Raw genomic sequence first — 65,950 nt, 5'->3', positions numbered from 1 at the left:
TGCTTGGCCCCCTCCCCTCTGCTGAGAGACGATGCGGGTGGCCAGACGCGGGGCCCTCGACGTGGACTGCCCAGGCCCCAGAACTGTGAGAACCACGATTCCTGCTCTTCCCTAAGCGCCAGGCTCAGGTATCGCCATGGAGCTGTGGCGCCTGCTAAGACAGCAGGTTCCACCCAGGGGCTTCAGCTCGGGCGCCTCCCACGGCTGAGAAAGCAGGAACCTAGCCCCACCCGCCTCACTCAGCTGCGCTTCTCCAGGCCCGCGCACGCTTGCTGTTCTTACCCTCTTAACACTGGTTTTGGCCAGCGCCGCGGCTCACTAGGCTAATCCTCCGTGCCGGCACACCGGGTTCTAGTCCTGGCTGGGGCGCTGGATTCTGTCCCGGTTGCCCCTCTTCCAGTCCAGCTCTCTGCTGTGGCCAGGGAGTGCAGTGGAGGATGGCCCAGGTGCTTAGGCCCTGCACCCCATGGGAGACCAGGAGAGGCACCTGGCTCCTGGCTTTGGATCAGCTCAGTGCCGGCCGCGGCGGCCATTGGAGGGTGAACCAACGGAAGGAAGACTTTTCTCTCTGTCCCTCTCTCTCTCTGTCCCTCTCTCTTTGTCTCTCTCTCTCACTGTCTAACTCTGCTTGTCAAAAAAAAAAAAAAAAAAAAAAAAAAAAAAAACAAAACTAGTTTTGTTATTTAGCCAAGAGGCAGAGAGGCCAGCCTCCATCCTGTGATGTACTACCCACGTGCCAGCAATGGCCGGGGCTGCTCAGGCGAAGCTGAGAGAGGGAAATTCCAGCCAGGTCTCCAGGGTGGGGGCAGGGACCCAGCTCGCAGGGGTGTGGGTCAGCAGGAAGCTGGGACGGGGAGTGGGGCTAGGACCAAGCCCAGGCACTCCAGTATGGGGTCCGGGAGCTCCAGACAGCATCTTCACCCTTAGGCCTAAAGCCCACCCCAGGGTTCTTCACTTTCACCTCTGGCCTGTTCCATCTGCTGCTGCGCCTGTCACTCCAAGCCCAGACTGATCCTGCAGCGGCTCCTCGGCAACCCGGAACGCTGTCAGTCATTCAGCCCTGTAGCCACCTCCTCACACTGGTCCCACTGGACCCTACAGGTGCCAGGGGCCAGGCCACAACTGTGACAAACACATCTCCGGCCTGGAGGAGCTCATGGGTTCCTGGCAGAGAGGGGCCAAGCAGCAGGCGGGGGCAGGAGGCGGCTGGAGCTGGGCACTGGGGCATCCAAGCAGGACCAGAGGGCCAGGACAGACACGCAAGCTGAGCATGCCAGGCAGTGAGTCCTAAGTGCAAAGACCCAGAAACGAGAGAGCGGCCACCAGCTCTGCAGGCCAGGGGAGAGGGTGCGGCCAGCAGAACGAGGCCCTCCACGGCGTTGCCAGGACCACAAAGGGGCAGATGAGGAGACCCCCTCAAAGGAAGAACAGAAAATGAGATTCAGGAGGAAGAAGCAGGACAGCACCAGCTGCCGCTGAGACCCCTGGACGAGGGGGACCCCGCGGGCCTGGGCGGCAGGCAAGCCCTCTGCCCAGCGCCCGGGGCTTGTTTGCATCCTGTCTGTCTCCTGTTGCTAACAACAATACCACAGACTGGGTGCGTTACAAAGAAAACAGATTTATTCGGGCTCACAGTTCTGGTCCAAGGCTGAGGGGCGGCATCGGGTGATGGCAGGGTCGCCGGATGGCGGCACCATCCCGGGGTGACGGACAGGGGGGTGGGGCGCACGCGTCTCCTCCGGTCCCTCTCCAGGGCCTCACCCCGCCGACCCCGTCTCAAAGGCCCCGCCGCCAAACACCAGAGTTGGATTAAGTGTCTGCCTTTTAAGCCCCAATGTGAGTGCTGGGGTGGGCGGGCGGGCGGGTGTAGACAGCTGATACTGAAGCCACAGCGCGAAGGCTGCACACCTGCCTCCTCCCCCAGCAGAGGCCTGGCCAATGTAAATTAAAGCAACGGTCGCCGGGCAACACTTAGCCTTCACTTCTCGGTAGCCCCGGTCCCGGAAGTGGCGGCCACTTCTCTCTGACACCGATCCCCGCAGTGAGCAGTGCCCGCTGCCCCCGCAGAGGTCAGCGACGAGCAAGCCCGCAGCCTCCTCTTCGCACTCCCACGCCTCGGTTCCCGACAGGTGCAATGCCTCCTACGTTCTAAGACTCGGCCCCCGTCCTACTCTTCAGAAACCTGACTCCGAGCCTGAGCTCCATCAAGCCACACCCTCCACTTGCAAAAAAAGAGAAAGCTCATTCCCGCTCCGATCGCCAAGGCGGAAAAGCGCTGCGCGAAATCAATTTATCTGCAGACTGGAGCTCCGCCAAGGCGGGCCGCCCCCACCTCCCGGGAGGCAGACCCCTCCCCACTCTCGCAGCGGCAACCAACCCAGCCTCTCCGAGGCGTCCCGGGAGCCTCCCGCCCTGCTGCACCCCGAGATGCACCGACGCAGCCCGGGGGAATCGCCTGCGCTTCTGCGGCCCCGCAACCCCGCGGCCCCGCACGCGTCACGCCGGTTAAGTCTCCGCTTCCGCCCCGCAGGAGGAGGAGGTCGTGCCGGCTCCCGCCGATTGACCGGAGGCGCAGAACCGGGCGCCGGGCGTGCCAATACGCACCGCGGGCAGTGGGGCCTCCGGCCTCACGTCCGAGTCTCCCTGCGTCCGAGTCACGGGCCGCCGGCGCTGGACCCCGCGGCCGGGCTTCCGGAAACTCTATGCAGGCCCTCTCCTCCGGGGGGCGGGGCCTGCCGGTGCTTCCGTGTGCGTCATCAGGAGGCGCCCGTCGGGGGAGCTCACCATTGGACCGCGGGGCCCGAGGCATGCTGGGATACCGCGGGCCGGTCTCCATAGCGACGGGCGGACCGTCTCGCAGGCCTTCCCGGCGGGGAAGGCCGCTCGTGGGTTTCCGGCTGGGCAGCGGGCCGCCCTCCGCCCGCCGTCCCCTCCCCGTGGTGTGCAGGGGGAGAGCCCGCCCCGGAGAGTAAGGGAGCCAGCCGCGGGTGTGAACACGCGTTTATTTACACTTCGGCCCCAGCCCCTTCCCGCCGCCTCCCGCGCCCTCGGGGGCGGAGGCCAGGGGGAACCAAGGGGAACCAGATTCTAACTCGTTTTTTCCTTAATAAAAAAAAGCGCATTTCGCCGGGTCCTCAGCCCCTAGCCCTGCCGGCCTCACACTGTTCGCCCCGGCTTGTTAACAACAACAACAACAATAATAATACTGTAGCAATAGTAACACTTCACAGGTGCACAGGTGTCACGCACAGCGTCTCCTCTGAGCCTCGCAGCGGTTCTGTGAGGTAGGCGCCCTCACCGCCCTTCCGGACTAGGGGGCGGAGGCTCAGAGAGGTAAGGGATTTTTGCTCAAGGCCACACAGCTCGTGAGTGGTGGGCATTGGAGTCCAGCGCCACCCCGGGCCCCGCGGGGCTCAGCAGCGGCGGGGCGAGCTGGGGTATTTGGCCTTGAGCTCCTGCTTGAACTGGCGATAGAGGATCTTATTGTGCTGGTTCTCGGCCTCCTTCTGCGGGTGGAACTTCAGAGCCTCCTTGAAGCCCTTGTGGACCAGGAAGCCTTCGTTCAGCACCTCGAAATCAAACCCCGCCACGTGCAACTCGCAGGCCTGCGGGGGAGAGACAGGTCATCGAGGCTGGGGGGAGGCAGAGGCAGGGGCGACACCCCTGACCACACTCCAGCTTCCTCACCCCCCATGCATCCCCTCCTCACCCACCCCCTGCCGTCCCCCCGCGGGCACCTGGCTGATGCGGTTGAAGCCGTACTGCCGGAAGCGCTCGTCGAAGGTGGGCACCTTGCCTCCAGCCACGTAGAATGGCTCCCAGGGGTCCTGCCAGGGCACCACGTAGGCCGGCCTCAGCAGGCTCTCTTCGGGGAGGTTGACCCAGCGGGAGTAGTTGGTGGGAGCCTGGCAGGGCGTGCACAGCCCGTAGTAGAAGGGCCGCACCTCGCCCACCTGGTAGAGCTGCAGCAGCTCCGTCTTGCTCATGGGCATGCGCCGGGCCCGGCGGATCTCGAAGGCGGGCACCACCAGGGCCGTGCCGCCCCACTGGCTGCTCTGGTCCAGCATTTCCCGCAGGCCTCGCCACAGCCCCTCGCTGGGCACCATGTCCACGTCAATCACCAGGGCGTAGTTGGCCCCCTCCCGGGCCAGGTTCCTCAGCAGGTTGTTGGGGTAGGAGACGTTGGTGCCCAGAGCGTAGTTGACGCCGGGCTGGGCCACCCTGGCCAGCTTGTCAAAGACTTCCTGGCAGGTGCGCAGCAGGGCAAACTCCCCCGGCTCCCGGGGGTCGGGCACGGCGGCCTCGTAGCGCGAGGGGCACACGAGGTGCAGGGCGACCCGGGCCCGCATGTCGGGGCAGTGGCTGCTCAGCGCATAAGCCAGCACCGTGGCCAGCTGCGCCTCCTCCTTGGTGGCCGCGAACACCGACACGGACAGCGGGCCCTCCCAGCGCTCCAGCAGGCCCGACAGGTGCAGCAGGTTGTCCACGCTGGCGTGCGTGGCCAGGATGACATCGTTGGGGTCCATGGCGGTCTTGAGGAGGCCTCGGTAGACGCGGTAGTCGCCGCTGGCATCTAGGACGCCTCCGGAGGCCAGCGCGGTGCGGAGCTGCGCCTTGACCTGGTCCACGGAGCGCGGGGAGGGCGGGAAGAACTCGAAGTACTGGTCCTGCTCCTCCTGGCCGTGCAGCCCGGACAGCAGCGACAGGTAGAGCAGCTGCAGCATCGCCACCAGCATGAGCGCGGCCAGCAGCAGCTGGTAGAAGGCGCACCGGATGGCGTAGGACATCTGCATGGCGCTCGGGGCTCGGGGCGCGCGGCAGGGACCACCGGGCCGCAGCTTCTGCCGGCGGCCGCAAGCCCGGATCTACCGCAGCGTCCCGAGCGCGGCCGAGGCGAGCCGAGCCGAGCCGACCCCGCGCGCCGCCCCGCCCACCGCCCGCGCCCGGGGCCGGAGGCGGAGCCGCCGCGAACGCCGGAGCCGGCCGCCCGGGACGCGCAACCCCGGCGGCGCTCCGGCCGGCGCGCTCGTCCCGACCCGGGCAGGGGACCCGGCGGCCGCAGCGTCGCGAAGCCCCGCGCGCGCGGGCCCCCGGCAGAGGCGCGCCGACGGGACATGAAACGGCTCTCCTGTGTGTCCCCCCCACTTCTCCCCGCCTCCAGGCCCACCGGGTCGTCGCTGGGGAGGTGCGGTCGGCCCGGGACGCGCGGAGGAGATGCGAGATAAGAGGATGCGGGGCGGAGCTGGCGCCCGCGGGACGAGGTGGCCGAGTGGTTAAGGCGATGGACTGCTAATCCATTGTGCTTTGCACGCGTGGGTTCGAATCCCATCCTCGTCGGGCCCTGTTTTACAGGGGGAGAGCGCGCTTTAATTTTCCACACCCTGCCTGTGGGGAGCAGCGGGCTGAAGAACACGAGGGTGCAGGGGACTGGGGTCCAGGTCCCGGCTCACTGAGCCCTGCCGCCTCCGGCCTGTGCGTGACCCCGGTGTCTGAGCCCTGTCTGTGCGCGGCGAGGCGAAGGTGTGCGCTTCTTTCTCGCCCCAGTGGAGGCGGAACCGGGTGGGGGGCAGTGGTGTTTGATGTTTAAGTTGTTAGCGGAGTCGGCCTCCTGATCCCCCCCCTCCAACCCCAGGGTGCAGACCCAGCACCCAGGCTCCCCATCCCGTTCCCACGCATCCCGACGCCGGCCAGCACACACAGGGGACAGTAAGTGCGTGTGCATGGTTGATCTTTAGAAGGGGAGAGGTTGGGGGTGGGGGGCAGGCCCCTCCTCTGCTGGATGGATTACCTCTGGTACGTGCTCCACTTGCTTGGCCTTGTAGGGCGAGCAGTTGGGCTGTGCATCTTGGGCAGGTGCAGCAGCCTGGGGGGGGGGGGTTTCCTCATGCTCTCCCCCCATCCCCGCTGCAGGAGGGTGCTGGGGGCGTTGCCTTGAGGAGCGGTTGGGGAGCCACGTTCTGCAGCCCAGTGCGGCACCTCAGCCCCTGTCCTTGAGGGCTTCTGGGAGGAAGGCAGGTGTGGCTATGGGGCTGGATTCCCGCCCCCTCAGGCCCACCCACATTGTGGCAATGTGATTCTGCGGTGTAAGAAGTGTGTCTCTGGGGGCCAGCGCTGTGGTGTGGTGGGCTAAGCCTCCCCCTGCAGTGCCGGCATCCCCTATGGGCACTGCTTCCTGTCCCGGCTGCTCCTCTTCCTATCCAGCTCTCTGCTATGGCCTTGGGAACGCAGTAGAAGATGGCCCAAGTGCTTGGGCCCCTGCACCCGCGTGGGAGACCTGGAAGAAGCTCCTGGCTTCTGGCTTTGGATTGACCCAGCTCTGGCCATTGCAGCCATCTGGGGAGTGAAACAGCAGATGGGGGACCTCTCTCTCTGTCTCTACTTCTCTCTGTAACTCTTTCAAATAAATAAATAAATAAAATAAAATAAAAAGGTTAATCTGGCCCAAAAAGGACATCCACAGCCACGCTTACACTGGTGCTTGATCACGTGTCTGGGTGCCACAGCCCAGTCAAACCAACACACGAGGTGAGCCAGGATGAGCCACTACTGCTGACTCCACCCAGACCCCCCCAGCCTTTTTTTTTTTTAATTTGTTTATTTGAAAGGCGGAGTTACAGAGAGACGGCAATATCTTCCATCTGCTGGTTTGCTCCCCAGATGGCCACAAGGGACTGGGGCTGGACCAGGTAGAAGCCAGGAGCTGCATCGGGGTCTCCCACACAGGTGCAGGGGCCCGAGCACCTCGGCCATCTTACACTGCTTTCCCAGGTGCATTAGCAGGGAGCTGGATGGGAAGTGGAGCAGCTGGAATGGAACTTGAGCCCATGTGCGGGCAGTGACTCAGTCCACTAGGCCACAGCGCCAGCCCCCAGGTCCCGGTCTTATTGGCCTGTAGCTCCCACACCTTTCCGGACTGGTCTCTACTGTCTGCACCCAGCACCATCCCAGCTCCCTAGAGTGAGTAGGTTCAGCCGCATACCGTGTCGTTCACAAAGGACTCTCCCCAGCTGCCAATGTCAACTGTGTTCTGTCCCCAGTCACATCAAGCCCGGCGCGCGCCTGGAAGTCAGCTAATTGGATCACTCAGCCCAAGAGGAAGGTCAATGGCTGTGGTTTTCCACGCCGAGTTCTCCCAGCAGCCCCTGGGAGGAGGTCTGTCCACTCCCAACTGACTCCCAGGGCGTGGCTTCGGAGCCCCCGGGCCCACCCCCAGGAACTTTGCCTGAGCCAGACACGGGGACGCTGGCTGCTGTCCGCTGCCCCCCCCCCCCATGGCACCTGGGGCCACCAGAGCCACTTTTCTTGAGAAGCAGCGCAGGCACGGTGGGCACTGAAGTTGGAAGTTTGAGTCTGTCATATGGTCTGGAGCCAGGTACTTTCTTTGTTTGCTAATTTTTATTTGCTTTGAGAGGAGAGACACTGAGAGCCAGAGCGAGCCCTCAGCAGACCCCTGGCTAAGGCGAAGCCAGGAGCCCGGAGCTCAGTCCAGCTCTCCGTGTGGGAGGCAGGTGCCCAGTCACCAGAGCCACTGCCGCTGCCTCCCAGGGTCCGCATTAGCTGGAGCAGGATTCGAACCCAGGGACTCCAAACGGGACACAGACATTTTGACCCTTGTCTTCACCTGGCTGAATGCCTTCCCCAACAACCACCTGCTTTAAAAAAAAAAGATTTATTTATATTTTATTTGAAAGAGTTACACAGAGATGGGGGGAAGGAAGGCAGAGAGAGAGAGAGAGATCTTCCATCAGTTGGTTCACTCTTCAGATGACTGCAACAGCCAGGGCTGGTGGGCCAGGCGGAAGCCAGGAGCCAGGAGCTTCTTCCGGGTCTCCCACGTGGGTGCAGGGGCCCAAGCACTCAGGCCATCTTCTACTGCTTTCCCAGGTGCATTAGCAGGGAGCTGGATCGGAAGTAGAACAACTGGGACTCAAACTGGTGCCCATAGGGGATGCTGGCAACCTGCTACACCACAGCGCTGGCTCCTGAATCATTTTTTAAATTAATTCTGGCCAACACATTTAAGAAAAAAAGGTATTTTTTTTTCACTTGAAAGGCAGAGTTATAGAAAAAGAGGTTCACTCCCCAAATGGTTGCAACAACCAAGGCTGGGCCAGGCTGAAGCCAGAAGCCAGGAGCCAGGAGCTTCTTCCTGGTCTCATTTGCGGGTGGCAGGGCCCAACCACTTCAGCTATCTGCCGCTGCTTTCCCACGCACAGTAGCAGGGAGCTGAATTGGAAGTGGAGCAGCCGGGACTTGAACCGGCGTCCATATGGGGTGCCGGGCGCTGCAGGCTGGAGCTTCAACCCACTGCACCACAGCGCCTGCCCCTGGGGAGTTGGATCAGTGGATCCCAGGGTGTCTGCGCCCGCCCCTGGGGGGTTGGATCAGTGGATCCCAGTGTGTCAGCTCCCACCCCTGGGGAGTTGGACCAGTGGATCCCAGCGTGTCAGCGCCCGCCCCTGGGGGGTTGGATCAGTGGATCCCAGCGTGTCAGCTCCTGCCCCTGGGGGGTTGGACCAGTGGATCCCAGGGTGTCAGCGCCCGCCCCTGGGGGGTTGGATCAGTGGATCCCAGTGTGTCAGCTCCCACCCCTGGGGAGTTGGACCAGTGGATCCCAGCGTGTCAGCTCCTGCCCCTGGGGGGTTGGATCAGTGGATCCAGTGTGTCTGGTATTTGCCGCAGACACCAGGGTTGCCGAGTTGCCTTCCTCTGAGTAGAGGCTTCTCTGTTCTGAGCGAGACCTCAGCAAACACAGGCCAGTGCCCAACGTCGGCCCTCGGGTAGCCCTGGCCAGGCCACACGGAGACGAAGGATTCTCTCAGAGCTCTGCTCCCTCGAACCAAGCAGTGGTGTCCCCCTGGGAGCGCCACCTTCCCAGCCACCAGCTCCAGGAGGGGAAGGGAACAGGGCAAATGGAGCGCCACAAGGCTCTCAAGTATTTTTTGTCGTCTCTTTCTTGATGCGGTGTTCGCCTGTTTAAACCCTGGACTCTCTGCCAGAGCTCCAGCAACGTTGGCTCCAAGAGTTCTTGCTCATTTTTTTCAGTACACGTCGTTACTATTGCTAACATGGTAACGCTATTCGGCCTCACCGAGCCTCGGTTTCCTGTAAAATGGGCACATTAGTGCCCAACAGACTGGTTCTGCAAAAGGAAATGGGAGTCCAGCCAGGTGACCCAGCTGCAGTGGTTTTGCCAGGAAGCTCTGAGACACCAGTGCCCCGGATCCATCCAGAATCCAATCGATGATGCAGGGTCGCCCGTGAGCTAGTCATTCTGACGGGCCTCAAGTGACCTCAAGACCCACCCCCCACCCCGCCCCCCAGCGGTTTGGTTCTTCCAAGACACGTGAGCTGATTGGCTCCTGTCTCCAGGACACTAGCATCAGGCCACCTCATAGGCCGCAGACCGGCCAATGGGAGCCCAGCCCTGGCCCACCCTGGTCCACTGGCTGTGGCCAGAGACGCATTCCCCATGCAAAGCCTGGTGCGAGGCCAAGGCCCAGGGGTGGAGTTGGGCATTGGGGCCACGCCCCAGCGTGACCAGCGCTGCGGGGAGGTGGGCAGAGACCCCTCAGCCCCTGCACCCCCTTGTGGGACCCGGATGGAATCCCAGGCTTCTGGCTCCTGCCTGGCCCGGCCCCAGCTGATGAGGCCATTTGGGGAGTGAACCAGTGGATGGAAGAGCTCTCTCTCCCTCTCTGTAACTTTTTCAAATCAATCAGCTGCATCTGGATCCAAGGGGAAAGTTGGGCTGGGTCGGCCAGGAAGGAGCACGGGAAGCTGGATTCCAGAGGCCGCGCTGCCCCGCCCAGCTCACTCCAGGGAGCCTCCAGGGACTGAGTTCTGGGATCGCCTGGCCTGCAGGGAGGTAGGGTCTGCCTTCCTGGCCGCACATGGGTCTGGCAGGTCTAGGGGCAAACGCTGGTCCTGTCCCTGCACAACCAGGCCTCAGTCATCCCAGCTGTCAAGTGGGTAGTCACTCCCACTGTATCCAGCTGAGGCCGACTTTGGCAATAACGACTCAGGGTACGCATCATACAAACAGACGTGGCTGTTAACAGATCCAGGAGCAGAAAGGTGGGGCAGTGTGTGGGGCCCAGCCCTGAGCCCCCGAGGAAGAGGAGCGGGCAGGGCAGGGGGCAGGCAGAACAGCACCTGCAGGAGGGGGGGCTGGGGCGCATCCTCCCCTCGGGACCTGACTTCCCGCCTGCACAGTCTCGCTCTGCTCCCTCCCCGGCCTTGGGGAGGCTGCACGGAGAGCGGGGTGTGCACACGTTGGCCAGCCGTAAAGTGAGGTGCCCATGTGCAGGCTGACACAGTGCCCAGAGCCAGACCCAGGGAGAGCGAGCGTTGGCAACGGGCAGCTGGAGGCGCAGGTCCCAGTCCGCAGAGCACCCGCAGAGCCTCAGCACCTGCTCGCCCTCCGCTTTCCCAGCATCCTTTGCCCCCGGGTTGGAGAGACTTGATCTTGGGGCCGGCTGAGGCCTGGAGGGAGGAGCACCTGCCCGGCCCCACCTCCGACTCTGAGCCCAGGGCAGGGCCCATGTGAGCAAGGCCCCCTTGGCATTCACATGCAGTCTCATGGTGGGCAGTGCCACAGTCACACTCTCTTGTTCCCGCTCCGTTGAGTGGGTCTTCTACACAGCCCGATCCATTCCTGGGTGCGAGTGACCCTCGGTGAACTTGACCTTGCAGCACCCCCGGTGAGCAGCTCCCGGCCCTCCCAGCACGGCCTGAGCCCGGCTTGTCGTTCCCCAGGGGCTGGGTGGTCTCAGCTCCACAGGGGGCTTCAGAGCAGGGCCTTGAAGAGGAAGGAGAGGGAGGCCCCGCAGGAGAGTCCCAGGGCCAGGAAGAAGGTCATGAGGGCGCCGGCCACCTCCCTCTCGTGCGCCAGCACCTGCCTGGAACACACCAGAACGGGAGCCCTTCAGAAAACTCCGGCTCCGGCCAGGCTCAGCCCCGAGGGGCTGCCTGTCCCTGTGGTCTGCGCCAGGCCCCAGCCGCACGCCCAGGTTGCTGTCACCAGGCCCTTCTCGGCGGCCGTCACCCTCCTGCCCCACGGCGTGAAGCTGCTGGCCCAGGATGACCCCAGCGTCCCAGGGCCCCGCCCCGGACCTGTCACCTTCCCTCTGCCTGGACGCCCGGAGCAAACATGAACACTGCCTTTAATCAACGCCCCAGCTCCCCTTATCCACCGATGGGGAAACTGAGGCGGAAGAGGAGGCCCCAGAACCCGTGCCTGGGCTACTCCACCAGGCGGGCACCTCCCGGGTCTGTCTCCTCTGCCCAGCTCCTGGCCTGGCCACAGGGGGGCGCTGTCGAGGCCTGGGGCCAGGTGGGGCTGGGCTGGCCAGAGCAGAAGGGGCCTCCATAGTGGGCTCCCCCCACTCCCTGCCCCGGGCCCCATCGCACCCCCTGACCTGGGTGCCAGGCACATGGTGAGGGACACCAGGTAGCCGTTGGAGACGGCGAAGAGGAGCATGAAAGTGATGAAGTAGGCGTCCTGGGGGAAGAGGACGGGCAGCCGGGAGCGCTCGGGCACGTGGCACAGCATGAAGAGCGGCACGAAGAGGAAGCGCAGGCAGACCAGCAGGGGCAGCAGCCGGCTGTTCTCCACGGGCTGGGGCAGACACGGGGGTGAGCACTCGCCCCGGGCTCCCGCCGTGCACACCCACCCATCCGAGCGACCCCTCAGCCCACAGCGGCCGCCCGATCTGCAGCCGTGCCCACCGAGAGGGCACGCGTGGCTTCTGTTTCCCGAGCCCTGGCCTGCAGGCCCCCCACACCCCCGGAGTGGCTGTCCCCTGGCGGGATCAGAGTGCTGGGACACGCCCCCCATGCCAGCTGCTTCCTGACTGGTTGGATCCCCACAGGTGCGCTCACCCATAGGAAGTAGGAGGTCAGGCTCCGCCCCAGCCAGTCCATGACATTGAAGAGGAGGAAGCAGCAGATGGGGTTGAAGAACTGACCTGGGAGGGAGAAGGCTGGCGGCTCACCCTGGGCGCAGCGCCCTCCCCGTCTGCCCTGCCTCCCCCTGCCTCGCACACTCACTCCACTTCCCGGGGCTGGTGGAGCTGGTCACCATGGCAGTGATGGCGGGGAACACCGACAGGGTGACTGTGAAGACCAACACAAGGCACAGCGCCGTCAGCCAGATCTGGGAGCCGGAGGCAGGGGTGTGAGCAGGCGGGGCACGCCCGGCCCGCTGCCGCAGCCCTGCCCAGAGCCGGTGCCGGGAGGGAGTCGGGGGCGGGGGGGCTGCGTCCCGGGCAAACCTTCCGGAAGACCACGAAGACCGAGGGTTTTCCCGGCTCCCGGGGCTCCGCAGGCTCCAGCTCCAGCTCCTTCTCAGGGTCAACATCCAGGGTCAGGGCCGCCTTCTGGGGGCTGCTGGGAACCCCGTTCTTCTCGTCTGGGGCCAGACAGAGGGGAGGGTCGTGCCTGTCACCTGCCGGGTTTCCTGACACCATGTCCCGCCCTGGAGGGAGGTGCCCCGCGGTTGCGGCCAGCGTGCCGGAGGGAACGGGGGTGGCGCGGCGCACAGGGTCCTGTGCGGAGGATGAGAGGGACCGTGGCCATCGGCACGCTGCAGCCAGTGCATCACACGTGGGGTGACGTGGGCGTAAACCAGGCCCACGCTGCCACTCCTGTGACCGCACAGCAGGGCCACAGAGAGCGCCGTGGTCCCCTGAGATGAGGTCACTTAGCATCAATGGAGCCATCTTGGGCTCTAAAAGTAACACCCAGAGATGTCCACGCAACCACAACACCGCCCAGTCAGGACCGAGCTGTCGTCAAGTGACCGCAGGCGATACGCAACTACGAGGTTGCTGGTTTGTATATTTATGAGCCTATATGTCTTGTTGTTGTTGTAAAATATATTCCTGGGGCTGCCGCTGTGGGGCAGTAGGTTAAAGCCCCAGCCTGCAGCGCCGGCATCCCATGTGGGCTCAGGTTCAAGTCCCAGCTGCTCCACTTCTGATCCAGCTCTCTGCTATGGCCTGGGAAAGCAGTGGAGGATGGCCCAGGTCCTTGGGCCCCTGCACCTGGGTGGGAGACCTTGAAGAATCTCCTGGCTTCAGTCTGGCCCAGCCTTAGCCATTGCAGCCATTTGGGGAGTGAACCAGCCGGTCAAAGACCTTTGTCTGTCTCTCTCTGCAATTGTGCCTTTCAAATAAATAAATATTAAAAAAAAAAAAAACCCCACAAACATTGACTATAAAACAGCCACCGCAGGAGGCCGCGCAGAGTGACGCCCGCGACACCAGCAGGAGGCAGCCCCATCATCACGTGACACACGACCGCCCGTGAGCCTCTCCCACTGCCCGTGGAGACCCTGAGGCCCAGCAGGGCTGAGGGGCTGTGTGGCTGTGTGAAGCCAGGATTCACGCTCAGAAGGTCTGGGTCCAGAACTCGCACACATGCAAAGCAGCTCTGCCCTGCAAGACGGGGAAACTGAGGCCGGAAGGGCAATGGGGGTGGGCTGTGACTCCAGTCCTACAGACTTCTTGGTTTTTAATTTAGCCAAGTGATTTCCCCCTCCATTTTGTCTGAAAGGCAGAGAGACTGAGAGAGAGAGAATCTTCCATCTGCTGATTCAGTCCCCAAACGCCTGCAACAGCTGGGCTGGGCCAGAGCCTGGAGCCCAGGTGGGCAGCAGGGAGCCGAGTCCTTAAGCCACCACCGTTGCCCCCAGGGTGTGCTGGAGCAGGAAGCTGGACTGGAACCCAGGCGCTGTGATGTGGGACAGGGCGGGGCTTCTCTCTGATTTCCTGCCTCTGATGCACAAGGCCACGTGGTGCGGCTCCGGCGGGGACCAGAGGGGACCGCGTCCCGGGCAAGTGGCTCCAGCTTCTTCTGGGCGTCCCCTCCCCTCCCCTCCCCTGCGGGGTCTGCAGCTTACCACACTGGAGGAGCTCGGCTTTGGTCTCCAGCTCTTGGGTTGGGGCCTGCGATGGTTTCTTGGCCAGGTAGTAGCGGGCAAACTCCTGCAGGATCGGGCAGTGTTGGCCGTGGCTGACGGGACTGAGGGGCGGGCTCCCTCCCTGCGTGCCCCCAACTCCTCTGCCTCCCCGGGCCTCAGAGCCATGGAGGAGCGGGGTGCCCGTGGTGGCAGGCTCACCAGGTGCGGCAGGCTCAGGTAGCACGCAATGGACAGGACGATGCCCACGCAGGGCGTGAGGAAGTACCCCAGGGCAGAGGTCTGGTCATCCACACCACCTGCAGTGGGACAGTGAGCTGTGGGGGTGGGGAGGTCCCACGGGCTCGCACAGGGCCTGCTGCTCAGCCACGGGCCTCCTCCCTTCACTGGCAGAACCCCACAGGCCAGCCCTTCCCTCCTCTCAGTTCCTGCCTGTCGCTCTGGCTGAGCGCCTGCTTCGGGCTGGAAGGGCCTTTGTCTCCCGGTAGTCAGACAGGACCCAGAGCGGTCATTAGCTTGGGGACCACGACACATGGAGGTTCAGTGCCTCGGCGTCCCCATGTCTCTGAAGCCTGGCAGTGCTGGCCCCGGCAGTCCCGCACCCGGTGGGAGGGTAGCTCAGTCCTCATGGGCTAACCTTTTCCCTCACTGCAGGGCCCACGCCCCACCTCCCCCCAGAACCCAGCCACCTCCTTTCCACAGGCCCTGTCTGCCCCGCCCTCCGGCCACCCAAGCGCACTCACTGGCCATGGACGTGAGCATGGCAAGGGCAGCAAAGATCCCGGCCAGGCCCTGGCCGCTGAGGAAGAGGGTGTTGTACGTGGACGGCATGGTGCCCAGCTGCCCGAAGAGGCTGCCCTGCAGAACTGCACAGAAAGCTGCGGACGCACAGGGATGGGGGCGGCTGCTCAGCCAGACAGGCCTGGGGGGCTCCCTGGAGGAGGTGCCGGCAGGGTGCACACACTCCCCACCAGGCGGGGCAGGGATCCGCTTCCCCAGGGCTCTCCCGCAGGCACTCTGGGGCAACACCCCCTCCATTCACTCCTCGGCTTGGAACAGGCCGGGCTTGAGGCCTGTGTGGGTTGGCTGGGGAGGGGTCGGGCAGAGGTGCTCACAGTTGATGAACCAGACGGAGGCCATGGTGATGGAGAAGAAGGGCCCGGGGCTCACGTCTACCTTGACCAGCGCGGCCGTGAGAGCGAAGAGCAGCAGCATGGCCAGCAGGCTGCCCAGGATCCGCACGGCCTCTGGGATGCTGCTCGGAGGGGCGAGGGGAGAATTAGCCGGGGAGGGGAGGCAGGCAGGTGCAGAGGGGGCTGGGAGAGTGGGGGGGTCCTCCAGGCAGGGGCGGGGTCTCACCACTGGACAGGAAGGAGTTGAGGAGGGGCAGGCGGGGGGAGCATCAGTCGGGGAGGGGAGGCAGGCAGGTGCAGAGGGGGCTGGGAGAGTGGGGGGGTCCTCCAGGCGGGGGCGGGGTCTCACCACTGGACAGGAAGGAGTTGAGGAGGGGCAGGCGGGGGGAGCATCAGTCGGGGAGGGGAGGCAGGCAGGTGCAGAGGGGGCTGGGAGAGTGGGGGGGTCCTCCAGGCGGGGGCGGGGTCTCACCACTGGACAGGAAGGAGTTGAGGAGGGGCAGGCGGGGGGAGCATCAGTCGGGGAGGGGAGGCAGGCAGGTGCAGAGGGGGCTGGGAGAGTGGGGGGTCCTCCAGGCGGGGGCGGGGTCTCACCACTGGACAGGAAGGAGTTGAGGAGGGGCAGGCGGGGGGAGCATCAGTTGGGGAGGGGAGGCAGGCAGGTGCAGAGGGGGCTGGGAGAGTGGGGGGGTCCTCCAGGCGGGGGCGGGGTCTCACCACTGGACAGGAAGGAGTTGAGGAGGGGCAGGCGGGGGGAGCATCAGTTGGGGAGGGGAGGCAGGCAGGTGCAGAGGGGGCTGGGAGAGTGGGGGGTCCTCCAGGCGGGGGCGGGGTCTCACCACTGGACAGGAAGGAGTTGAGGAGGGGCAGGCGGGGGGAGCATCAGTCGGGGAGGGGAGGCAGGCAGGTGCAGAGGGGGCTGGGAGAGTGGGGGGGTCCTCCAGGCAGGGGCGGGGTCTCACCACTGGACAGGAAGGAGTTGAGGAGGGGCAGGCGGGGGGAGCATCAGTCGGGGAGGGGAGGCAGGCAGGTGCAGAGGGGGCTGGGAGAGTGGGGGGGTCCTCCAGGCGGGGGCGGGGTCTCACCACTGGTACAGGAAGGAGTTGAGGAGGGGCGGGAGGGGAGTATCAGCCAGGGAGGGGAGGCAGGCAGGTGCAGGGTGGGGGTCCTCCAGGCGGGGCTGTGTCTCACCACTGGTACAGGAAGGAGTTGAGGAGGGGCGGGGTCTCACCACTGGTACAGGAAGGAGTTGAGGAGGGGCGGGAGGGGAGTATCAGCCAGGGAGGGGAGGCAGGCAGGTGCAGGGGGGGGGGGGAGGCGGGGTTGTGGGGGGTCCTCCAGGCGGGGCGGGGTCTCACCACTGGTACAGGAAGGAGTTGAGGAGGGGCGGTGGGGGGAGCATCAGCCAGGGAGGGGAGGCAGGCAGGTGCAGCGGGGGGCTGGGGGGGTCCTCCAGGCGGGGCGGGGTCTCACCACTGGTACAGGAAGGAGTTGAGGAGGGGCGGTGGGGGGAGCATCAGCCAGGGAAGGGAGGCAGGCAGGTGCAGCGGGGGTGGGGTGGGTCCTCCAGGTGGGGCGGGGTCTCACCACTGGTACAGGAAGGAGTTGAGGAGGGGTGGGGGGGGAGCATCAGCCAGGGAGGGGAGGCAGGCAGGTGAAGTGGGGGGGAGGGAGGACTGGGGGGGGGTCCTCCAGGCGGGGTGGGGTCTCACCACTGGTACAGGAAGGAGTTGAAGAGGGGCAGGGTCTCACCACTGGTACAGGAAGGAGTTGAGGAGGGGCGGGAGGGGAGCATCAGCAGGGGAGGGGAGGCAGGCAGGTGCAGCGGGGGCTGGGGGGGGGCCTCCAGGTGGGGTGGGGTCTCACCACTGGTACAGGAAGGAGTTGAGGAGGGGCGGGAGGGGAGCATCAGCCAGGGAGGGGAGGCAGGCAGGTGCAGCGGGGGCTGGGGGGAGGGTCCTTCAGGCGGGGCGGGGTCTCACCACTGGTACAGGAAGGAGTTGAGGAGGGGTGGGGGGGGAGCATCAGCCAGGGAGGGGAGGCAGGCAGGTGAAGTGGGGGGGAGGGAGGACTGGGGGGGGTCCTCCAGGCGGGGCGGGGTCTCACCACTGGTACAGGAAGGAGTTGAGGAGGGGCGGGAGGGGAGCATCAGCAGGGGAGGGGAGGCAGGCAGGTGCAGCGGGGGCTGGGGGGGAGGGTCCTCCAGGTGGGGCGGGGTCTCACCACTGGTACAGGAAGGAGTTGAGGAGGGGCGGGAGGGGAGCATCAGCAGGGGAGGGGAGGCAGGCAGGTGCAGCGGGGGCTGGGGGGGGGTCCTCCAGGCGGGGCGGGGTCTCACCACTGGACAGGAAGGAGTTGAGGAGGGGCGGGAGGGGAGCATCAGCAGGGGAGGGGAGGCAGGCAGGTGCAGCGGGGGGGGGGGGGGGCTGGGGGGGGGTCCTCCAGGCGGGGCGGGGTCTCACCACTGGTACAGGAAGGAGTTGAGGAGGGTAAAGAGTAGCAGGGGCAGCTGTGACAGCAGCGTCACCCAGTTGTTGAAGTTGAAGGCGTCTGTGGGACCCGTGTGGTTGGTGCTCAGGGCCCCGGCTGTGCCGTTGGCCCCCGCCAGCCGCCCCTGGAAGTACTGCCGGAGACAGAGGCAGAGCAGGGTCAGGAACCCCCTCCCCCCAGCCTCTCCACCACGTTGGGACTGCTTGGCTCGTGTCTGTGGGGCCTGCTGGCCCTGCCCTTGCACGGTCCCCAGCACCCAGCCCACAGCCGGAGCTCCAGGGAGATGCGCTGAGCTGAACTCTGGGACACAGGGCAAGCCTGGGAGCCCCCAGCTCAGGCCTTGGTCAGCCTCCAGATCACCCCTCCCCTTCAGTGCCTGGGTCCCCTCCCCCCAACCCCTGCTGTGGCAGCTTCTGGAGTCCTCAGCACGTGGCGGTTTACTGTCAGCCAGAATCGGGCCTGGGTGCTGACCAGCTGGGCACCACCCTGGCCACGGCTGTGCTGGAGCCCCCTCCCCGGCCTGCAAGGCTTTGGAGGTGCACTGGGCCCTTCGGAATCAGGTCCCAGCTCCTGCTCCACCCTGCCACGTGCCAGCGCGTCAGGCTGTGGACCCTTCTCGCACGTGAACCGGCTGGCCTCAGTGCTCCTGCCCAGCTGCCACCTCCCCTGGAGTGTCCTCTTCCCTCCTGTCCACCCCCACCCCACCCCCACTCCGCCTACACTACTCCCAGCCTGCAAATGCGTCCCCTGGGGCCCCGGAGAGCTCTGCTCCACGCTGGGAATGCACACATCCTGTTACGGTATTAATAGCCCCAGTCCCTGCCCCAGGGCTGATTATCACGCGGTCTCGGGGCCAGCAGAGCCAGGTCCTCCAGGGACCCCGGCAACGGAGCGGCACACAAGCAAAAGGAGCAACCCCACCACCCCAAGGGGCCGCCTCCCCGATGTCTGCTCTGCATTCAAAGTGGGTGCCCAGAAATGTGCGTGGAATGAACGAATCTGATTCGCGCAGCTGCAAAGCAAAGGCTCCGACGGCCCAGTCTAGGAGTGAGCGGCCGGGGTCGGACTCCGCACGGAGGAGGCCGTGGGCAGCTGACCCCCGGGGCCCCCAGAGACAGGGGCATTTGGGAAAGTTTGGCTTTCCTGGCCGAGAGAGAAGCGAGCCCGTGGGACGCCCCGCGCTTCCGCCGAGCCCGGGGGAGGCGCCTGCCAAGCCCGGGTCCCCGGCGTGCACGGATTTGGCCGCGTGTCTCACCGGGATGGCGGTGATGAAGAAGTTCCAGGGAAGGAGGGTGCCCAGCCCCAGGATGAAGAAGCTGATCCCGACCAGGTGGTAGCTGCGGGCATGGGCGAGAAGGTCACCCCGAGGACGCGCGTCCCGGCCGCCCGCGGACCACTGCGCTCACGTCCCCGGCTCGGGCCGCCCCGGGAGTCGGCTGCTGGGATCTGTAGTTCAGCCCGGCCTCGGCGGCCCCGTCTCCGTCTCCGGGGAGCGCCTGGCGCTGCGCACGGCTACCTGGGCCCGCAGCGCAGCCCACGCGGTCCCCAGCTCACCTGTCCCGCGGGGCGTCTCCTCGCGCCATGGCGGCCGCAGCGGAACCCGCGTGGACCGGGGCGGGCCGGGGAAGCCGCTCCTGCGCATGCGCCCGCCTGCGGGCGGGAGCGGGCTGCGAGCCCGGCGGGTTTCCGCGGGCTCCGCTCCCCGCTCGATCCGGCCTGGGCTCCGCCCCGGGGCGGGGACTGAGAGCCGCACCCCTCCTCGCCCCCCAGCCCCGCGCGGGCTGCGGGCTCCGGGCTCCGACCTGGTCCACCCTCAGGGTCTCAGGACCCCGCCGGCTCCCCTTGGCTTGAAGGCGGCCGCCGCGGGGGTCACCGCCGGTCCCGAACCCCTCGTGGCTGGCGGGGGCGCTCCCCAAATCGGAGCTCCGCAGCGGTCCGACTCGGCCCTCTCTGCCCGCTCGCCCGCTCCCCGGTGGGGCCGGAGCCCTGCTGGTCTGGTGTCCCCTAACGTCCGAGCCCCAGGAAGAGGCCCTCCCAGCCCCGGCGTAATCTGAGCCGGGCGCGCCCAGGAGCAGGTGCAGCCTCAGGCGGGCGGCGCCGGTCTGGATCCCTGGCAGGCCCTGGAGAGGGCCGGGGCGGGGAGCGGGCAGGGGGAGGCCAGCAGACCCCTTGTGAAGCGCGGGCTCCCCCCGGGCATCTAGGAGGCCTTCTGGGAGGAGGTGAGGCCGGGTTGCATCCAGAGGGTGAGCCCAGTCGCTGTGGGTGCTTAAAAGCAAACACAAGTCGCCCTGACTTTGAGCGAACGCAGTGACATCCTACCAAGCGCATTAGGATGTGGAAAGCTTTGAAAGGCTGAGTCGTGGTAATTATGAGTCTGCTCCGACTGACTTTCCCAATGAATGCCCGGGATTCCTCGGGGGTGCAGGTGTAAAACCACAACTTCCATAAACAGTAAAATGTGGAAAAAGTTATTTATTGGAAAGGCAGAGTTGCAGAGAGGAGGAAGAGGAAAGAGAGGTCTTCCATCCACTGGTTCACTCCCCAAATGGCTGTCATGGCCAGAGCCCGGCCAGGCTGAAGCCAGGAGCCGGGAGCTCCATCTGGGTCTCCCACGCGGATGCAGGGGCCCAAGCACCTGGACCATCCTCTGCTGCTTTCCCAGGCCACAGCAGGGATTGGAAGTGGGGCAGGCGGGACCCCCAAATGCCAGCCCCGATGAGATTTCATAGCCCCCCGCTATGGAGGCCTCCTCTAGCCACTGTGCTGGGCCTCTGTGTGGGGTGATAGCCACATCCGGCCCCACTGCCTGCGGTGACAAGCAGGTGACTTTAGGGAGAGCAGGGACAGGGTGGCATCACACACAGCTACACCTTTTCCGGTTTTCTTTCCAGCCCTGGGAACATACCAAAGCGGAAACTGTGCTGGATGCTAAGGCATCCCCAACACCTCTGAACCTTCCTCTGGCCTCAGGGTTTCTGCTGACAATGTTATCTAAATGCACGTTAACAGCTTTCTCTTTTGATCTGTGTTTGCAGTTTATATTTAAGCCTTTGCCACCTGCAGCCCCGGCATCCCATACAGGCACCAGCTTGAGTCCCGGCTGCCCCACTTCTGATCCAGCCCCCTGCTAACGTGCCTGGGAAAGCAGCAGAAGATGGCCCAAGTGCTTGGGCCCCTGCACCCACGGGGGAGACCCGGATGACGCTCCTGGCCTGCTCCTCACTGTGGGGGCCATTTGGGAAGTAAGTGGAAGAGCTCTCTCTCTCCTTCCTTCTTTCGCTGTAATTCTGCCTTTCAAGTAAATAAAAAATAAATCTTTTTTAAAAAGACTATTCATACCAGCCTCCTGTTTTGGATAGCGGTAGAAGTCCCCCCCCCCCCCCCAGAAAGATTAAACATGGGCCCCTCAGAGGAGACGGAGTAAGTGGGCCTGCTGACCAGGCACAGCGTGGCATGAGCTGAGCAGGGAAGAGGGAAGGTTTGGGGTGCACTGCGATTGTGGAGGCACACTGAGCGGAGAGGGTGGGGACATTTGAGGAAGAGGTGAGGCAGCACAGAGATGGCTTCGGCTGGTGGCGCGGGAGCCTGCACAGCAGCTGGGCAGGGTGGGATAGGCTGGAGGGCCGAGGAGGGACTTTGGGTTTTATTTCAAAGGAGAGGTTCTCCGCTCCATCAGACACGGCCATCCTGCTCACCGCAAGGATTGTGTCTGTCCGGCAGTGAAACCCCTGTACGACAAAGCCTACACACACATGGCAAGTTTTAATGTCAATGTGATAGCCTGAGTGTGCGGCACAGGATAAACACAACAGGACTTCAAGAAGTTCCTGGGAAAATGGAATTATAAAAGATAAGTCTCCAGCCAGCGTGGCACAGGGGTTAAGCCACTGCTTGCAGCACCAGCGTCCCATAGCAGTGTTCTAGTCTCCGATGCTCTGCTTCCAAATCCGCTCCCTGTTCACGTGCCTGGGAAGGCAGTGGCTGATGGTCCAAGTGTTTAAGCGCCTGCCACCCAAGTAGGAGACCAGGATGCAGTTTCCGGCTCCTGGCTTCATCCTGGCCCAGCCCTGGTCATTGAGGCCATTTGGGGAAGTGAACCAGTGGATGTTAGATAACTCTTTCTTTGTCACGCCACCTTTCAAACAAATAAATAAGTCTTTCTAAAAAGACAAGTTTATTTCGGTGCAAATATTTCTGAGATTCATGAATAGTTTGTTCATCATATAAAATGTCTGTGGATGCTGGCATTGTGGGGCTGGGGGTTAAGCCTCTGCCTGCTATGCCCACATCTCGTGTGAGCACCAGTTCAAGTCTTGGCTGCACTGGATCTGACCCAGCTCCCTGCTAATGCACCTGGGAAGGCAGCAGAAGACGGCCCATATACTTAGGCCCCTGTCCCCATGTGGGAGGCCTGGATGGAGTTCCAGGCTCCTGGCTTTGGCCTGGCCCCGCCCAGGCTATTGCAACCATCTGCGAGTGAACCAGCATATGGAAAATCTCTCTGTCTGTCCCTGTCTCTGTAATTCTGCCTTTCAAATCAAGTCAGTCTTCTGAAACAGTCTGAACATTTTTGGTAATGAAATAATAAGCATTCGGACATGGTCATGTTTGGACACATGTGGAAGTGGGATGTGTGGCCTCCGGTTATGAAGCTGCCTACAATGTCGTGCTCATGCCAGCCCCTTCGGGACCTCTGCTCGGCTGGTGGTGATGGGATTCAGGGCAATGCAGGGAGCAGCTCTGATGCAAGTCAAAAGGAAAAAAATGACCAAACACAGCAAAGCCCACCTGCCCCTCTATGTACTGAAAAATGTATCTGCATATTCAAACCTTATCAATAATCCATCGTGTCTATATGAAAATTGGCTTAGGCACCCTGGGTTCTAGTCCCAGTCGGGGCGCTGGATTCTGTCCTGGTTGCCTCTCTTCCAGTCCAGCTCTCTGCTATGGCCCGGGAAGGCAGTGGAGGATGGCCCAAGTGCTTGGGCCCTGCACCCGCATGGGAGATCAGGAGGAAGCACCTGGCTCCTGGCTTCGGATCAGCGCGGTGCGCTGGCCGCAGCGTGCCGGCTACAGTGGCCATTGGGGGGTGAACCAACGGAAAAGGAAGACCTCTCTCTCTCTCTCTCACTCTCCACTCTGCCTGTCCAATAAATAAATAAATAAATAAATAAATAGAAAGAAAGGAAGCAGCGGAGGATGGCCCAAGTCCTTGGGCCCCTGCACCCACGTGGGAGACCCGGAGGAAGCTCCTGGCTTCTGGCTTCAGCCTGGCACAGCCCCAGCCATTGCAGCCATTTGGGGAGTGAACCAGGGGGTGGAAGACCTCTCTCTCTCTCTCTCTCCCTCTGAAACTCTTTCAAATAAATAAAAATAATTTTTATTTTCTTATTTTTTATAAGAGGGAAACAGAAATGGACCAGTAGTGAGGGCAGGGGCAGGGAGAGAAGTAGAGAGGTTGGTTCACCCCTCCAATGTCTGCAATGGGCGGGCCTGGGCCCAGCTGGAGCTCAAGCAGAAAATTCAGTCCTGGCCTCCCAATGGGTGGCAGCGCCCCAGCCTCAACCCATCACCTTCTGCCTGCCAGGAGCAGAGCTGCAGCCGGGACTCGAACCCCAGCACGCCAGCCTGGGACACAGGCGTCCTAACTGCTAGGCCAATGCCCACCCTCGATTTTATTTTTAGTACACTTTCTGTATAGAATATGTCAGCAGGTAGTATGGATATACTCCCGCCCCCCCGCCCCCACCCACCCCTCCTTTCCCCTTTCATCAACGTCTGGCATCGGTCTGGCACATCTGTTGCCGTCAGTGAGCCAGTGTTGGTGCATTGCTGTCAACCAAAGGCCACAGCTTACAGAAAGGTTCATTCTGTGTGGTCCCTTCTCTGTTTGTTTAAAGATTTATTTATTTATTTATTTGAATGCCAGAGTTATAGAGACAGAGAGAGAGAGAGAGAGAGAGAGATCTCCCATCTGCTGGTTCACTCCCCAGATGGCTGCAATGGCCAAAGCTGGGATTCAGGAGCTTCTTCTGGGTCTCCCACATGGGTGCAGGGGCCCAAGTACTTTGGCCATTATCCACTGCTTGTCCCAGGCCATAGTAGGGAGCTGGATCAGAAGTGGAGCATGGGGTCGGCGCTGTGGCATAGCAGGTAAAGCTGCCACCTGCAGTGCTGGTGTCTCGTATGGGTGCCGATTCAAGTCCCAGCTGCTCCACTTCTAATCCAGCTCTGCTATGGCCTGGGAAAGCAGTGGAAGATGGTCCAAGTGCTTGGGCCCCTGCACTCACGTGGGAGACCCGGAAGAAGCTCCTGGCTCCTGGCTTCGGATCAGCGTGATGCGCCGGGCGCAGTGGCCATTGGAGGGTGAACCAACGGCAAAAAGGAAGACCTTTCTCTCTGTCTCTCTCTCTCTCACTATCCACTCTGCCTGTCAAAAAAAAAAAAAAAAAAAAAAAGATTCAATATAGGGCCAGCACCGTGGCGCACTAGGTTAATCCGCCGGCATCTCATATGGGCACCAGATTCTGTCCCGGTTGCTCCTCTTCCAGTCCAGCTCTCTGCTATGGCCTGGGAAAGCAGTGGAAGATGGCCCAAGTCCTTGGGCTCCTGCACTCACGTGGGAGACCGGGAAGAAGCTCCTGGCTCCTGGCTTCAGATTGGCGCAGCTCTGGCCATTGCAGCCATCTGGGGAGTGAACCAGCAGATAGAAGACCTCTCTCTCTCTCTCTCTCTGCCTCTGCCTTCAAATAAATAAATAAATAAATCTAAAAAAAAAAATGTGGAGCAGCCAGGACAGGAACTGGCACCCGTATGAGATGCTGGCATCCCAGATGGCTGCTTTACTCTCTAGGCCACAACGCCAGTGCGCCACCCGCCCCAGTTCTCTGGGTTTTGATGTGTCTGTCACTGCAGTGTCACACAGTGTCATTTCAACCTCCCTCTGTCCCCACTCCGGGACCCCGACAACCACTGAGACTACAGCCTCCGCAGCTTTGTCACACAGCCGGAATCTTCCGGTCCAGACTGGCTTTCCTGGATACGGATAGCTGTATTGCCTCAGCACCGGACAGCTTGCCGCGGTCACGTTCCCATCCACCTGGTCTGGAACAGCTGCATGGCCTCCAGTTTCTGGTGACCGTAAATAAAGCTGCTATCCACGTGTGTGTAGGTTTTAGTGTGGACCCAGGCCTGCAACTCATTTGGGCAAATACCCAGGAACCTCATTGCTATGTCCTATGGTAAGACTACTTAGTATTGGAAGACTCTGCCACGCTGGCCGCCAGTGTGGTGTGCGGTGCCGGCATCCATATGGGCGCCAGCGTGAGTCCCAGCTGCTCCACTTCCGCTCCAGCTCTCTGCTATGGCCGGGGAAAGCAGTGAAGGATGATCCAAGTACCTGAGCCCCTGCACCCACATGGGAGACCCAGAAGAAGCTCTGGCTCCTGGCTCCTGGCTCCTGGCTTCGACCTGGCCCAGTGCTGCCCATTGCGGCCATCTGGGGAGTGAACCAGAGGATGGAAGACCTCTCTCTCTGTCTCTCCCTTCTTCTCTCCCGGTTCACTCCCTGAATGCCCCAAAGGCTGGGGCTGGGCCAGGCTGAAGCCAGGGACCACAACTCAGTGTGGGCCTCCCATGCGGATGGCAAGGCCCCGCTACCTGAGCTGTCTCCCAGCGTGTGCACTAGCAGGAAGCTCCAGCTGTTTCCTGCTCCACAGGGAGCAGAGCTGGGACGTGAAGCCAGGAGCTCCAGCAGGGGTCGCCAGCATTCCAACCAGACCTGAACGGTTTGGCCAAATGCCTGCCTCTCCTTTGTTGCTATTGTTTTTTTATAACTATACAGTGATTGTACAGCTAAGCCTGCATTTGTTTAAAAAATGTTTATTATTTTTATTTGAAACACAGAGGGACAGGAAGGCAGACAGATGGAGAGAGATCTTCTACCTACTAGTTCATGCCCCAAATGCCCGCACCAGCTGAGACTGGGCCAGGCCTAAGCCAGGAGCCCAGGACCCAATCCAGGTCTCCCACATGGGTTGCAGCACCCACGTACTTGAGCCAGGGTGTGCATTGGCAGGAGGCTGGGTTGGCAGTGGAGCTGGGACTCAAAGTCAGGCTCTCAGGTAGGAAATGCGGGGGTCCCGAGAGGCAGCTTCACACCAAGCACCTGCCCTAAACCAGAATTTTTTTTCTTAAAGATTTATTTAATTCAAAGGCAGAGTTACAGGGGGAAGGCAGAGACAGAGAAATCTTCCATCCGCTGGTTCACTCCCCAAATGGCTGCAATAGCCCTGGCCTAGGCCACACCAAACCCAGGAGCCAGGAGCTTCTTCTGGGTCTCCCACATGGGTGCAGGGGCCCAAGCACTTGGGTCATCCTCCACTGCTTTCCCAGGCCACAGCAGGGAGCTGGATCAGAAGTGGAGCAGCCGGGCTCAAACTGGCACCCACATGGGATGCCAGGGCTGCAGGCAGTGGCTTTACCTGCTACACCACAGGTGCAGTTTATTTCCAATCTTCTGAAGTAAAGAATAATGTTGGCCGGCGCCATGGCTCAATAGGTTAATCCTCCGCCTGCAGCGCCAGCACACCGGGTTCTAGTCCCAGTTGGGGCACCGGGTTCTGTCCGGGTTGCCCCTCTTCCAGTCCAGCTCTCTGCTATGGCCTGGGAAGGCAGTGGAGGATGGCCCAAGTCTTTGGGCCCTGCACCCGCGTGGGAGACCAGGAGAAGTGCCTGGCTCCTGGCTCCTGGCTTCAGATCAGCATGGTGCACCGGCTGCAGCAGCCATTGGAGGGTGAACCAATGGTAAAGGAAGACCTTTCTCTCTGTCTCTCTCTCCCACTGTCCACTCTGCCTATCAAAAAAAAAAAAAAAAAAAGAATAATGTTACAATGAATAATCTTGGAAGTGTGTCATGAGCTAATTTCCTAGGGGCAGAAGCTATTCTGAGGACAGGTGCCATCTATAATTTCAGCAGCCCTTGCTAACCCCTCCTGGAGACCACTTCACACCTCCTGCCAGCTCGGCTGTGTGCGTTGGTGCACACTGAGCCTGTCCCAGCCAGCAGGGTGTTCTCAAACTTTTTTTTTTTTTTTGACAGGCAGAGTGGACAGTGAGAGAGAGACAGAGAGAAAGGTCTTCCTTTTGCTGTTGGTTCACCCTCCAATGGCCGCCGCGGCCGGCACACTGCGGCCAGCGCACCGCGCTGATCCGAAGCCAGGAGCCAGGTGCTTCTCCTGGTCTCCCAAGGGGTGCAGGGCCCAAGGACTTGGGCCATCCTCCACTGCACTCCCGGGCCACAGCAGAGAGCTGGCCTGGAAGAGGAGCAACCGGGACAGAATCTGGCGCCCTGACCGGGACTAGAACCCAGTGTGCCGGCGCCGCTAGGCGGAAGATTAGTCTGTTGAGTCACGGCGCCGGCCTCTCAAACTTTTGTGTTCTTAACCGAATTCTAAGTAAAAAATGGTGTCTTTGGGGCCAGTGCTGTGGCACAGAGGGTTAAGCTACTGCCTGTGAGGCTGGCATCCCACATTAGAGCAGCTGGTAGTCCCATGATGCAACTGGGAGAGCAGCAAATGGTGGGTCAAGTGCTTGGACCCCTGCCACCCTCATGGGAGACCCAGATGGGGTTTCTGACTCCTGGCTTTGGCCTGGCCCAGACCTGGCTGCTAAGACCATTTGGTGAGCAAACCAGTGGATGAAGATTTTTCTCTCTCTCTGCCTCTATCATTCTGCATTTAAAATAAATAAATTTTTTTTGCCAGGCAGAGTTAGACAGTGAGAGAGAGAGAGAGAGACAGAGATAAAGGTCTTCCTTCCATTGGTTCACCCCCAAATGGCTGCTATGGCAAGCGTGCTGCGCCGATCCGAAGCCAGGAGCCAGGTGCTTCCTCCTGGTCTCCCATGCGGGTGCAGGGCCCAAGCACTTGGGCCATCCTCCACTGCCCTCCTGGGCCACAGCAGAGAGCTGGCCTGGAAGAGGGGCAACTGGGACAGAATCCAGCGCCCTGACCGGGACTAGAACCCGGGTGCCAGCGCCGCAGGTGGAGGATTAGCCTAGTGAGTCGTGGTGCCGGCCTAATAATCTTTTCTTAAAAAGTAATATTTACTTACTTATTTGAAGTCAGAGGAATAAAGAGGAAAGGAGAGAGAACTCCTATCCACTGGTTCACTCCCCAGATGCACGCAGTGGCTCTGACTGAACTCAAACCAGAAGGCAGGACCCCAATCCGGTTCTCCCACGTGGGTGCCAGGAGCACAGCTACTTCAGCCATCCCCTGTTGGTGATCTATACTGGCAGGAAACTGGAGTTAGGAGCCAGGATTTGAACCCAGGTACGGATGTGGGATGTGAAAGTCAGCCACTCGCCTGCCCCTGAGTTTGCCATTTTTAGATGTCAAAAATCATCGATACTGGTGTAAGGCCCCTGCTAAAAGTAAATATTAAAATAATATTATAGTAAAGGGTTAAAAAGTTTAGCTGCTGACAGTAGACATCCCTTAAGATAACTGTGTCTCCACCTGCCTGCAGAATAACCTTGGGAAACTGCTCTGTGTAACTGTCTCACGCGATAACACTTGCAGATGTCCGAAAAGAGCGGCAATAAGTTTCTGTAACTTAGTGACCATTGTATAAACTTATCCCTCCCAACACGGGCGCCAAATGGACCCTAGATTAGCGAGCAATTGCGTCAAGAGTTTGCATGCCCGTTGCCCTTCAAAATAGCTCATCACCAAACATATGTTAATCAGGTGGCTATTGTCTTTAAGAACTGCCTGTAACCCCTGCTACGGGCTCTCTCGACCGCCTGTGGTGCTGGGGAGCCCGTTTGCTCTTGCATCTACTGGTCTGGAGTCTGGGTCTTTGGGCGACCACCCGAGCGTGTTGGATTCCCAGATCTGGGGTCGTTCACTGGTAACTTTATGTGGCTCACACGAAGGTATTCTAGTTTCTTATTTGATGGACAGAAAAACAGAGAGGAATGAGCTGTCACCCACTGTTTCACTCCCCCAAAACCCACCATGGCCCTGAGCTGGGTCAGGGCCAGGGCCAGGAGCCCAGACCTCAACCCAGGTCTCCTATGAGGGTGTCAGGAACCCAGGAACCCGACCACGCGAGCCCCCTGCTGCCTCCCAGGTGAGCAGCATCAGCAGGAGCCGGAGCCGACTTCGATCATCGCCAAGTTTATCCGGTGTGCGACTGCGCTCTTTCCCTCCCATGTGATTCCATGTCAGAAGGCGGGCGCGGCTGAGCTCTCCCAGTCCACACTCGCCGTCCGGAATTCTGGAATGAGGGTCTGTCTGCTCTCCCGTGTTCATGCAGTTACTTTTATCCGCATGGACTCGTGTATACGTGCTTCTACTCTGAGTTAAAGTGCAGTATTTTGCTCTTTGCGCTATTGTTCGAACGGAGCCAACATCTGATGCCAAGAGGCCTTCCCGGCCGTGCCGCCTCCCTGCACCTGCTGGCTACGGGCCGGAGCCGGACCGAGCGGACCGGCCAACCACGAGGCCCGACGGCGGCCACGGCCCGGGGAGGGCTGGCTCCGCGCCGCCCGCTCCCGCCCCTGCGAACGCTCCAGGTTTCCTGGTCTCCACCGACCCCTCCCGAGCCGGCGCCCGCGCCCACCCACGGCCTCCCCGCTGCCCCAGCTCGGGTCTGCGCAGGCGCGGGCGCTGCCTGCTACCCACAAGGCCCTGCCTCCTCTTTCCCAGCCTCCCTTGCGGGTGGGCGTGTGCAAGCGCTAAGTTGCCTCCAGTTTTGTTGTTGTTTTTTCAAAGATTTATTTATGTATTGTGGGTGAGTTAGAGAGGGAGGGAGAGAGAGAGAGACAGACAGACAGACAGAGGGAGGGAGACAGGGCTTCCCCATCCGCTGGTTCCCTCCCCAGGTGGCCGCACGGCCAGGGCTGGGCCAGGCCGAAGCCGGGACTGGAGCTTCTGCCTGGTCCCCCACGTGGGTGCAGGGGCCCTCGTCCGCTGCTCTCCCAGGCGCGTTAGCAGGGGGCCGCATGGGAGCGGAGCGGCCCGCACTCTTGCGTGCCGGATGCCGGTGTCGCAGGTGCGGTTAGGAGGCCCCGTGCGGCCCCGCCCGCGCTGGCCCTCGGCCAGGCCCATGCCTGCCCCGCAAGGTCTCGGCGGCGTCAGCCAGGGGCTCAGGGATGCTTCGCGCAACGGCGTGGGGCGGAGCTTCCGCCACGTGCGCTCCCACCCCCGCCAGTTAGAGGAAAGCGCGGGCATTTCTGGGGTCAGCAGCCAAGCCCACCCCAGTGCGCAGTTCAGCGCAGCTGCTCTCAGGCACAGAGCGGGAAGCCTCGGGAAACGAGGGAGCTTCCAGTGTGGGCCCTGCCCCCGCGTGGGAGACCCGGATGGAGCTCCAGGCTCCTGGCTTTGGCCTGGCCCAGGCCTGGCTGTTGTGGGCATTTGGGGAGTGAGCCAGCGGACAGATCTCTCTCTCTGTCAAATATAAATAAATTAAAAAACTAATGTAATCAAAGCAGTGGAGTATGGCTCAGCAGTGAACAGATCAACGAGTCCAGACAGATCAGTCACGTGCAGGAAGCTCTAAGTGTTACATGGAGCGAGGTTCACTCTGTGGCGTGTGCTTTCGTCACCTTTGGCGAATGCTTAGGTCACGAATGCGTGAGGCGACGCATCAAGCACAGTTCCAGCGCCCCAGGGAAACCCTCACCCGCTCCCCCTCTTCTTAACCCCACCCCCTGCCAAACACCTGCTCTGCCCTGGACGTCTCCCTCTGCCAGTGTGGAGGCTTTGGGGTCTGGCTTCCTGCACTTAGCATCGTGCATCCGACATCAAAGGGTAATGAGGTATATTATTAAACGCTTAGTGACATGACCATGTTTGGGTCATGGTTTTATTTTATTTTATTTTTTAAGATTGAGCTATATGTTTGGAAGGCAGAGTCACACAGGGAGGAGAGACGAGAGAGAGAGAGAGAGAGAGAGAGAGAGAGAGAGAGAGAGAGGTCTTCTGTCTGCTCATTCCCTCCCCAAATGGCCACAATGGCCATGACTAGGCCAGGAGCCCAGAGCCTCCTCTGGGTCTCCCACGTGGGTCACTCTCTGCTGCTTTCCCAGGCACATTAGCAGGGAGCTGGATTGGAACTGGAGCAGCTGGGACACGACCGGCGCCCACATGGGATGCCGGCGTCACAGGCAGCGGCCTTACCGGCTGCGCCACAGTGCTGGCCCCCTAGGTGTTGTATCTTCGATTCAGAGGCCCAGGATGCCTGTCCCATCAGCAGCGCCAGACAGCAAGAAGTTCCAGAAGCTGCTGAAGTCACGTTAGGAAGATCTCAGAAGCCAACTGGCGGAGGCCGACTGGGGCTGACTGGAGCTTCAATATGAACAGTGGTTGTACTGAGTGGAACCTTCAGGTCCAGCCATCGCGGCACAGCAGTGTTGCTTCATTTTATTTCTAATTGGCAAATAATAATCCTATGTATGTATGGGGCATGATACAATGTTTCTATACATGTATACATTGTGGAATGATAAAACCAGGGTAATTAGCATATCTACAAGAATAATTTTGAAAAGGTTTATTTATTTGAAAGGCAGAGTGACAGAGAGAGAGAGAGGGAGAGAGAGAGAGAGAAATCTTCCATATGTTGATATATACCCCAAAACACACAACAGCCAGGGCTGGGGCGACCAAAGCCCAAAGCGGAATTCAACCCAGGTCTCCCAGGGGCCCAAGCACTTGAGCCATCTCCTGCTGCCTTCCAGGGTGTGCGTTAACAGGAAGCTGGACTTGAACCTGGACCCGTGCGCTCTGACGTGGGATGTGGGCATCCCAAGCAGTGCGCTAATCACCACACCAAGCGTCCACCCTCGCCCGGGGGTCCTGATGGTGGCCACAGGCCGTCCCCTATGTCACAGCACAGCTCTAAGGATGTGGAGTCTTTCACGCACGGCTTGGTGTCCCACAGAGGGCGGCGGGAGCTGGCCTGGGTCCTTTTACTCTCCTCCTCTGCCACGTGAGGACGGAGCGTCGAGGGCCCCGTCTGGGAAGGGGAGACCGAGCCCTCACTGTCCACTGAACCTGCGACTGCCTTGGGCCTGGGCCTGGGCCTCCCGGGCCCCACGACGGTGGGACACACATTTCTTTTCCTTATAAAATACCCCATCTGGGATATTTCATTGCAGCTACACAAATGGGCTAGAAGGGACCCACGTCTCTGAGGGTCCTGCTGTCGGCAGAACCCAGCCCGCAACCGATGGTGGATGGCCCTCCGCGGCCCCCAGCCACCCCTGCATAGTGGACACGGGGGCAGCAGGTGCCGGGTCTCTTGGCTCACAGGTCTCCAAGGCACCAGGGGAAGGTCTGGCTCGTTTTCCCGGCAGGAGGGACATGGATTCTGCACGCAGGAAATTGAGGTGGTGTTAGCCGTTGGGCTTGCACACCGACGCCCTGCTCCAGCCCACGGGGAGCCACCTTGTGCCGGTGCCACTGGGGCCTTCCGGGCAGATGCGCTGACAGCATGCTCTCCGGCCCCCTGCTCTCGCGCCGTGGTTTGAACATGCCCTCCTGCGTCCAGGCGTTGTGCCCTCCTGCGTCCAGGCGTCATGCCCTCCTGCGTCCAGGCGTTGTGCCCTCCTGCGTCCAGGCGTTGTGCCCTCCTGCGTCCAGGCGTCGTGCCCACCTGCGTCCAGGCATTGTGCCCTCCTGCGTCCAGGCGTCGTGCCCTCCTGCGTCCAGGCGTCGGGAGCTGAATCCCCGTGCAGTCCTGCTTCTTGAGGGGTGTGCCCTCATGCGTGGCTTCGTTATCCGGGAGTGGGCTTGTTAGCAGAGCGAGCTCAGCCCCTTCACTCTCCAGCTCTCCTGCCCACCGCCAACGCTTCCTGCCTTGTCAGCAAGATCCTCTTCTCCACCACTCTTTTTTTTTTTAATTAAAAAAAAATTTAAATTCAGAGAGTCATAGACAGAGATTTTCCACCTGCTGTGCACTCCCCACATACTTGCAACAGCCAGGGTTGGCCAGGCCACATCCAAGAGCCCAGAACTCCATCCAGGGCTCCCACGTGGGTGCCAGGAACCGGCACCTGCTGCCTCCCAGGACGTGACCCGCAGGAAGCTGACACAGAAGCAGAGGAGCCGGGACTCGAACCAGGCATGCTGATAACCCCGGTGCTAAGACCTGCCCTTTGCCCTCTGTCTAAAGCCCCGGCCCTGGAGTTTCCACTCCCGACCCTGCTGTACTGCTCTTCCCACAAGCTCGGGGACATGTCCTCGCACAGCGTGGCTCCCCGTCTGGAGTGCGAGCCCCGCAGGGGTGCAGGTCTTCGTGCGGCTTGCACGCCACTGTGTCCTCGGGGACGCGGGTGGGACCCAGCAGGTGTCTGCCCGGTGGATCAGTGTGCGACGTCTTCCCCCTCACTGACGGCGAGTTCTGTTCGTGTGTGACGCTGACGGGTGGCTCTCTGTCTTCTTGGGATCCAGGGCCTTGGAGAACGGTCTCCACCCCATCCTTCATGCCACCCCTGCTTCTCCTGTGACGGGCCAGCCTGTGAGTTTCTCATGTGTCTATAAAGGCCATTCTGTAGTTCAGAAAATGAGGTACTGTGTCTTTCTTTAAAAATTTATTTATTTATTTATTTGAAGGGCAGAGAGAGAGAGAGAGAGAGTTTTTCCATCTGCTGTTTCACTCCCCAGATGGCTGCAGTGGCCGGAGCTGTGCCGATCCGAAGCCAGGAGCCAGGAGCTTCTTCCAGGTCTCCCACGCGGGTGCAGGGGCCCAAGGACTTGGGCCATCTTCCACTGCTTTCCCAGGCCATAGCAGAGAGCTGGATCTGAAGTGGAGCAGCCGAGACTTGAACCTGAGCCCATATGGGATGCCGGCACTGCAGGTGGTGGCTTTACCCACCATGCCACAGTGCCAGCCCCGGTACTGTGTCTTTTCATATTTTCCTGTCCAATTATTTTCTCTATACATTGGTAATGACAGTTACATCGCATTGCATTATAAGTTGTTCCTGTCAATCATTACATGGTGTTTGTTTTAGGAATGGACATGATACTCAATGCCAGCCAATTTTGTAGGGGAGAGCACCGGCAGGATTCTGGCAGGATGCAGGTGGTGCACTGAAAAATAGAACAGTGGGGCCAGCTACAAATACGCGGCTTCACTTTGAAAGGCAGAGAAGCAGAGAGAGGTCTTCCATCTGCTGGTTCCCTCCCCAGATGCCCGCAACAGTCGAGGCTGGGCCAGGCTGAAGCCAGGAGCCTGGAGCTCCACCCAGGTCTCCCACGTGGGTGACATCGACCCAGGTACTGGAGACGTCATTTGCTGCCTCTGTGGGTGCATTAACAGGAAGCTGGAATGTCAGCAGATCTGGGACTGGAACCCAGGCCTCCCAAGTGGCCAAACGCCAGCCCCAGAGATGTGGGTTTGGAGAAACAAGGGGCCGGCCATCAGCATCGAGGGCCATCCCCACGCCCAGCCTGACCCCAGGGAGGGGGCTGCGTGGAACTCTGAGAGGGGAGCACCCAGGGGCAGTGACACAGCTCAGCCACACACACACACACACACACACACGGTGTGGAGCGACCGGAGAAGCGGGGTGCAGATGGGAAACGTCCAGCCCCGGAGAGTCTTAGGGAGAACCTAGGAACAGAAAGACCCGCCCTCTCTTCCCCTCCGATGTTGTCCCGGGTGGAGCTCCCGCTGAAGAAGCCCAACGGAGAGGTGGGCTGCGGCGTCCCTCTCCGCCTCACCGGGCCTCCGCCGGGGGTTCTGCACACGGGCGCCCCCTGCTGGTACCTTGGGCTGGTGTCTGTGCCTTGCAACTGAACACAGGCTGCTAATGAAGAAAGTTCTACGGGTTCGTTTTCGTGTTAATGGAAGGCACCTGTGAGACCTAATAATAAAAATTCATAACCCATTAAGTACACGTGGGTGGCTATTACAGAGCAGGTGTTTATCCCAGTAGCCCGACATCAGAGTACCTGGACCCCACATCGCAATGCCTGGCTTCAGTTCCCGGCTCCAGCCCCGACCCCAGCTTCCCACCAATGTAGACTCTGGGAGGCAGCAGGGATGGCTCCAGTAACTGGGTTCCTGTCACCCATGTGGGAGACCTGAGCTGAGTTCCTGGCTCCCAGCATTGGCCCGGTCAGCTCCCGCCACTGGGCGCCTTGTCTCTCTGCCTCTCAAATAGTTAACTAAGTGGCTGCTCCACTTCCGATCCAGCTCTCTGCTGTGGCCTGGGAAAGCAGTGGAAGATGGCCCAAGTGCTTGGGCCCCTGCGCCCAGGTGGGAGACCCGGAGGAGGCTCCAGGCTCCTGGCTCCGGATTGACACAGCTCTGGCCATTGCAGCCAACTGGGGAGTGAACCAGCGGATGGAAAACATCTCTCTCTCTCTATGCCTCATAAATCTTAAAAAAAAAAAAATACTCTTGCCGGCGCCGCGGCTCAACAGGCTAATCCTCTGCCTTGCGGCGCCGGCACACTGGGTTCTAGTCCCGGTTGGGGCACCGATCCTGTCCCGGTTGCCCCTCTTCCAGGCCAGCTCTCTGCTGTGGCCAGGGAGTGCAGTGGAGGATGGCCCAAGTCCTTGGGCCCTGCACCTGCATGGGAGACCAGGAGAAGCACCTGGCTCCTGCCATCGGATCAGCGCAGTGCACCGGCCGCAGCGCGCTACCGCGGCGGCCATTGGAGGGTGAACCAATGGCAAAAGGAAGACCTTTCTCTCTGTCTCTCTCTCACTGTCCACTCTGCCTGTCAAAAAAAAAAATACTCTTAGCTTTGCCAGTGGAAACCAGAAGTGTGCAGGGAACTTTCCCACAGTGTTGCTGTGGATTCGTTTCTGAGAGGAAGAGCGTGGTGGGGGCAAGAGGCGCGGAGTCGCCACACAGACCCTGGGAGTCCAGTAAAAACAAGCCAGAGGCAAGCAGCCTGCTGACTTGTTTATTTCAGTTGCTACAGCAGCTTTATATAGCCAAGGCAGCCAATCCTGTCAAGGGGCGGTCTATGCCCTAACCAATCACAGCCTGTTGCTGGGCAGTTTCCAAAGCCATCCAATCATAGCCTGTTGTCAGTCAGGCTCTGTTGTCATGTGGTTTCTGAAGCCATCCAATCACGGCCTGTTTTCCGGCTCTGCTGTCACATGATTTCCAAAGCCCTCCAGTCACGGCCTGTTGCCAGGCAGTTTCTGTTGTCAGCGGCCATCTTGGCATGACCTTCTCACCTTCTCATTCCACCACATTTCCCCCTTTTCGTTTATTTTTGAGCAACGGGAGGCATGCTCCTTGGCCATACCATTGTTGACCCCGTTTCCATGTGGTCTCCGTACGCAGCTGTGCCTGTCTTAGGTTGTCCTCCAGGGGATCTTACCTGTCCTTGACTAACCAGTGCTCAAATCGAGAGACCACAGGAGTGCTTGCTCAGATGGGGGTAGTAATGACGAACAATGTTAATCAGGAATGGCATGACCACACATAGGCTGTGGGCCATTTGAGTGGCTGACCAGAGCTAGTGGGGTATAAAGCAGTAACAGATATGGCTATGGGCAGTTTCTCAGGGTAGGATGATAAGGCAGGTGTGTCCGCTAACAAGGCAGATTCTCAGTCTGGTTCAGCTGGTTCTGGTTGGCTGTCAGTTGCAGGCTTGATGTTTCTGGCTGGTACCCAAATGGGCTGTCCCGCATTCTCTGGAAAGACACAAGCATATCCTCCACCTAGGTTAGCAGAGGGTGTGGTCCCTTCCATTCTCCTGTCAGGGGGTCTTTCCACCTAACCATAGGGGCTGGGGGCTGGGATGGAAAGGATCCCCAGTGTTTATAGGCTGCGCTGATCCCTTGGGAATCAAAACTAAGAAAATTGATAGTGAAAAGGACCTCAGTCAAAGCAAGCTGTGGGTCTGGGGGCATATGATTATTTTTTGCCTTTGTAAGAGATCTTTAATCGTCTTATGAGTTCTTTTCAATGATTGCCTGTCCCTGTGGGTTGTATGGGATACCTGTGGCAGACTATGTTCCAGGATTTCAGGAAGGAATTACAGTCCTGTGATGTATACGCTGGCCTGTTATCAGTCTTTATGGTCCAGGGGACACCAAGGACCAGCATGGCTGACTTAACCGCCTTCATCGCATTACTAGCCTTTTCTCTGGATTGGGCTGTTGCAAATACAGCCTTTGAATAGGTATCTACCGCCACATGGACAAACTTAAGTTGACCAAAGGAGTTAATGTGGGTGATGTCCACTTGCCAGAGCTTATTAGGAGCAAGGCCTTGTGGGTTCACTCCTGCTTGGTGCAGTGGGCCTAACGGGGCGAGGGGTGCACAATTCTTGCAAGAGTGCACTAGGTGTTTGCATTGGCTTATTGTTAGCTCTGGGAAAAGCAATTTTATGTTGCTTGCTGACATATGAAATTTTTGGTGTAGAATACGGGCTTGTTCTAGGTGTCCAGTGGAAGCCGTGTTGCAGGAGATAAGATGATCAACCTTTCTGTCGCCTTGGAAAATAAAGCCAGGTAACCCAGTATGTGACCTTACGTGTGAGATACACCATGGGTGTTTTCTGTTCTCAGTTAGCTCTTTAAGTGTTGTGAACATCTGGTCAATTGGCTTATTGGTCAGGTTAAAGACTGCAAAAGGGATCGTCTTTGCTACCTGTACTGAGTATTTGCTGTCCGAAAATATATTTACCAGCCCATCCTGGCTAAGGAGTAGAACCTTGACTACTGCCCTTATTTGTGAGGTTCTACATGGATCTTATCTTTTTCTGTTGAGGATTTGATCACTATTCCAAACAGTGATTGTTGGCATCATAAACGCACACGGTGCCATGGGTATAGGTGGATTAGCAGGGAAAGCATGTGTTGGATAGTCTATTTCTAAGGTTTGTAATGTCTGGAGCAGCCTGTCCGCTGGCAGGTGATTGTCAACCTGTCCTAGGAAATTTTTTTTTTTTTTGGACAGGTAGAGTGGATAGTGAGAGAGAGAGAGACACAGAGAAAGGTCTTCCTTTTTGCTGTTGGTTCACCCTCCAATGGCTGCTGTGGCCGGCGCACCGCGCTGATCCGAAGGCAGGAGCCAGGTGCTTCTCCTGATCTCCCATGGGGTGCAGGGCCCAAGCACTTGGGCCATCCTCCACTGCACTCCTGGGCCATAGCAGAGAGCTGGCCTGGAAGAGGGGCAACCGGGATAGAATCCGGCGCCCCAACCGGGACTAGAACCCGATGTGCCGGCACCGCAAGGTGGAGGATTAGCCTAGTGAGCCACAGCGCCGGCCTGTCCTGGGAAATATCATTAAAGTTTGAAAGAGCGTGCTATTCTGCATCAGTGTGGACAGTTCTAATTGTGATAGGGGTAGGACCACTATGTCTGGCTCCGTGTTAAATCTTATTGGCATAATATCTTAATTTAAGTCCCATCATAAGGATGGCATCTACTTTGTTAACTATTTTATGACACTCGCTCTAGGCTATGTGCACCCAAAAAAGTGGTCCGTGTTGTTGCCAAATAACTCTAAGGGGGCCCTGAAGGTAGATATGGTTATGGCAAATACAGGCACCTGAGGGTCATATCTAAAGGTTTTTAAATTTGACAACTGGGTGTTAATCTTTTCTATAGTGGACTTGGCTGCTGGTGTCAATGTGATTTTTGAAGAAGGGCTGTTTCCCTTAGTCAGTAAATCGTATAGCGGTCTAAGCTCTGCAGGTGTTAGGGGAAGGAAGGGCTTCAGCCAATTGATTTGGCCACATAGTTGCTGAAGTTCATTAAGTGAGTATTTATGCTTGACTTTTAGTTTTGGGCCCATTGGAGATATACGGGAGGAGATTTCATAACCCAGGAATTGAAAGGGAGGAAAATGTTGTACCTTTTCTGTGGCAATAGACAAACCCAGGAATTGTACATTTCTTACTGTCTCACTTAGACAGGCATTCAGAGTTACCGCACTCTTGTGAGCAAGTAAGATATCATCCACATAACGTATGACCGAGCACTGATCTTTACGTGTGCTGGTCGCATGAGAAACATATCTTTGGCAAATGGCAGGGCTATTTTTCATGCCTTGTGGGAGTACTGTCCACTGGAATCTTTTTGCGGGGAGCTGGAGATTGGGCTCCCATACTGTAAAGGCAAAGTAAGCCTTATCCTGCTCTGCAATGGGGATGGAAAAGAAGCAATCTTTGATATCAATGGTAACTATGTGGTATCCATTAGGAATGGCCCCTGGATGGGGAATGCCAGCCTGGAATGTTCCCATCTTTTTAAAATATTTTTGTTAATAGCTCTCAAATGCTGTAGAAGCCGATATTTTCCTTTTTTTTTTTTTTTTTTTTTTTTGTATCACAACAATGGGTGTGTTGTGAGGGCTAGTGGAGGGCTCTGTCTGTCCCTTTTCCAATTGTTCTTGTACCAATTCTCTAAGGATGCCAAGTTTGGGTTGTAATATTGGCCACCACTCTACCCAGATGTTTCCTTTTTTTTCCTATTCAATGGGGATTGAGCCTGGCTTTTGTATGAGGAGAGCAGTGGCCCCTAGAATTGGGGGTGAATCTTACTTGTAGGTTCCCCATTAAAGCTGTTGGCTTGTGGAGATTTGTGACCTGTAGTAAGGACTGCTTGCATTTGTGAGAGCACATCTCTCCCCCATAAGGTCGTGGAAACCTCAGCAATTACTGGAAAGATGGTTCCCGTATCGCCATTGTCATCTCTCCAAGTTACAGGCGTGATGACCTGATCAGCCAATTTTAATCCTCCAACGCCTTGGAGGTCAGGCCCGGGTGCCGTCTTCCAATGTTGCATTTTTCTTGCATCCCTAGCTTTTAAGACAGTGGCATCTGCCCCTGTATCAATTAAACCCACAAAGGCGATGTCATCTAAGTATAGGGTCGATTTTGGCCTCAGGTTGAAGATGGGCATCGACCAGTTAGTGGTGGCGGGACTCCCTCTTACTTGCTGGGCTGAGGGTCGCCACACTGGGAGTTTAAAGGTTTGGGCTTGCAACCTTTTGCCCAATGAAAGCCTTTTTTACATCCTGGACACAGCGTTTTGGGCTTGCCCCGTCTGTCAGCGTTTGGGCAGTTTTGCCGTAGGTGTCCCGTTTCCTGACATCCCCAACAAACCGGAGGGTCATTAGACTTCCTTGTGTTCAGTTTGTGAATGGCCGCAGTCAGGGCCTGTATGGGTGTATCGGCAGGGTTTACCTCCTTTGTGGCTACTATCCATTTAGAAATGTCTTCATTACGGACTGGGGCGATTGCCGCTTCTGCCTCTTTGGTAGCACCTTCCCAGGCTAATTGTTTGACCAAATTGTCTTGATCAGGGCCAGGTAGTATCTGTTCTCTACTGCCTCCAAGACTCTGGCAAGGAAATCGGGGAACCATTCGCCTGGGCCTTGAACCAGGTTTCTAGAGAGCTGACTATGATCAGGAGGATTTATATTTTTCAAGGCTCTAAGTGCCAAATCTCGGACCTGATCAAAATAGGCAACTACTCCAACGCGGGCCTGTTCATGAGGATCTGTGTAGGTGCCGCGGCCGTAAGCACATCAAAGGTCACTGCTATTCCGTAGGCAGCATTAGTCCTCGCCAAGGTTTCACCTCTTCCTCATGGGAGGCTTTCCACTGTAGAACTGTGGTCTCGACAAACACGCTTTGAGCAGTGCAGCCCAGTCAGAATGAGTTTGGAGGTTCGCTGCCCATGGTGTGAGCACCTGTTCAAAGTAGGGAGAGTCGGGGCCTGACTCTCGAGAAGCCTTTTTTAGCACTTACGGGTGTTGGGATCCAGGGCCTGGATTCTGCATCCGCTCCTACATTAACAGCAAACGTGCGGGTGGGATGGGGTCTAGCAGCTGCCCTGAGAGCCTGGGGTGCCTGGGAACTGCCACCAATGTGGGGATCCTCACTGGGTGTGGATGGGATGACCTCGCATGGGTTATCGCCTCGAGGTCGTCTAAGGTCATCCCAGGGGTATATGGGGGGTGGCTGACCAGGCATTGCTGCGTTGTCTGCTGTCATGTCATTTTCACTGTCGGAGCTCTCTCCCTAAGTCATCAACTGTTGTCTGTGAGACAGGGGCCTGGAGTGACAGGCTCTTATCACTCAAAGATTCACTATGTTCAGTAATCTCTGTGGGCTTCTGAGAGGGGGGTGTCTTTCCCACGTTTGAGTGCTTAAGAGCAGCGCGCCACGCCAACTCTAGCCAAAGGAAAGACACGCACAGCACTGCTGCCAGAACAAAGCAAATTCCTAGCCCTCAGCGGCTGATGGCATTCTGCAGGGATCCCCTACGTTAGACGGACAGACAGTGGTGTATCAGCTCGTACCTATGTCCTGTGCTTAGCGGGGGACTTCCTTGGTTCGTTAGGTCAAGGCCGTATGCCCACACGGTGTCTCCGGGGCGTCACCTCTCTCAGTGAGGGAAGATGACTTGGTCCCGAATTCTGGGATGATCAGTCCCTTATGTGAATTCGCCGGGCGAACCGAAAGTAAAAGGAGGAGCCGAGAAGCGACATACGCTTCTGGGCGGTGTGTGCCTAACCTGGGGTCACTTAGACCGAGGACGAGGACAAGGAAAGGGGCGTAGGAGGGGGTTCTGTGCTCACCTCACAGAACTAAACAGCACACAGAACACCGAAATCCAGGGGGGACCTCACCGAGTCCGACACGCTGTCTCTCTCCCAGTCACGTTGGCGCCAGATGTCGCTGTGGATTCGTTCAGAGAGGAAGAGCGTGGTGGGGGCAGGAGGCACGGAGTCACCACACAGACCCCGGGCGTCGGGTGGAAGCAGAACTGAGGTGAGAAGCCCGCAGACTCGTTTATTTCAGTTGCTATAGCTGCTTATATAGCCAAGGCAGCCAATCCGGTCAAGGGGCGGTCTATGCCCTAACCAATCACAGCCTGTTGCCAGGCAGTTTCCAAAGCCATCACAGCCTGTTGTCAGTCAGGCTCCATTATCATGTGGTTTCTGTAGCCATCCAATCACAGCCTGTCGTCAGTCAGGCTCTGCTGTCACGTGGTTTCCGAAGCCCTCCAATCACGGCCTGTCGTCAGTCAGGCTCCATTATCATGTGGTTTCAGCAGCCATCCAATCACAGCCTGTCGTCAGTCAGGCTCCTCTGTCACGTGGTTTCTGCAGCCATCCAATCACAGCCTGTCGTCAGTCAGGCTCCGCTGTCACGCGGTTTCCGCAGCCCTCCAATCACAGGCTGTCGTCAGTCAGGCTCTGCTGTCACGTGGTTTCCGCAGCCCTCCAATCACGGCCTGTTGCCAGGCAGTTTCTGTTGCCAGGCAGTTTCTGTTTCAGCGGCCATCTTGGCACGGCCTTCTCACCTTCTCATTCCACCACACCACGGGTCTCAGATGGCCACCCGGACGCCTTCCTGTCCAGGCACAGACAGGCTCAGTGTGCACGGCCTTGTGAGAGCGACGCTGCGGTGCCGGCCGGTCCGGGAGACAGGCCCCCGGGTCGCGTTTGGGGACGTCAGGACGGGGGTCACTTCTGGACGGGCTTTTGCAGCCGTTCCATAATGGCCGAGGCGTCAGGAAGGCCTCCCGGGGCTGTACCCGACTCCCCCGGCCTGGACTCCCCGTCCGAGGCCTGGGCTGCCCCTGCCTGCCTGCAGCCTCCCACAAACCGCTTCACTCTCCGACCTCAGCTTGCTCATCTGTAGAATGGGCACTGCCTCGCTCATCTCAGGGGAGTGAGAGGCAAACCCAAAGACACGTGGCTCCCCAGCACCTTCCACGCCGTCGCGCGTGGCTCTGCCCCTTGCTGCTGTGGGAGCTCAGGAAAAGTTGCCACGAGTGGCAGCCTCGCCTGCTCTCGCCTGTAAAACGGCAAGAATAATATTCTGCATTGCGGAGTGGCCGCGACCCCGAAATGAAGCGTCGCGGGAGAAGCGCCCAGCCCGTGCCTGCCCTCCACGCGGACTGCGATGTAGCTGTGAGGCCGCAGTTTTTATTAAGATTCCGCGGATTTACTAAGATTCTGGCGTGGCCTGCGCAGTCCCTCTGTGCAATTCCCCTCGCGAACGCCAGAGGGCGGCCTAGACGGCAGCACGCCCGCCACACGCACCCCGGGCGCAGCGCCGTCGTCGGCCGCGCGGTGGCGCTAGGCCACAGACGGTGCGCTCCCCGCAGCGCGGAGCCGCACGCCGTCGCCATGGAGCCGCGATGCGGCGAGGGGCGGGGGGCGGAGGGAGGGAGGCCCCGGTGACGTCCGCGCTGCTCGCGGCCGCGTCTCCCGCGGCCTCCCGCTCCTTGCCTATTTTGGAAGAGATGCTGATGCGCGCGCGCTGGCGCCTTTTTAAGGCAACCGGCGGAGTGGCGGCTCCGCCAGAGCCCGCGCGCTGCCCCCGCCCCCGAGCGGCGAGCCCGGCGCGGGGCCCGGGCCCGGGCGCCCCCCGGCGCCGTCCGCCCCACCCCCCGCCCCTAGCGCCCTCGGCCCCCGCGGGCCCCCTCCAGCCGCCGGGACACGGGGGTGGGGGCTGCCCCGCGAGGAAGTTCGGGGACCCTCTCTGGACCAGGTGAGGACGGCAGCAGCCGGGGGGCTCGCCGGGACTCGGAGCCCACCTGTCTTCAGCCCTCACCTTGCTCCCCTCGGGCCCAGTCTGGAGCCAGATCACGACCCTAGGGAAAACCGGTCCACCCTTCTTAAACTGCAGCCTGCGGGAAGAGCCGTGATTGGCACGGGCCAGTGGCCACTTCCCGGACAAGCAGGGGCCAGAGCCTGGTGGGGGGCCAGAGAGGCCAGTCCGCTGGGCCTCAGTGGTGAGGGGAGCTGGCACAGGGGCCTCCCTGGCCCTGTCCCGCACCCCAGGGCACCCGCGGCCTCCCCCCTGACACAGTGCGCTTCGGGCTCGATGGCCACTCGGACGAACTCGAGGACCCTGTGGACGCTTTCACTGACCGGCCGCTGCTGTGCCCCACTCTGCTCCCATCCAAGGCTTCCTGCAGCCCAGCAGCTCTCTGGAACTTTCTGGAACCAGCTTTTCGCAGAGTGTGCACCTCGGGGTGGAGGTGTGGCTGCCGGGCCCTGCAGGGGCTCCGTGGACGCAGCCCCCCGAAGCCTGCGTGCTCCCTGCACCTCGGGATGTACCCAGGAGCGCTGGGAGGTGCTTGGCGGTCTCAAGGAGCTGTGGGGGGTCTGGGTGTCTCTGGGCCCCTGCTCTGGACAGGGGTTGGGGATCCAGAGGTGGACCCGATCCAGCCCAGCACCTGCGGGCTGGTGTCTGCGACAGCTCGCCCTGGAGCCTGGACTGGCACCGGAGCCCAAGGTGCACCGCAGTGGAGACCGAGGCACCCTCGGTGAGACACGATTCGCCAAAGCCACACAGCGGCCCGGGGCACGCCCCCAGCCCCACCTCTGGCCCAGCACCTAGACCAGGGCTCAGTCCTCGGCCAAGTTCCCTGCGCCAGGAGCCAAGGACCTGGTGCGGTGGCAGTGTTGGCTGTGACCCTTGGGTCACCTCCTCCCCTGCTCTGATGACCTCTCGGGGGCCCCCACTCCAGCCGTGGGTCTGGGGTCCTCAGGCCCGGCCATGGGGCCCCTCCGTGTCTGGCTGGGAGACCCCGGTGAGGGGCTTCTTCCTCCCGCCAGACGGACGCCAAGGATGGCAGCCGCAGGCAGTGTGGACGGCTTTGAGGATGCCCTGGGGGTCTGTTTCCTGTACCTCGGAGCCCACCGGAGCCCTCACACGGTGAGTCCCCTGCTGCACTTGGCACGACTGTGAGAGTGGCCGCTGCGGGCTGGTGTCCCCGTGCCCCTGTCCGCACACCGCCCAAGGTGGCTCTGCTCACCCGGGGCTGAGGCCTCAGGCCTCCGTGGACCTGAAACTGGACCTCAGAGTGCCAGGGCCCCAGGGGCACTGGCCTCAGAGATGCTGGGTGCTGGAGGTGGACTGGCCCTCTGCAGAGAAGGGGCTGTGTGGTGACGCCCCCCCCAACAGGGGACTGGTGGCAGGGCAGGGACTGGAACCCACGGGTCCTGAGCCCCCCTGGCCCAGGACTCCTGCCGCCTCCTGCACGCTGACGTCCGATGGAGCCCACTCCCCTTCTCCCTGCACCCTCCACACCTGTCTGGGCCTCAGGAGCCCCCACGCCCCCTGGAAGGAAGAGCCCCCTCCAAAGCCTCCTGGCACCCCTCCCCCACACACTTCCCGGTTCCAGAAGCCACCCCATCCGTGGGCTGCAACCCCTGCCCCCTCTTCCTGCCACAGTGCCAGCGCTCGCCGGGGTGGGGGTCCTTGTTTCCCTGCCCTGGGGGGTCTCTTCCCCCTTTCTCCTAGGCTCAGGCTTTCTGGTCATCTCTGATCACTGGCCTCTAACAGTCTCTCTGGGGACCGCCCACCCTGTCCACTTCCCCGGGTGGGGGGCGTCCCCTGAGGAAGCCCCTCTGCTGGCCAAGGGCCAGTGGGAGGAGTCACAGGTGCTGTGAGCTCTGAATGAGTGAGGCTGGGTGTAGCAGGCGCGGGCGAGGCTGTGGCTGTGGCTGTGGCCTCCGTGGCAAGGCGCGTGCACGTGACACGGGGAGACGCTGGAGGCGGGGGGCCTCGCGTGGCCGAGGCGCCGCTGGGCAGGAGGCGCCACCAGGAGGGCGTCTGGGTCATGGAAGTCACAGGAGCCAAGGGGCCGCTACGCTGCGGCAGGAAGTGGTCAGATGGCTTCCGGAAACCTGGCTGAGGGGCCTCGGCTGCTGACTTCTTGGGGCCTGGCCTGGGCTCTCCACCCCTGGCCTGGGGGAGCAGAATGGATGCCTGCTGATGGCCAGGGAAGGGGCTCGCAGGGACCCCAGCCAGGCCTTTAGTTCCCCGTGTCTCCCTCCACTCCCCCCTCCCGTCGTCTCCACCCTCCTCTTTGGAACGGCTGCACCCCTGCCTGGCCTAGCCCAAGCGTGGCTCAGACCAGCCGGCCCCGGGGCTGTAGGGGGAGGCCCTGCTTCCACACTGGCCGCGCCAGGGCCGGTGCCATCGCCCGTGGCGGCCCATGCCCTCCTGGCACAGCCTCGCGTGGGGTCCCAGTTCCCGTGAAGTCAAAATGGTGGGGACCCGCGTCCCCCCTCCCTGGCTCCTCCCTTGAGACGGGGCCGCTTCTCTCCTCGCGGCTCGGTGGAACAGCCGGGAAACCGAGCCGCGAGAGGAGAAGTCACGTGACCGTCCGGGTCTAACAGCTTTGCATTGCTTTAACTGAAACTTCTTGGGGCAGAAAAAGCTTGCTTTGGCTTGGAGGTGCCCGTTCAGCCTTGGGCAGCCGTGTGCTCAGGGGTCCCTGGAGGCTGGGCACAGTGGGTACAGAGGAGCAACCATGTGGAGAGCCAGGAAGCAGAGAGAGAGAGAGAGAGAACAGCCAGGCCGAACTTGAACTCCAACAATGAAACCTCACTGACCAAGGGCACGGCCCCCAGGGACCTGAACCTCGCCCACCCCGCCCACCTCTCGGACGCCACCGCCAGATCAAGTCTATCCTTAACCCGCCAACACCGAGGCATTGGAGGTGGTCCTACTGAACCCGCAACACCCATGGCGCAGAGCCGGGCTGTGAGGGGTGCGGGGCCAGAGCCTCCACCAGCCCCGCTCAGCTCGGCCACAGCCCCAGGACCAGACCTGCTCCCGCTGCCTCCCCACGGCCCTTCACGTGCCTCAGGACGTCACACCATGCCCTGCAGGCTGCCTCTGAGTCAGCGTCTCCAGCCCTTTGGACTGTAACATTTCTGACAAATTCTTAGGGTGCACCTTACTCCACGCGGAGGGGTGCACGGTGAGCAAACAGACCAGTCCCGCCGGGTGGCTGCAGTGTGGGGGCAGGGACGGGAGACCACCAGCCACCAGAATAGAGTGTGGCGTAGAGTCACTGTGAAGAGTGCTCACAGAGGCTCGGGGTGCCTGGTGACCTGTAGCGGGGACTTGGCCTTGTCAGGGAGGCCAGGGAAGGCTTCCTGGAGGAGGTGACATTTGAGCTGAGATCTCCAGGGAACATGGGGTGAACAGCGCCCCCGGAGAGGGAACGGCATGTGCAAGGCCATCGCGAAGGGAGGGGGGATGCAGGGGCAGCGGTTGGAAGGAGGCGCCTGTAGCTGGGGTGGGGTGCACGAGGCCAGGCAGGCTGGGGTCAGCACAGCCAAGACCCGGGGAGGGGTCTGCTCATTCCTCGTGGCTCCCCGTGGCCCCTCACCGCAGCTTCTCCACTCAAGGCTGGACCTGGGCATCTTCATCTCGGTCCTGTCCTGGCACAACTCCGGGGCCAAACCTCCTGGGCCAGGCGGGGACTGTCCTGGCACAACTCCGGGGGCCAAACCTCCTGGGCCAGGTGGGGACTCAGCCCCTTTAGCACCACCTGCCCCCGGCACACATGTGGATACGGCCGGCAGCGGGACTCACCACGCAGAGTCCACGCTCAGTCCATTGCACCCCCAGCCACCCACCCTACACAGCAAACCCAGCCAGCAGGGTCCTTGCCGCTCTGCCGGCTCCTTGGGCCGGGTCGTCCTTTCTTCCCACAGTGTGGGATGCCAGCCTGGATGGAAGCCTCACTTTCCCACCAGGGAAAGTGCTCACCGCACTGTGCCACCGCCGAGCCTGGCGCACACTGAGCCCTCACGTACGGTTCCACACAGGCCTCACGTCCCTGAGCCCCTGCCCCTGCCCGCCCCTATAGCTCAGAGCCCCGGTGTGGCCGCTGGTGGGGCACGCCGGCAAGTGGAGGCAGTGCAGGGCGACAGGCTCGGGGGATAACTGGGGCGGGGGTAGTGCGCCAGCTGGGGAGGGGCGCTGACAAGGTGTGGAGGGTCTGGCTCCTAGTCCGGACCCCTAACTCCCTGAGGACGGGGCCAGAGCCTGGACTCCTGCCTTTCTACTGCACGCGGAGGGGGTCGGCCCCCGTCTGCATTTGGAAGTGATTTTTGGATTTTGTGAATTGATTTTTCTGCCCCCCTTGGAGCAGGGCTGGTCTGACAGGCTCCCTGCCCGGGAAAGCTGTTTTCATTGGCTGCACACCCACCAACCGCCATGGCTCCGCCCACTCACCCGGCTCTGACCGCCTCCACGTGTGGGTGCCAGCGTGTACCCTCTTCACATGAGACTTGTTGATTTCATAACCATAAATAGATGAAATGTTCTGAATGCGAGAGGCGTCGGGGGAGTGATCGCGTAACGAAAAGGCCTTAGGAGAAAGCAGAGCCAGTGAGGACCAGCGGGGCGTGGGGCTGATGTGTGCTTGGACCTGCGTGGTCAGCGCCCCCGACGCAGACCCGGGGCACCTGCTGAAGACCTTTGCATGGTCCGAAGCCCATCAGTTCAAAAGAGCAATCCAGTAAAACCGACAAGGAAGCAGAAGTCGGAATCTTCGCTTTCTGGGTTTAATTCTAGCTGTGTGACCCTGGCCAAGGGACTCAGCCATCCTGAGAAAGGGTGCAGAGCTTCTTCCCTGGGTCAGACTGCAGGCCCCAGGAACCCGGAGGCCCCGTCGTAGCCCCGTTTTGCTTCCATAAGGAAAATTTGTCTTCCAGACAGTATCGTTCTCACCCACCATGGGTCATCCCCTCTCCCCACAATGGCGCCCTGAGGGGGCAGGGTTGCGGTGGGCATGCCGTGGGGGCCCTGCCTCTCCATTGATGGTTCTGTGTTGCTATGGGAACAGGATGTGGAGCATCACTTCTGCCTGGGGTGCTGCAGCTCCACGGCTACAAACAGGCTGGAAGCTAATCGGAAACTGTTGCACAGGGCCTCCCAATCTCCCCCTCCTTAAGGTGCCCCATGGCATTCGGACAGTAAAGGGAGAAAAAAGAACAGTTTGCTATGTCCTGGGCCTAGAGAGCTTTCTGAGAAAAAGGGAGAAGCGAGTGGAGGTGCTCCTGGGGAGGTGCTCTTCTCCGAGCAGGGCCAGGGTAGAGAGGGTCAGTTAGTAACTGCAGCCACTTGGCTCTGCCCCTGTGGAGGGAGCACAGCCACAGACGATGGGTAAACCAATGGGTGCGGCTGTGTCCCAGTGAGGCTCGACTTACAAAAAGAGGTGCGAGTCGGAGAGTGTGCCCTGTGACGCAAGGGAACCAGCCTGGGCTGGGAGCTAGGCGCCAGGCTAAGCATTGCCACTGGCTTGCTGTGTGCCTTGGAAGTCGTTGTCCAATCTCTGAGCCTTCATCTAGCAAGTGAAACCCCGTCACACCCGAGTTTCCCCATCTAGCAAATGAGCATCATGGCATCAGTCAGGTCATAAGAATCTGCGAGGCCAGAGTACATCTGAAGTATCGTGATCCCCCTGTGGGCAGCTGCACCCCAGCCTGTCCCACCGCTGTGTGCGGAGGCGGGCAGCAGCCTGCCAGAGGGCGAGGTGTCTCTCTCCAGAGTTGGGTTCTTGGTCTTTCCAGTCTCCAGCCCCGGGTGACCCCGTTGCTGTTGCAAGCTGAGTGCAGGAGTAAACGAGGAATCCCTTCCTTTCCACCACCCGGCCACTTGGCAGGAGGCTCCAGTTCACTGGAGAGAGTGATGTGGCTGCAGTGGCCGGGGGCCAGGCTTCGGAGCAAACCTTTGGGACTTGGGCCGGGACGAGAGCTAGGAAACGTGAACACCAGCGCTCCCCTGGCACATTCGCCTCTGACCTCAGCTGCTCCGGGCCCCAAGTCCCGAGGCCATGGCTGCAGTCTGGTGGGGATCTGACCTGCCGCACCACCAGCTGCATGGAGGGACCGTTCCTAAGCCATCTTGTCCACCTGCCCGGTCTGAGGACCCCTGAGAGCTTCGCCGCTTGGCATCTCGCCATCTTTGAAGCCCCATCAAGTCTTCACTCGTTCATATCCTCTCCCCCCTTACCCCCTTTCCTGCCTTTTTGTCACATTTTCTCTTTGTCATAAAAGCATTTGTCCAGAGCAAGACAAGACACACACTTTGACATCCCTCAGTCGAGCTGCTGGCCCCAGAAAATCTCCAGGAAAGTGGAGTCTCCAGGCTGTTCTGAAGAATCGCGTTCTCCATTCATCCTCCAGCGCCTCCCAGAACCTCCTCCTCCTCCTCGGAAATCTCTGGAAAGGACGCAGCTCTCCTCCGATCGAGGTTGAGGGTGAAGTCCTCCGAGGTCCCTGAAAAACCCATGCAAGACAGAGGCAAGGGATCTCATGGCCTGTTCTTGCTATAAAAGGGCCTTTTTCGGAAAAAAATAATAAAGAAAGGAATCAGCCAATCCCTCCTCGATGCCATCACCTCTTCTTGGTGATTTTTCGGGGAAGGAGTGGGCGAGTTGCCATGGCAACAGATGCGCGCTCTGCTCAGTAAAGAAGGGACCTTGATATTTTTTCTCTCTCATTCTCTCAGTTGTGTCTGTGTGTGTGTGTGCGTGCATGTGCGTGCTACACATGCCTGTGCCCACACCAAGAATTTTTTTTATTTAGAACTAAAGAAAGCCCTTCTCTTCTCTCAGCTCCCCAAATATGGAGTGATGGAAAACCACTTACTCCTGCAGGCCAGGGAGGATTCAGAATGGCTCCAGAGAAGGGAGGGGGTCCTGTGGGGCTCCTTTCCTTCATGTTTTCTCGAGAGGATGCATGCAACGTAGCTTCGCAAATGCTTAGGGACCAAGGGCTGGAAATAGGGCAAAGATGCTGGGTGGAGAGGTGCAGAGGACGTATGTGCACGAGCCCAGTGAGTGGCATCAGGGAGGGCACTGGAAGACACAGTGAGTCTGCAGAAGCCTGCAAATCCATCTACGTGCACCACCAGATGCATAGGGGAAAGGCCCAAGCAGCTATGGACACACACACACACACACACAAGTAAACATAAATACATACAGCCACAGCACAGGAAGTTGGAGACTTAAAAAAAAAGGCTGGCCTAGATGCAGGCACAGACAAACGCACGCCAATGCAGGGACGTGGACAGATGGCAAGATGTATGCAGACAGACACACGGACACATACACAAACATGTCTAGACAGACAGGCTCAGGTGCAGACGCACAGCTACATACATAGACAGTGACAAGTGAGCACACACACACAGAGTCTTGCTACCTCCCATCGACTGCCCAAATGCCCCCCCCAGGGAGCACACTCACCTGGCAGATTTGGCTGGGGAGGGGCCTGCGTCCTCTGTTCCTTCTACACACTCACCCCCAATGCCCCTCTCCCCATTCATCCTTTTGCCCACATTCTCAGAGCCAGCAGGCTCTGGCGCCTCCCCCATCCCAGGCTTCCAATTCTATGCCTGTTCTGCCGCTGCTGCTGCCGCTGCCGCCACTTGGGGGGGGAGTGGGGTGACTCAGCCAGGCCAGGATGACTCACACTGGCAGTATTTTTAGCAGCGGCCAGGAGCTCTCTAGCGTGCCAGCCGCCCCCCTCCTCCTGCTTGCTATTTCGGAACCGTCACTGGTGATATAAATAGCTCCTCTCCCACGGCCTGAAGCTGCTGCCAAGCTATTTTTGGTTCTACACAGTTAAAAATAACTTGACGGAGGTGGGAGGCAAGGGGAGTGGGAGCTGGCCTAGAGAGAGGAGACATTGGGGCACAGAGAGCTTCTCAACTCGAACCAGAGTGGGTAAACTAGGATGAGCCTTCCCTGCCCCTCCCTTGTCCCTTTCCAGACCCTTCTCCCCTTCTAAGGTGTCTTCTGCTCAATGCGTTCTCCGGAAACCCCAAGGTCTCTTCCCTTGAGCCCCATTCCTCTCCCCTGCTTCCTTTGCCCCTGCAGCCCAGGAGCCTTGCTCTTTGCAAGACCCCCCCATCCATCCTCAGAGAAGGGGAAAATCAGAGCTCCCTGAGGTCTGCGTGGACCCCACGCTCTGTTCTGATGCCCCAGGCAGGCCATAGCCAACCTGACTCCCAGGGTGGCTCTGTCAGGACCACGGACAGCAACCCGTGCCCCCTTCTTTTCCTGGGAAGCTGCTCACGTTGCTGGAACCAGGGCTGAACAGGAAAGATCAGATAGAGGTGAGAGGAGCTGTCAGGGTTAGAAACAGTGGGAGAACCTACTGACCCCAGGAAGCCCCCAACCTCAAGTCACAAGACGGCAGGATAGCGCCCCCTAGCCATGCACCCCTCTTCTGAGGCACCCTCGTTCTCAGGGGCCTCTTCCCCTCCCACTCTCCCTTGCTACAACCCCTTTCTTTGAAGAGGGGAGACCTTGACCTCCACATTTTCTTCTTGGTGTCAACGTTCGGCTCCAGTCTTCCCGCGTAGCTTCCTACTAGGAGGCTGCTCTCCCATCCCTGTTTCTTAAGTGGCCTGATTTCCAGGCCCTCAAACGATTTTATGCAAACACACCCCCCAGCCCATCAAATGAGATTTCAGGTGACAAATATTCCCTCGCCCACTGCCTCTGCCTTTGTGGGACACTATGGAAAAGAAAGCCCCCCACCCCACCCCCACCCCATGCGCGCCCCGCCCACCGCAGAGATCAGTCACCTGTGTTGAAAAGAGATCGATACAAGGGGGGCGCCAGGGCCAGCGGAGACATAGCCTGACGGCGAGAGGCGGGGGGCTTAGGGGGCGCACCACGCTGAGCGAGACACCAGGCACCCAGTGAGACCTACTAGGGATAGCGAGGAATCCCGGCAGAAGACGGGGAGGGGGTCGGGGCCAGAGAGGAAGGCAAGCAGCCTGACGGCCTTGGAGGGTCCCCGGCAGGTGCAGGGGTCACGGAGGGCCCCCCCGCCCAGCACCCGGGCTTCTCTGCAGCTCCCCATCTTCGCCGCCGAGCGGGGGGGGGGGGGGAGCTCTCGGGAGGCTGCGGAGGCTGCAGGGCCCCGCCCGCTGCGCGCCGCGGCCGCCGCCGGAGGATTCCTGTCCTAATATGGAGCTGGGATTCCCCCGGCCCCGCCCCCGCCCCCCGGCCCGCGCGGAGACTCCAAGGCTGGTAACCGGGCGGGGGCGGCCGCTGGCTCTGGGGACCGGCAGCAGCTGGGAGGGGTGCCGAAATGAGGATGCATATCCTCACGGTGCCCCGGGCCCCTGCCTCAGTTTCCCCCCTCGGCGGCTGAGATGAACGGGTTGACAGGGGAGGGAAGGATCGGTTGATGTCCCTGTCCTCGACTGTGGGGAACTGGAACCAGGGCCAAACCTTGCTGGTCCCCCTCCCACAGGATCCCCCTTTGCGCCCCATGAAGGGACATGGTTCCTTGTGGAGCCCCTGATGCATTGCCAAGACTAGGGTTGGGGGACAGGGCAGGGGGATTGCTCGAAAATGGCCAAGGGAACCCCAGATGGAGCGGTCCCCAGAGGGGAGCCCAGCTGTGACCCATTCCCCAAAGGCCAAGGAACGTCCGCCCATCCCCGCACGTGAACGCAACCTTTGGTAAACAGCAGGGGAGTGCGGATGACCCTGCAGCCCCCAGCCCCTTATCTCCTCCGAAACCTCCGTGGGGGTACCAGCGTCTCCCTCCCTCCCTCCCTGGACTGTCCTGCCGGGGGCTCCCAGTGTCCTAGCCCTGGCCGTGTCCCTTCCTCGCGGCCTGGGTCCCCACGCGCCCTTGCAGTCTTTCGGAGCGCAGCGCGCGCCTCCCTGCTCCGCTCCCGCCGGCGCGGCCCCCTCCGCAGCTTCTCCCCCGTCCCCCTCTCCCTCCCTCCCGCTCTCGGTCCACGTCACGCGATGACGTTGGAGCCAGGGAGGGAGGAGGAGCCCCCCCGGCCAGCGGCTCCCGCTGCAGCTTGCTTAGCCCAGCCTATCGCTTTCTAGCCCCCCCCACTCTAAAGCGAGCCCCCCACGCCTGGCAGGAGCTATATAAGGCGGGACGAGGCAGGCGAGGGGGCAGCGCAGCCGAGCAGAGCCCAGGAGAGGAGAGGCTGAGCGAGAGCCGGGCAAGCAGGAGGAAGCAGCCGGGCGTCGGGACGGGCGGCAGGTGTCGGGGCGCCGAGCTGGGACTCCGCAGCCGGCATCATGTACCGCTCCACCAAGGGCGCCTCCAAGGCGCGCCGCGACCAGATCAACGCGGAGATCCGCAGCCTCAAGGAGCTGCTGCCGCTGGCCGAAGCGGACAAGGTCCGGCTGTCCTACCTGCACATCATGAGCCTCGCCTGCATCTACACTCGCAAGGGCGTCTTCTTCGCTGGAGGTGAGCGAGCTGGGGCCACCGGAGACAGGGGCACGGGAGGGATCCTCTGGGATTGCCTGCTGCCCAGGGCAGCACGTTGGCGAGCCGAGAGGGGACCCGGGCCGCTCGGGACTTTCTGCTTCTCCCTCTGAGCTCTGTCCAGCCCTCACCTTGGTCCTGGAGGAAGGGTTCCATAGCCTGGCGGGGGTGACCCCAGCACCGGATTTGTGAGAGGATAAGAGCCGGGAGAGAAGGGACCCCGTCTCCATCAGCGCGGAGGCACTCCGGGCGCTGCTCATGCCCCGGGAAAGGCAGCCGGCGGCCGGCGGTGCCTAGAGGGTTTCCCGGCCGCCTCCGGAGATCTGTCCGCGGTGCTGACGGACGCTCCGGCTTCGCGGGCGCTGTCCGCGGTGCTGAGCACAGAACCGCTTTGGGAGCGCTGCCCGCGGTTCTGGAATCCAAGGCGGCCGGGGCGCCCGCCCCGCTTACAAGTGGAAGGGTTCGCTGGCCGGGGAGCTCCAGCAACAGGTTCCCTGGCCGAGAGCTGCGGGCAGTGGGTCAACAGGTGTTTGCGAAGGCAGGCTCATGGGGATTCCCTTGGTGACCTGAAACTCGGACCTTGCGTTTCTCACTTCGGCTCTGCCTCCCTGTCTCACCCTGACTCACCGTGTCTCCTCTCTCTGCAGGCACTGCTCTGGAGGGTCCCACGGGGCTCCTCTCCGCTCAAGAGCTTGAAGACATCGTGGCAGCACTACCTGGATTCCTGCTTGCGTTCACAGCCGAGGGGAAGTTGCTGTACCTGTCTGAGAGCGTGAGCGAGCACCTGGGCCACTCCATGGTGAGAACAGAGGGCCCTCTCAGCCCAGACTGGGGCATGGGTTGGGGCATTCCAAGAGTTACTGGGGAGGGAGAGAGGGACCATGCCCTACAAGACACCGTGGGCCAAAGACGGGTTCTTGCTGGCTTCACTAACGGTCATCTCTCCTATCCCTTCCTCCAGGTGGACCTGGTTGCCCAAGGTGATAGTATCTACGACATCATTGACCCAGCTGACCACCTCACTGTGCGCCAGCAACTCACCCTGCCCTCTGCCCTGGACACTGGTAAGGATGCCTCCTCCTTCTCAGTGCAGTCTCTCCTCTGCTCCCCCATAGGCATCCACCCTCTTAAAGGTTTTTCTCTTTACTCATGTAGATCGTCTCTTCCGCTGTCGCTTCAACACCTCCAAGTCCCTCAGGCGCCAGAGCGCAGGCAAAAAACTGGTGCTCATTCGAGGCCGATTCCACGCTCACCCGCCTGGAGCCTACTGGGCCGGAAACCCCGTGTTCACAGCTTTCTGTGCCCCATTGGAACCAAGACCTCGCCCTGGCCCTGGTCCTGGCCCTGGCCCTGCCTCGCTCTTCCTGGCCATGTTCCAGAGCCGTCATGCTAAAGACCTGGCCATTTTGGACATCTCTGAAAGGTAGGTGTGGGATGTCCCGAACCCGGCAGGCGGGCAGGCCAGAGATGAGGGGACCCTAGATTCTGCAGTCAGGGGCAGGGAGGATGGGGCTCAGGAGGGCAGAGGACCTGGGAGGGAGTGAGATGCATGGGTATAGAGCAGAGAAAACAGAAAGCTGACCTCACCCTTTCCACTTTCCCAGTGTCATAATCTACCTGGGCTTTGAGCACAGTGAACTGCTCTGTAAATCATGGTATGGACTGCTGCACCCCGAGGATCTGGCCCACGCTTCTGCTCAACACTACCGCCTGTGTGAGTGTCCAGAGAGGCCGGGGACGAGGCAGGGAGCTGGGGAAGGGAGTGGCCAAGACTGGGAGATGCTAGAGGCCGACAGTTGTGGATGGTGCAGGGTGAATGTCAGGGTGAGGAGCTAAGGCAAGAACAGACTCAGAACTGGGGGACTCGAGCTGAGGGCGCATGTCAGGGTAGTCAGAGGTGAGAACATCACGGCCACCTCCACACAGTGGCAAGGGGCAGGCTGGGGAGTTCAGGTGGTGCTGCCCGGTGGGCCTCCTAACTCTGCATCTCTTCTTCTCCCCCAGTGACTGAGAGTGGAGATATTCAGGCGGAGATGGTGGTGAGACTGCAGGCCAAATCTGGAGGCTGGGCGTGGATCTACTGCCTGTTATACTCAGAAGGTCCAGAGGGCCCCATCACTGCCAATAACTACCCGATCAGGTGAGCAGAAGGCAGGGTTCTGGGGACCAGCTGAGATCGGCATGGAGGAGACACAAATCAGGGAACTGCTCGGAGAATGGACACCAGACCCTTACCAGCTGCCTCTTGTGTTCTCTCCAGTGACTCGGAAGCCTGGAGCCTCCGCCAGCAGCTGAACTCTGAAGACACCCTAGCGTCCTACATCCTGGGCGCCCCGGCCATGCCGCCCTCATTCCCTGAGAACATCCACTCCCAGGAGCAGTGCTCCAGCCCTAACCCGCTCTTCACCCCAGCCTTGGGGGCTCCCAGAAGCACCAACTTCCCCGGTGCTCCTCAACTTGGCGTTGTCTCCACATCAGAAGAGCTTCCTCAAGCCCCCAAAGAGGTGGACTTTAGATACCTGACGTTCCCTTCCGGGCCTGCGCCTTCTCTCCAGGCAGACCTGAGCAAGGACCTCGTGTGCACTCCGCCCTACACGCCCCACCAGCCCGGAGGCTGTGCCTTCCTCTTCAGCCTCCATGAGCCCTTCCAGACCCACTTGCCCACCCCGTCCAGCTCTCTCCAAGAACAGCTGACTCCAAGCACCGTGACCTTTTCGGACCAGTTGACGCCCAGCAGTGCAACCTTCCCGGACCCACTCACCAGCCCACTCCAAGGCCAGTTGACCGAAACCCCAGCCAGAAGCTATGAGGAGCAGCTGACTCCCTGCACCTCCACCTTCCCTGACCCGCTGCTTCCGGGCACTGCCACCTTCCCGGAGCCCCTGGGCAGCCCTGCCCGCGAGCAGCTGACTCCTCCCAGCACAGCGTTCCAAGCGCAGCTGAACAGCCCCAGCCAGACTTTCCCGGAGCAACTGAGCCCCAACCCCACCAAGACTTACTTCGCCCAGGAGGGATGCAGCTTTCTCTATGAGAAATTGCCCCCGAGTCCTAGCAGCCCTGGTAATGGGGACTGCACACTCCTGGCCCTAGCCCAGCTCCGGGGTCCCCTCTCCGTGGATGTCCCCCTGGTGCCCGAAGGCCTGCTCACACCCGAGGCCTCTCCAGTCAAGCAGAGCTTCTTCCACTACTCTGAGAAAGAGCAGCATGAGATCGACCGCCTCATCCAGCAGATTAGCCAGCTGGCCCAGGGCATGGACAGGCCTTTCTCGGCTGAGGCTGGCGCCGGCGGGCTGGAGCCACTGGGAGGGCTGGAGCCTCTGGACTCCAATCTGTCTCTGTCGGGGGCTGGCCCCCCGGTGCTTAGCCTGGACCTGAAGCCCTGGAAGTGCCAGGAGCTGGATTTCCTGGCTGACCCTGACAGCATATTCCTGGAAGAGATGCCCGTGGAAGACATCTTCATGGATCTCTCCACCCCAGACCCCAATGGGGAATGGGGCTCGGGGGACCCTGAGGCTGAGGGCCCGGGAGGGGCCCCATCGCCTTGCAACAACCTGTCCCCAGAAGACCACAGCTTCCTGGAGGACCTGGCCACATACGAAACCGCCTTTGAGACAGGTGTCTCAGCATTCCCCTACGACGGGTTTACTGATGAGTTGCATCAACTCCAGAGCCGAGTTCAAGACAGCTTCCACGAAGGTGAGTCCAGCCAGCATCTGTCTCACATCTCTGTCCCTCCAGGGAGGTTCTGGGGGTGGGAGAGGGGGGGAAATGAGGTGAATCAAGTCCCCTCCCTGTGCCCCAGCTTTATGAAGGGGATGCTGGTATCTGCTGCCGGGCGTAGGAGAGCGGATAAGGAAAAAAATGAAAAATTTAGCTGGACGGTTTTGGACAAATGGGCCCGGCAGGCAGAGGTGAGGGCTGTGGCATCAAATGCCAGAGAATCCTTGGTGGCCGCGTGTGCTTCTTAGCTCCATGGGACCCAGATCAGTGCTCTCCACCCCATTCTACAGATGGGGACAACCAACGCCCCGGGGTTGAAGAAACTCCCCTGCGGCCACACAGGTTGCTGGGATTATTAGAGTTATGCCCCAGCGTTCTTGTCCTCAAGAGGCTATAGACCGAGAGTTTATGGGGAGGAAAGATAGGGGGTGAGGCTCAGCCCTCGGCCCTGGTGCTGCGGGCCCTGCTTGGGGCTCCATCCTTGCACAAACACAGCCATGACTTCATCCCATTGTCCAAATTCCCTTCTCTGCTGAGCCTCTGGGAGGTCATCTGGTTGCTGGGCCCGTGTAGTTGAGGTCCCGTCCCCACCACGTGCCTCAGCCCAGGGTCCTTTTTTAACAGACTGGGCTGACCGTCTCCCTCTACGTCTCTTTCTCTCTGCAGATGGAAGTGGAGGGGAACCAACGTTTTGAATAAGTCTGTGACTTAACGTCGTCAAGTATGGCATATTGTCATCAAGACGTGGAGCCGCTCTCCACCCCCCCGGGACTGTTGGGGGGATTCTGGGGGCCAGAGGGGGGATTTGTCCGATTCCCCAGGCCCTGCAGGATTTTGGGGGGGGGGAGGTGGGAGGGCAAGGGAGGGAGCTTCTTTTTAAAACCAAGAGACTTCCAGTGATCTGTTCCAATTCAATCTGTATTCACTCGTAGTGAGCTTCCTTGAATGGGATTTCAAGCGGAGAATGGGGGAGTGTCACTTCCCCGCCGCGCTGCCCCATGGGCCTGGGCCAGTTCTCCACCCCCAGGGGCCAAGCCACCCCTGGGCCTCAGTGGGGGAGAAGCAGGGCCCACCTGGGCGAGCCTGTGCCCCGAGGGGCTCTTGACACTCACGTAGAATTCTCTACACACCAGTAACGGGATTTCAATTCCGACGGACTCGGCCGCCCCGGCGGCTCTTCCTGTGACTTTTGCGCCCCGTGCCTGGAGTGGGGGGCGCGAAGAGACGCTACGTTCCTTTCCGATGGAGGAAGGCAGACCTGCCGCCACACGTGTGCTTGCACGAGTGTACCTGGTGCGGGACTCACCCGGCCGCCAGACCGCCTGGGCCTGCCCGGGCGGCCACCTCGTGGTGCTGCGGTGACTTTGTAGCCAACTTTATAATAAAGTCCAGTTTGCCTTTTTGGTACCCTGGTGTCACGCACTGCTGTGGGAAAGAAGATGGCGGTGGGGCTGAGAAGGTCGGGAGGCCCAGACAGGAACCTGGGCATCGGGAGTTCGGTCTGGATCTGCTCACGGCCCTGCACTCCCTCATTCCCACGTTCATTCACCTGCTCAGCATGTGGCCGGCGCCGTGCAAGAGGCTGGAGAGCCTGGCGCTGGGCAGGAGGGGGCAGAGGGCCTGGGGATGGGCAGGAGGGGGCAGAGGGCCTGGGGATGGGCAGGAGGGGGCAGAGGGCCTGGGGATGGGCAGGAGGGGGCAGAGGGCCTGGCGCTGGGCAGGAGGGGGCAGAGGGCCCGGGGATGGGCAGGAGGGGGCAGAGGACCTGGCGCTGGGCAGGAGGGGGCAGAGGGCCCGGGGATGGGCAGGAGGGGGCAGAGGGCCCGGGGATGGGCAGGAGGGGGCAGAGAGCCTGGGGCTAGGCAGGAGGGGGCAGAGGGCCCGGGGATGGGCAGGAGGGGGCAGAGAGCCTGGGGCTAGGCAGGAGGGGGCAGAGGGCCCGGGGATGGGCAGGAGGGGGCAGAGGGCCTGGGGCTAGGCAGGAGGGGGCAGAGGGCCCGGGGATGGGCAGGAGGGGGCAGAGGGCCTGGGGCTAGGCAGGAGGGGGCAGAGGGCCCGGGGATGGGCAGGAGGGGGCAGAGAGCCTGGGGCTAGGCAGGAGGGGGCAGAGGGCCCGGGGATGGGCAGGAGGGGGCAGAGGGCCTGGGGCTAGGCAGGAGGGGGCAGAGGGCCCGGGGATGGGCAGGAGGGGGCAGAGGGCCTGGGGCTAGGCAGGAGGGGGCAGAGCGCCCGGGGATGGGCAGGAGGGGGCAGAGAGCCTGGCGCTGGGCAGGAGGGGGCAGAGGGCCCGGGGATGGGCAGGAGGGGGCAGAGGGCCCGGGGATGGGCAGGAGGGGGCAGAGGGCCCGGGGATGGGCAGGAGGGGCAGAGGGCCCGGGGATGGGCAGGAGGGGGCAGAGGGCCCGGGGATGGGCAGGAGGGGGCAGAGGGCCCGGGGATGGGCAGGAGGGGGCAGAGGGCCTGGGGCTGGGCAGGAGGGGGCAGAGGGCCCGGGGATGGGCAGGAGGGGGCAGAGGGCCCGGGGATGGGCAGGAGGGGGGCAGAGGGCCTGGCGCTGGGCAGGAGGGGGCAGAGGACCTGGCGCTGGGCAGGAGGGGGGCAGAGGGCCTGGCGCTGGGCAGGAGGGGGCAGAGGGCCTGGCGCTGGGCAGGAGGGGGCAGAGGACCTGGCGCTGGGCAGGAGGGGGCAGAGGGCCTGGCGCTGGGCAGGAGGGGGCAGAGGGCCCGGGGATGGGCAGGAGGGGGCAGAGAGCCCGGGGATGGGCAGGAGGGGGCAGAGGGCCCGGGGCTGGGCAGGAGGGGGCAGAGAGCCTGGCGCTGGGCAGGAGGGGGCAGAGGACCTGGCGCTGGGCAGGAGGGGGCAGAGGGCCTGGCGCTGGGCAGGAGGGGGCAGAGGGCCTGGCGCTGGGCAGGAGGGGGCAGAGGGCCCGGGGATGGGCAGGAGGGGGCAGAGAGCCCGGGGATGGGCAGGAGGGAGCAGAGGGCCCGGGGCTGGGCAGGAGGGGGCAGAGAGCCTGGGGATGGGCAGGAGGGGGCAGAGGGCCCGGGGATGGGCAGGAGGGGGCAGAGAGCCTGGCGCTGGGCAGGAGGGGGCAGAGGACCTGGCGCTGGGCAGGAGGCGGCAGAGGGCCTGGCGCTGGGCAGGAGGGGGCAGAGGGCCCGGGGATGGGCAGGAGGGGGCAGAGGGCCCGGGGATGGGCAGGAGGGGGGCAGAGGGCCTGGGGCTAGGCAGGAGGGGGCAGAGGGCCTGGGGATGGGCAGGAGGGGGCAGAGAGCCTGGGGCTAGGCAGGAGGGGGCAGAGGGCCCGGGGATGGGCAGGAGGGGGCAGAGGGCCCGGGGATGGGCAGGAGGGGGCAGAGGGCCCGGGGATGGGCAGGAGGGGGCAGAGGGCCCGGGGATGGGCAGGAGGGGGCAGAGGGCCCGGGGATGGGCAGGAGGGGGCAGAGGGCCCGGGGATGGGCAGGAGGGGGCAGAGGGCCCGGGGATGGGCAGGAGGGGGCAGAGGGCCCGGGGATGGGCAGGAGGGGGCAGAGGGCCCGGGGATGGGCAGGAGGGGGCAGAGGGCCCGGGGATGGGCAGGAGGGGGCAGAGGGCCCGGGGATGGGCAGGAGGGGGCAGAGAGCCTGGGGCTAGGCAGGAGGGGGCAGAGGGCCCGGGGATGGGCAGGAGGGGGCAGAGAGCCCGGGGCTAGGCAGCAGGGGGCAGAGGGCCTGGCGCTGGGCAGGAGGGGGCAGAGGGCCCGGGGATGGGCAGGAGGGGGCAGAGGGCCCGGGGATGGGCAGGAGGGGGCAGAGGGCCCGGGGATGGGCAGGAGGGGGGCAGAGGGCCTGGGGCTAGGCAGGAGGGGGCAGAGGGCCTGGGGATGGGCAGGAGGGGGCAGAGAGCCTGGGGCTAGGCAGGAGGGGGCAGAGGGCCCGGGGATGGGCAGGAGGGGGCAGAGGGCCCGGGGATGGGCAGGAGGGGGGCAGAGGGCCTGGGGATGGGCAGGAGGGGGCAGAGGGCCCGGGGATGGGCAGGAGGGGGCAGAGGGCCTGGGGATGGGCAGGAGGGGGCAGAGGGCCCGGGGATGGGCAGGAGGGGGGCAGAGGGCCTGGCGCTGGGCAGGAGGGGGCAGAGGGCCCGGGGATGGGCAGGAGGGGGCAGAGGGCCTGGGGATGGGCAGGAGGCTTCTGCTTGGCATTGGCCCTGCACACAAGTTGGAAGCTTCTGGGCAGGGGTCTGCCTCGGCCCGGTCCTGGGCAGAGGGGGCTTCCTGCTGGGGTGCTGGTCTTCCTGTGGCACGGGGCTTTCAGCCAACAGACACTTCTACCTCCCTCATTCCCGGCAAGGAAGGCCCTGGGCAGGCGTATCAGCCCTGTTCCACGGCTGTGGAGACCGAGGACCACAGGCACAGGTGCTCCACACCCTGTAGGTGGTGAGAGGCGCAGGTGGGCAATGCACTCACCTCACCTGCGACCCAGCCCTGGGCTGTCTTCCTGCTCCTGAAACTGGCGAACCGCATCGTCTCACACAAGCCCCCAAGGGCAGGCTTGGGCCAGAGCAGGGGCCTCTTCCCCAAGTGGGGGGCGCAGAACCCCCTCTTTTCACCCCTCCCTGTCTGTGAGGAGGAGCTCATGGGATCGAGAAAAGAAATTTCCCCCAAACACTGTCTTCCTCCAAGCGTGAGGGCCCAACAGGCCCAGAGTACGATGAAAATGCAGACAGACCAAGACCTGGATTCAAATCCTACCTCCAGCAATGGCTGGCGGAGTGGGACCTGAGCCCCAGGGTCTTCACAGGGGATGCAGGGCTGGCAAAGATGGCCCTGGGCTCCCCAAGATGTGGATAGGACTTGCGGGGGTGCCAAGAAGAAGGCAACAGACTTCACGGTGACCCTGTAGGCTTAGAGGAAGTTTCTTGTGCCTTTTTAAAAGGTTTATTTATTTGTTTGAAAGGCAGAGCTACAGAGGAGAGGGAGAGAGATCTTCCACCTGCTGATTCGCTCCCCAAATGACTGCAACGGCCAGGGCTGGGCCAGGCTGAAGCCAGGATCCAGGAGCTCCTTCCAGGTCTCCCATGTGGGTGGCAGGGGCCCAGACACTTGGGCCATCCTCTGCTGCTTTCTCCAGGTGTGTTAACAGGGAGCTGGATTGAAAATGGAGCAGCTGGGACTCGAACCAGCACCCATTTGGGATGTCAGCGTTGCAGATGGCAGCTTAACCCATTGTGCCACCAAAGAAGTTTCTTTCTCAAAGAAGGGGAGGAACTTCCGGGCTCCAATCTTGCATTACTGAAATATAGGGTCTGGAATGTGGTACTGAGAAATCCCCCGGACCTTCCTCCAGTTCAGGGCCATACCGTTCAGCGGGCCCCACGGGAAGGGAGACACCCCTGAGGACCTGTGACCCCTTTCCCGCCTTGGATGGGGCATTAGGTGGACAAGAGGATGAGGTCTTGTCTCTGGCCATCTTCACACATCTGTTCCCAAACTTGGACAAACTTGGGCATCACCTCCAGGAAGATACGGTCTTGGTTCTGCTCCATCCCTCGCGCCGAGCACAGGCCAACAGTAACAGCCACAGGACAAGTGCATTACTGGGAGGATCGTTTCAAAGATCAGTACAAGGATTGAGTAGAAAGTCATCGATTTTGGGGCTGGCAGGTTAAGCCACCGCCTGCTGCACCGGCAGCCCATCTGCTTCTGATCCCGCTCCCTGCTCATGCGCCTGGGAAAGCAGCAGGAGACGGCCCAAGTGCTTGAGCCCCTGCACCCGTGTGGGAGACCTGGATGAGGCTCCTGGCTCCTGGCTTCAGCCTGGCCCAGCCCGGGCTGTTGTGGCCATTTGGGGAGTGAACCAGCAGATGGAAGATCTCTGTCTCTACCTCTGCCTCACTCTCTCTGTGACTCCTTTCACATAAATAAATAGAAAGTCATTGATTCCTACCACAAAAACTTGTTCTTACGTCCCTCGGAGGGCAGAGGGCTGTGACCTTGAGCTTCGAGTGTTAAGTGACCTGAGGTCCCATTTCAAAGCCTCCAGTGGGGTGAGGGCAGGGCGAGTGTTTGGCGCAGTGGTTAAGAGGCTTCCCAGGATGCCCACACCCCATCGTGGAGTGCCGGGACCCGGGTCTGATTCCAGCTCCCTGCTCGGGTATACAGCAGTTCACAGCCCAAGCAGCTGGGTCCCTGCCACCTGTGGGAGACCTGGCTGGAGTTCTGGGCTCCTGGCCTCAGCCTGGCCCGGCTCTGGCTGTCGAGGGCATTTGAGGAGTGAACCAACAGGTGGCGTCTCTCTCTCCATCTGTCTCTTTCTGTCCTCGCACTTTTCAAATAAACACAAATTTAAAAACCAAAGTTCTCTGGGAATTGTCAGGAGCAGGGACAAGCCTGACAAGCGACCACAGCCCAGGGGAGTCTCTCAGGTGGCTCAGAAAGGGACGGGTGTCAACGAGCAGCTCTGGAGAGAGCGTGGACATTGAGTAACAGTAACCGCTGTGTGGAGGGGACCCTCTGAGTGTAGGATGCTGGGGTGTGTACATGGGGCCCAGGGGGCTCCGACGATCTTCCCGACTTTCCTAAATCTATCCTAAAATAAACTGTCTCTTTGGACGGTAAAAATAAACATTGAAAAGATTGAAAAGCAGCCCCTCTCTGGGATTTGGTGGTGGGGAGAGTGCTGGTGGACCAGCCGGACGGGCAGACAGAAATCTGAAGAGCTCATGGCGCCACCTGCTGGACAGAGAGGGGTCTGCGTCTGTTCCATTCTGGCCGTGGCTCCGTGGGAAAGGACAAGACCTGCCCAGCGGCTGCTGTAGCCGGATGTGACTCCCGGGCCGGGCCACCAGCACCCACATCGCTGCCCTGGGGCAGAATATACGAGAAAGGGCTGTTTTGGAGTCGTTCCTTCACGTGCTGAACAGAGCGACGTCTGCCCGGGCCAGGAGCTGTCCTGGGTGCTGCGCCCTGGGCTCGGAGCTCATGCGGGGAGGTACAACCAAAAGCAAAATAAATCGTCTAAAAGAGAGCAGCGAGAGCCGGGGGCGGGGGTGGGCTCTAATTTCGAGCGAGGGGTCAGAAAGCCTTTCTAAGGAGGTGACATGGAACTGTGACCTGGGAGGTAAGAAAGGGGAAGAGGGGCTGGCGCCGTGGTCTAGCGGGTAAAGCCGCCGCCTGCAGTGCCGGCTTCCCGCGTGGGCATCGGTTCGAGTCCTGTTTTCCACTCAGCGGCTGACTGACCCCACAGTGACGTCTGCACCCCTGGGCTGCTCGCGAGCTCCCGTTGTCTTTGGTTGTGTTCTGCCTTTGACAACATTTTATATAAAAACTTTATTTATACGAAAGGCAGAGTGACAGAGAGGGGGTAGCACCAGAGAGACAGAGAGATCTCCCATCTGCTGGTTCACTTCCCAGTCACGACAGCCAGGGCCGGGACAAGCCGAAGCCAGGAGCCAGGAGCTCCACATGGGTGGCAGGGCCCAAGTCCTCGGGCCAGGCTTTGCTGCTTTCTCAGATGCCGGGGTGGCGAGTGGTGGCCCAGCCCCTGCGCCACCGCACCAGCCCCGTCCACAGCTTGGCTGTGCTGCCTTCACCCAGGGAGGCTCCGGCCCGGTCCGCAGGCGCCGAGGACTGGCGAATGCCCGAGACTCAGCTCATCGCGTCTCAGGTGTTTTCCAGCTAAACAACAACTCTCCACTCGGGTCCTGAACTAGAAGTCCCCTCTCTCCAAATCCGTTAGCAAACGCTGTCCATTCTGTCTCTGAAGTATTCCAGATCTTACCTCCAGGGCACCTGCCAAAGGCACTCTGGGGCGAGCTCCCCGCCTCCTGCCAGGGCTGGGGCGTGAGCAGGACCGGCCCCTCTGCGATCCCTCCCGACCCCGCCAGGGAATTGCATGAAATCTAAGTTTCTTACTGGGGTCCAAAGGCCCTGGGGTCGTCTTCCTTTCCTCCAAACACCACCCACCCACCCACCCTTTTTTTTTTTTTTTTTTTAGAGATTTATTTATTTGAAAGGCAGAGTTACAGACAGAGAAGGAGAGGCAGAGAGAGAGAGAGAGAGATCTTCCTTCTGTTGGTTCACTCCCCATTGACTGCAATGGTCAGGGTTGAGCCAATCCGCAGCCAGGAGCCAGGAGCTGCTTCAGGGTCTCCCACGTGGGTGCAGGGGCCCAAGCACTTGGGCCATCTTCCACTGCCTTCCCAGGAACATTAGCAGAGAGCTGGATCAGAAGTGGAGCAGCCAGGACTTGAACCGGAGCCCATATGGGATGCCGGCACTGCAGGGGGCGGCTTTACCTGCTATGCCACAGCGCCAGCCCCTGACTTTTTTTTTTTTAAGATAAAGATTTATTCTCATTTTGAAAGAGTTACAGAGAGAGAGAGAGAGAGAGAGAGAGAGAGAGAGAGAGAGAGATTTTCCACCCCCTGGATCCCTTCCCAGAGAACTGCAGCTGCCAGCACTGGGCCAGCCCAAAGCCGGGGGCCAGGAGCTTCCTCCAGGCCTCCCACACGGGTGCAGGGTTCCAGGCACTTGGGCCACCTTCCACTGCTCTCCCAGGCCACAGCAGGGAGCTGGATTGAAGGAGGAGCAGCAGCCAGGACACAAACCGGCTGCCCGCGCGGGATGCTGGCACCGCAGGCGGAGGCTTAGCCAGCACCGTGCCACAGCTCCGGCCCCTATAG

General features: G+C 61.0%; 4 protein-coding genes, 1 long non-coding RNA gene and 1 other non-coding gene across 7 annotated transcripts in view; 3 read left to right on the top strand and 3 right to left on the bottom strand.

Annotated features, from left to right (window-relative positions):
• BRMS1 (BRMS1 transcriptional repressor and anoikis regulator) overlaps nucleotides 1–2,713 on the bottom strand; it is a 6,671-nt gene extending 3,958 nt beyond the window's left edge. Inside the window, exon 1 of the mRNA XM_062195797.1 lies at nucleotides 2,605–2,713. The gene's annotated coding sequence lies outside the window, so the exon portion shown is untranslated. The remainder of the gene's footprint in view (nucleotides 1–2,604) is intronic.
• A 272-nt stretch (nucleotides 2,714–2,985) lies between these two features.
• On the bottom strand, nucleotides 2,986–4,884 carry B4GAT1 (beta-1,4-glucuronyltransferase 1). Its single transcript, XM_062195796.1, has 2 exons — nucleotides 3,738–4,884; nucleotides 2,986–3,605 (listed from the first exon to the last, which is right to left on the bottom strand). The coding sequence occupies exons 1-2, from the start codon at nucleotides 4,791–4,793 to the stop codon at nucleotides 3,414–3,416; spliced, it is 1,248 nt and encodes a 415-aa protein (XP_062051780.1). The 5' UTR covers nucleotides 4,794–4,884; the 3' UTR covers nucleotides 2,986–3,413.
• Nucleotides 4,885–5,255: 371 nt separating this feature from the next.
• On the top strand, nucleotides 5,256–5,337 carry TRNAS-GCU (transfer RNA serine (anticodon GCU)). Its single transcript has one exon. It is a non-coding gene; the product is annotated as a tRNA-Ser (tRNA).
• Nucleotides 5,338–10,704: 5,367 nt separating this feature from the next.
• SLC29A2 (solute carrier family 29 member 2) lies at nucleotides 10,705–19,176 on the bottom strand. 2 transcript variants are annotated; one of them, XM_062195793.1, is made up of 12 exons: nucleotides 19,099–19,176; nucleotides 18,800–18,881; nucleotides 17,517–17,677; nucleotides 15,037–15,176; nucleotides 14,665–14,799; nucleotides 14,123–14,238; nucleotides 13,904–13,988; nucleotides 12,276–12,412; nucleotides 12,052–12,157; nucleotides 11,884–11,969; nucleotides 11,421–11,620; nucleotides 10,705–10,901 (listed from the first exon to the last, which is right to left on the bottom strand). In XM_062195793.1, exons 1-12 carry the CDS (start codon nucleotides 19,125–19,127, stop codon nucleotides 10,790–10,792), a joined length of 1,389 nt encoding a protein of 462 aa, XP_062051777.1. In that variant the 5' UTR covers nucleotides 19,128–19,176; the 3' UTR covers nucleotides 10,705–10,789. The 2 variants fall into 2 exon arrangements, with proteins under 2 accessions (XP_062051777.1, XP_062051778.1); XM_062195794.1 differs by having other exon boundaries at nucleotides 14,123–14,220.
• A 24,067-nt stretch (nucleotides 19,177–43,243) lies between these two features.
• On the top strand, nucleotides 43,244–49,705 carry LOC133762827 (uncharacterized). The gene is made up of 2 exons (XR_009866355.1): nucleotides 43,244–44,216; nucleotides 49,364–49,705. It is a non-coding gene; the product is annotated as an uncharacterized LOC133762827 (long non-coding RNA).
• Nucleotides 49,706–53,376: 3,671 nt separating this feature from the next.
• On the top strand, nucleotides 53,377–57,984 carry NPAS4 (neuronal PAS domain protein 4). The gene is made up of 8 exons (XM_062197747.1): nucleotides 53,377–53,551; nucleotides 54,217–54,368; nucleotides 54,531–54,633; nucleotides 54,725–54,992; nucleotides 55,174–55,283; nucleotides 55,574–55,709; nucleotides 55,830–57,265; nucleotides 57,956–57,984. Exons 1-8 carry the CDS (start codon nucleotides 53,377–53,379, stop codon nucleotides 57,982–57,984), a joined length of 2,409 nt encoding a protein of 802 aa, XP_062053731.1.
• The last annotated feature ends 7,966 nt before the right edge of the window (nucleotides 57,985–65,950 follow it).

Source organism: Lepus europaeus, chromosome 7 (assembly GCF_033115175.1).
Source record: "Lepus europaeus isolate LE1 chromosome 7, mLepTim1.pri, whole genome shotgun sequence".
Classification (NCBI taxonomy): domain Eukaryota; kingdom Metazoa; phylum Chordata; class Mammalia; order Lagomorpha; family Leporidae; genus Lepus; species Lepus europaeus.
The sequence above is the reverse complement of the archived record's forward strand: the minus strand, read 5'-3'. Positions and strand labels throughout refer to the sequence as shown.

Coding starts and splice junctions, on each gene's coding strand:
- B4GAT1 (XM_062195796.1), bottom strand. CDS start 4,793: ATGCAGATGTCCTACGCCATCCGGTGCGCCTTCTACCAGCTGCTGCTG. Junction 3,606..3,737: donor GCTTCAACCGCATCAGCCAG/GTGCCCGCGGGG, acceptor TCTCCCCCGCAG/GCCTGCGAGTTGCACGTGGC.
- SLC29A2 (XM_062195793.1), bottom strand. CDS start 19,127: ATGGCGCGAGGAGACGCCCCGCGGGACAG. Junction 18,882..19,098: donor GGAGACGCCCCGCGGGACAG/GTGAGCTGGGGA, acceptor CCATGCCCGCAG/CTACCACCTGGTCGGGATCA. Junction 11,970..12,051: donor CACCAGCCCCGGGAAGTGGA/GTGAGTGTGCGA, acceptor TCTCCCTCCCAG/GTCAGTTCTTCAACCCCATC.
- NPAS4 (XM_062197747.1), top strand. CDS start 53,377: ATGTACCGCTCCACCAAGGGCGCCTCCAAGGCGCGCCGCGACCAGATC. Junction 55,710..55,829: donor GCCAATAACTACCCGATCAG/GTGAGCAGAAGG, acceptor TGTTCTCTCCAG/TGACTCGGAAGCCTGGAGCC. Junction 57,266..57,955: donor TCAAGACAGCTTCCACGAAG/GTGAGTCCAGCC, acceptor TTCTCTCTGCAG/ATGGAAGTGGAGGGGAACCA.